At 36.7% G+C, this 72,089-nt stretch overlaps 2 protein-coding genes across 3 annotated transcripts; one reads left to right on the forward strand and one right to left on the reverse strand.

Moving 5' to 3' along the window:
* The first annotated feature begins 19,657 nt into the window (after positions 1–19,657).
* LOC122025126 (DNA repair protein recA homolog 2, mitochondrial-like) lies at positions 19,658–29,880 on the forward strand. Of its 2 annotated transcripts, none has more exons than XM_042583889.1 (9): positions 19,658–19,933; positions 20,068–20,658; positions 22,535–22,589; positions 23,058–23,278; positions 23,928–24,015; positions 25,191–25,363; positions 26,319–26,465; positions 28,750–28,884; positions 29,345–29,880. In XM_042583889.1, the coding sequence occupies exons 2-9, from the start codon at positions 20,548–20,550 to the stop codon at positions 29,666–29,668; spliced, it is 1,254 nt and encodes a 417-aa protein (XP_042439823.1). In that variant the 5' UTR covers positions 19,658–19,933; positions 20,068–20,547; the 3' UTR covers positions 29,669–29,880. The 2 variants fall into 2 exon arrangements, with proteins under 2 accessions (XP_042439823.1, XP_042439822.1); XM_042583888.1 differs by having other exon boundaries at positions 19,658–19,919.
* Positions 29,881–45,703: 15,823 nt separating this feature from the next.
* LOC122024492 (ubiquitin carboxyl-terminal hydrolase 24-like) lies at positions 45,704–50,039 on the reverse strand. The gene is made up of 7 exons (XM_042583136.1): positions 49,903–50,039; positions 48,325–48,978; positions 48,052–48,239; positions 47,251–47,498; positions 47,029–47,171; positions 46,241–46,414; positions 45,704–46,129 (listed from the first exon to the last, which is right to left on the reverse strand). The coding sequence occupies exons 1-7, from the start codon at positions 49,915–49,917 to the stop codon at positions 45,944–45,946; spliced, it is 1,608 nt and encodes a 535-aa protein (XP_042439070.1). The 5' UTR covers positions 49,918–50,039; the 3' UTR covers positions 45,704–45,943.
* Positions 50,040–72,089: the final 22,050 nt, after the last annotated feature.

Raw genomic sequence — 72,089 nt, forward strand, 5'->3', positions numbered from 1 at the left:
TCTACTTATTCGGGTTCGTTTTTTCTCCGTAAGTCTTCATATGTCACGGGGCGAATGGATTTTATATTAACATAAGTTAGAGTCAGAGCGACTTCTCTGGCATGTCCCCTACTAATTATGTCAGTAATCGGTCGAAGAAAAGAAAGAGAGAAATCAGTAAAGGAAGGAGTTGCGCCTCTACTAGTTAGAAAAAGAAGATCATCGTACATAGAAATTATCGTCCGAGGTGTTTATATATAGCCGTCAGAAAAGGAATCTTCATATCACCTCTCTTCGCGTCTTTTCACTTTTTTAATTTCCGCTTAAGTCAGTGAAGACGCAATTATGATGATTCGTTATCGTGTGCTCAATCTGTGACTATCATGTAAGATAAAGGTGATTTTGAGGAGACCATCTCTGACAATTAATATTCATCCACTATTCATTAATTGTCATATATTCTGAAGAAGGAATCAAAGAAACCGTGTCTGACATTCCTCCATTCAATTATTACCATGTATTGACAATTAAAGACCTGATAATGAAATTCTTGCTTAACCACATTGCTCTGTGGACCCCTACGTTATTGCCTTGTGAGTTTTTTAGCCTGACAAATCTTATAATATTGATCAGCGATTCTTCATAAGGTTACTTGCAGAGCACAAAATTATTGCTCAAGGCATCCCTTAAGGTTGCTCTGCAGAACACAAAGTTATTGCTCATTAATCATTTGTAATATTGCTTGATAATCATTTGTAGGATTGTTTGGTAGAACGCAGAGTTATTGCTTGGTATATCTCTTATGAGGTTGCTCTATGAAACATAGAGTTATTGCTAGGTGCATCCCTTATGAGGTTGCTCTGCTAACTCTAAGTAATATTGCCCTATAAACTTCAAGGATATTGCATGGCTATGCTCATAAGATTGTTCTACTAACTCTATGTAATATGTTGGAAATGTGAATAGAATAAAGAGGTGGAGATGAAGAGACTCTATTGTGCATAAGTTTAGTTCTACATTAGAAATCTCTTGGCTTTATTATTGATTTAAATTATAACACAGATGTTGTAAATATATGCACGGGGAGAGACTCTCTCAGGCATGAGTGCGCAGGGGTGGGTGCAAATCCAGGGCTCAAATTGTACTGAACCAAAGTTGACTTGTGTGCGAGCACGATCGACGCATGTCGAATGCCGGACCGGTCGAGGCAAAATTTATCCAAAAGATGAACCAACATATTACCACTTGAATCTCTTTTTGCTACATGCTCAAGAATGTAACGGAAGCATTAATATGAAATTAATGGTGATTACGTAACGTCTCGACATTAATAGCGGCATTAAACTCATTAATGGTGATTTCATAACGTCTTAGTATTAATGGCGATATTAAACTCATTAATAATGATTTCATAACGTCTTAACATTAATTAAGACATTAAACTCATTAATGACGACATTAAACCCATCATTAAATGATCATAATTTGATTATTTATTATAGGTAATGTGGGAGCTCCTATTATAGGAGTCCTATATAAGAAGACTGAATCTTGAGCTAAGAATAGAACGAAAGATAAGCGAAAGATAAAGCGAGAGGAAGAGCAGGGAGCGAACCTCTGTCCACCCGTGTTCTTCCACAAAACTCTCTCAGTCGTACATCCGCTCGGCTGAACTACTCATGATAGCACTTAAGTGCATTCTCAGTTCGCCACGAACAACCAGTGCTTTATTGTATTCATGGTTTTACCATTATAACATGGGAAACAGACGATCCGAGAGAACCTCGAAGCACAATCGGAGGTGGGTCGAATCTGTTTCAAGGAAACTGCGTTGAGCGTAGACCTCAACATCTTACTCAGTGAATTCTCTTTCCGACTCGGCGATCAACTCCCGATTCTGCTACGCACCGCATCAACTCCGTGACTCAGACCACCGAAAGCTTGGCAGAACCAACCCCGTTGGCAGCCTGAGATTATCAGCTCAAGTCATCTCGACAAATAAGTTAGAATTGATCTTGTGTAATTTCAATTCAGTTAATTTCCCAATATCTCCGACAACAGATTACCCAACAATCTTGAAACAGATTCGATTCTATTGAGATGACCACAGAACAAAGTGTTAAGGTGCAATAGACTTAACACATGAAGGCCCTCTCTGCCACGATTGAAACTGTGTCAATCAATCACGGGGAAAAGCCAGAGAAGTTCAATGAACTGAACTTCAAGAGGTGGCAGCAGAAGATGTTCTTCTACTTGACCATGCTCAATCTAGCTTAGTTTTTGACCAAGGACCCTCCCAAGCGTGCTGAGGATGCTGATGCATAGACCATCAGTGCAAAGGAGGTATAGACTCATTCTGAGTTAGTTTATTGAAACTACATCCTCAACTGTCTTGCCGACTCGTTGTACGCTTTATATATCATGAAGAGAACAGCTAAGGAGTTGTGGGAGTCCCTGGATAAGAAATTCAAAACGGGGGATACAGGGGCCAAGAAGTTCATCGTGGGTCGATTCCTGGATTAAAAGATGGTTGACTCCAAGACGTGATTAGCCAAGTCCAGGAGCTTTAGGTGATCTTGCACGAGATCCACTCAGAAGAGATAGTTCTGAGTGAGACCTTCTAGGTGATTGCTATCATTGAGAAGTTGCCTCCAGGTTGGAAGGACTTCAAAAACTATCTGAAGCACAAGCGGAAGGAGATGAATGTGGAGGAACTCATTGTTAGACTTTGTATCGAAGAAGACAACAAGAATTCAGAGAGAAAGATGTTCTCTCGAACTACTGTGAAAGCCAACGTGTCGAGCACGGTCAAAGATCGAAACAAAAGAACCCCAAGTCTTCCAAGATGGGACCCAGAGAAGGCATCATCAAGAAGAAGTTCTCTGAGAACTGCTTTAACTGTGACAGAGTGGGTCACAAATCTTCGGAGTGCAGGAAATCGAAAAAGAAGTAGGAGGCCAACTTAAATGAGGGACCAGAAATGGACGACTTCTACACTGTGATCTCTAAGTTGAACTTGGTGGGTTTAAATATGTGGCAATGGTGGATTGATACTGGAGCCACCAGACATGTTGTTGGTTGATACTCGGAATATCGTACCGGTTCCCTTGTACAAAAATTTTGTACAAGTCTTGAACCATTCCTAACAACCTATTGTGTTCTTTAGAAATTAAATTAGGAATCGCAAGCGGAACTCAACATTATTGATTCCAAATTTAACTTATCTGTTCTTAGAGGTTTAGACTTGGATCGCAAACGATGCTTAACATTATTAATCCAAGTCCACCCATGTTACAAAGTTGATTAAATATTTATTTCTAAAATTGACTTCCATGTTAAACATGGCGAGGTATTAGGTCTTCTTGGTTATGTGATCATTCACCACTTCCTTGACAAAGCCTTTTAAAGAAATTCAATATTCAATCTCCTTATAGTAACCTTAGGTTTAACCAATAAGAACAATCAAATCACAAGATCGAAAAAGAAAAGAAAAGAACACAAATTCGAATCACAAATTTGAAACCTAGAATCACTAGCCTCTTGTGTTTGGAATTTATACAAAGAAAACTAGTATGATGCGGAAAACAATTACTAGTTATACATTTCTTTGTAAACAACAACCTCTTGATCTTCTATCGTATTCCTCTTCTTATCTCGGACGTTGTGTGAGCAACGATCTACCGAGATGAGAATCCACCAAGCCTCCTCCTTCTTTCTTCCAAGTTTCGCCCAAGCAACCTTCTCCAAGAGATAGCAAGTCTCGGCCACCAACCAAGCTCCAAGGAAAACTAGGAAACAAAGCCTTCTTTCTCTCCTTCTTCACTAAGCAAATCCGGCCACCAAAACAAGCTCCAAGAGGATGATAGGTTCGTCCACTAGAAAAAGAGAGGAAGAAATGATAGGGTCGGCCACCACCAAGGAAGAAAAGAGAGAGAAATAAAAGATATGTTGTGTGAGGTGAGACACCTCTACCCCCTCTTTTTTATTCCTTGGTCTTGGCATATAAGGAAATTTAATTATAATTAAAATTTCTTATTCTCTTTGTCACTGGTTAATAAGGAAAATTTAATTAAAAATTCCTTTTAACTCTTTACATGGCCGACCACCTCATGTGCTCCAAATAAGGCAAGTTTTAAACACAAAATTAAAACTTCCTTATTTGTTTCCGAAAATTTTTAAAATAAAAATTTCTCTAATAATTTTTCCTTTCATGGTTGGTTATAAAAGGAAATTTTATAAATTAAAAATTTTCTATTAAAACATGTGGATGATTTCTAAAAAGGAAAGTTTTCTTTAAAATTATAATCTTCCTCTCAATCCACAAATAAGGAAAGATATCAAATCTTTTCTTAATCTTTTATAGAAACTATAATAGGAAAGATTTAATTTTAAAACTCTCTCTTTAAATCATGAGGATGGTTACAAAAAAAGGAAAGTTTTATCAAAAATTAAAATCTTCCTTTTAACTATAAATAAGGAAAGATATCAAACCTTTCACTTAATCTTTTATAGAAAGCTATAAAAGGAAAGATTTAAATTTTTAACTCTTTTTTAAAACCATGGTATCTACATAAGAAAAGATTTTAAAAATAAGATTCTTTTATTTTATATGGCCGGCCACACCAAGCTTGGACTCCAAGCTATGGCCAACCACCTTTACTTGGCTCAACCTTTGGCTTGGCCGACCCAAGCTTGGACTCCAAGCTTGCTTGGTCGGCCACCTAAGGTTGGGTAGGAAGGTGGGTATATGTGAGTATATCACTTTATAAATAAGAGGCTACGATAGGGACCGAGAGGAGGAATTTGTTTTGGTCTCCCGATGAAATTAAGCTTCCCGTGTTCGCCTCGAACACCCAACTTTATTTCATCAATAATAATTCATACCACTAAAAAATTATTATTTAACTACCGCACCAATCCCAAATTACATTTTGAGATTCTTTTTATCATGAGTGTGTTAATCTCCCTGTGTTTAAGATACAGAATGCCCACTAATTAAATGAGTTACTAACAACTCACTTAATTAGTATCTAGCTCCAAGAGTAGTACCACTCAACCTTATCGTCAAGTCAGACTAAGTCCACCTGCAGGGTTTACATGACAATCCTTATGAGCTCCTCTTAGGGACATCGTCAACCTTGATTACTAGGACACAGTTTCCTTCTATAATTAACAACACACACTATAAATAATATTATTTCCCAACTTATTGGACCTATTGATTTATCGAACTAAATCGCACCATTTGATAAGTCAAAGAAATAAATACTAGATATATGTGCTTGTTATTATATCAGGATTAAGAGCACATATTTTCATAATAACAAAGGTCTTGTTCTTTTATTCAGCCAGTATAAAAAGAACTTACCTTAAATGGTCCAACTCAATACACTCTGAGTGTACTAGTGTAATTTTATAGTTAAGATAAACTAATACCAAATTACACTACGACTATTCTAATGGTTTGTTCCTTTCCAGCTTAGTCATAAGCTACTGTTTATAATTTATAAGGAATTGATAACATGATCTTCTGTGTGTGACACCACACACCATGTTATCTATAATATAAATTAATTGAACAACTACACTTAGCATATAAATGTAGATATTTGACCAATGTGATTCTTTATTTCAAAAATAAATGTTTACAAAAAGCTAGACTTTTAGTATACACTCTAACACATGTGTACTACAACAAGGAGCTGCTCCACAACTTCGAAGAAGCCAATGGAGACAAGTTGTTCATGGGGAACTTAGCAACCTTAAACATTATGGGCCAAGGAAAAGTGGTGCTGAAGATGACCTCGGGTAAGGACCCCGCTTTGAACAATGTGTTGTATGTTCCGGAGATTCAGAAGAATCTAGTGTCTGGATCACTGCTAAGCCAGCATGACTTTCGTATTATTTTTGAGTCAGACAGAGTTGTGTTGTCTAAGAATGGAATGTTTGTAGGAAGAGGCTATGTATCTGATGAGTTATTTAAGCTCAATGTAGTGACATGGTAAATAAATAAGAATGAAAGTTCTTCCACTTATATGCTTGAGTGTTCATGTTTGTGGCATGGTAGACTAGAACATGTTAACTACGTATGTTGCGTAGATTAATAAACATGCAAAGCATACCTACATTCTACCTTGATCCAAACCACAAGTGTGAGATTTGTGTTGAAGCGAAAATGACAAGGTCATCCTTTCAACATATTGAAAGAAATAACGAACCACTCGGGTTAATTCACACTAACGTGTGCTACCTTAAAGGTACACCACTACGTGATGAAAATAAATACTTCATCACTTTTATAGAGGATAACACAAAATATTGTTATGTGTATCTTCTCAAAAGTAAGGATGAAGATATAGAGAAATTTACTCTCTATAAAAATAGGGTTGAAAACCAGCTTAATAGAAAGATTAAGGTGGTTCAAAGTGACCAAGGCGGTGAATATGTATCACACTTTACTCAGTTGTGTGCTGAACATGGGATCTGACATGAAATTACAACTCCTTATACTCCTCAGCAAAATGGAGTTGCTGAGCGAAAGAATCGAACTCTAAAGGAGATAATCAATGCTCTTCTATTGAGCTCTGGACTGCTAGAGTTCATGTGAGGGAAGCTGTGTTAACAACTAATTACTTTTTAAATAAGGTGTCCCGAAAGAAAATAGATAAGATCTCTTATGAGTTATGGAATGGAAGACAACTGTCCTACAAATATTTACGAATATGGGGGCATCTTGCCAAAGTTTTGGTGCCTGGTTTGAAAATGATTAAGATAGGACCAAAAACTGTTGATTACATATTCATTGAGAATGCACATAACAACACTGCGTATCATTTTTGTGTGTATGAGTCACACATACCGGAGATACATAAGAACTCAATAATTGAATAGAGAAATGTCTTATTTTTCGAGCATGTCCTCAAAATGAGCATATGAAACACAAGGTGAAGATGATAATGGGGAACCAGTGGAGTTGAGCTTAGACAAAGCAAAAGAGCTCGGGTAGAAAAATCCTATGGATAAGATTTTATCACTTTCGTGTTGGAAAGTGAGTCCCGAAGTTACTCAGAAGTTGTAGGCTCTTCTGATGGACCTCACTAGCAAGATGCAATTGCATCTGAGATAGTCTTTATTTTGCAAAATCACACTTGGGAACTTGTGGATCTTCCTCCTGGAAGTAGACCACTAGATTGTAAGTGGATCTTCAAGAAGAAAATGAAGTCAGATGACACAATTGATAAGTATAAGGCCAGACTGGTAATCAAAGGATACTAACCAATGAGAAGACCTCAATTACTTTGATACGTATTCTCTAGTATTAAGAATAACTTCCATTAGAGCATTGTTGACTATTGTCGCGCTATGGAATCTCGAAATACATCAGATGGATGTAAAGACTGCCTTTCTAAACGGGTATTTAGAAGAGGAAATATACATGGAGCAACCTGAGGGGTTTTTGTGCCAGGATAGGAAACACAAGGTTTGTAGATTGGTGAAGTTATTATATGACTTGAAACAAACACCAAAGAAGTGACATGAAAAATTTTATAATGCCATGAAGGAATGTGGATTCAAGATTAATTAATGTGATAAATATGTCTATATAAAAATCACATAGAATGACTATGTCATCTTGTGCCTATATGTAGATGATATACTTATTATTAGGAGTAATGATAAGATAATCAAATCCACTAAAGATATGTTGAACTCAAGATTTAACATAAAAGACATGAGTCTAGTTGATGTGATTCTAGGAATCAAAATTCTTAGAACAACAGAATGACTTGTTCTTAGTCAGTCATATTGCATGGACAAGATTCTTGATAAATTCATCAAGGGTGATACTGTATTGGCACGAACGTCGATAGATACGAGTCAACATCTATCGAAAAATCGAGGTGAAAGTATCTCTCAGATAAAGTACTTTCGAGTGATTGAAAGTTTGATGTACCTGATGAGTTGCATACGACCAGACTTGACCTACGCAGTAAGCAAACTGAGTAGATACACGAATAATCCCAGTGTTGAGCACTGGAAAAGGATAACAAGAGTACTGGGGTACTTGAGATATACTCGTGAATATGGACTGCACTATACGAGATATCCTACTGTGATCGAAGGATACATCGATGCGAGTTAGATATCTGACATAAAAAACTCTATGTCTACGAGTGGATATGTATTCACTCTTGGAGGTGCAGCCATATTCTGGAAATCTTCTAAACAAATGGTAATAACTAGATCCATGATGGAATTTGAGTTTGTAGCTCTTGACAGATGTGGCGAAGAGGTTAAATGGCTATGACAATTCTTAGAAGATATTCCACGATGGGCGAAACCTGTGTTGCCAATTTACATACATTGCGATAGTCAATCGACAATCGGTCGGACATAAAATTATCTGTATAATAGTATGTCTAGGAATATACGTCGTACCATTAGACAACTACTCTCAACAGGAGTTATCACTATTGACTATGTGAAGTCAAAAGATAACCTAGCGGATCCACTAACCAAAGGGTTAAATCGAGAATTAGTTGCGAGCTCATCACGGGGAATGAGCTTGATGCCGTTGTCAGCGATCAACGCAAAGGACACCCAACCTATGCTGACTGGAGATTCCAAGAACTAGGTTCAAATGGACAATTAATTTACACTGACTAGACACATTGTGAGGGAACAACCCAATGAATCAGTAAAAGATGGAGGTTAAGCACATGACTTTTAATGATCAAGAAGAGTAGATTGTTGGGACCTTGATGTCCGCTAGAGGGGGGGTGAATAGCATCTCGTCACATGTTTGTTGGTTGTGTCTTGATGATATGCAGCGGAATACAAAGACAAAAACAACCAATGCTAACACCTAGGGTTTACTTGGTATCCACCTCAAGATGAGGTGACTAATCCAAGGATCCACACGACATGCTCACTCCACTATGAAAACCTCCTTCACGGTCGTAGCCAGAGGCAGAGAAGCCTTGTACAACACTCACACACAACACAAAACAAATACAACAAGAGGAAACAAAAATACAACGCAACACACTCCTCTTCTTGCTTACTTGTGTTTGTCGTCGCTTCTTGAACCTTGGAGAAACTCCCCAAGTGCCTTCAAGAACTGGTGTGAGTAGATCGGAGAAGCTCGCTGTGAATCGCTGAAGAACGGCGCAAAAGATAGCAAGAGATCTGCTGAGAAAAAACTCCGTCTGGGCTTTATACAGTAGCTCCAATCGATTGAATTCATCCCCAATCGATCGCCACGTCACATCCGGACAATCTCAACCGTCCACCACCTACATCCTGCGCAACGGTCGAATCCCAATCGATCGACCGATCGATTGGGAACATCTGGATCGATCGGTGGATCGATCCAGAAGCATTCTGTGCTTCTCGCGATCGCGTGAGAACACCCCTGCCCAATCGATCGACCGATCGATTGACAGCTCCCAATCGATCGCCCGATCAATTGGGAGAGCTTCTGTGCTCGTGATTTCCTGACCTCAATCGATCGGCTGATCGATTGGGCCATTCCAACAATCGCGCACACTCCAATCGATCGGCTGATCAATTGGAGCCTGTTCAATTGATCGCCCGATCGATTGAACACCCTGGACTTGACTCAAACTCAAGTCCAGCTTCCCAAACCCAACTCTCGGTCAACCGTGACCTATTGGGTTTGCACGCCTAGCATTTGGCTACTCTCGACCAACCTCGAACTAGCCTTCTAGCCTCCTCCATCAGCCTTGCGTCCCTCGGATATCTCCCCATCCTTCACGCCTTGCCTTCTGGAGCTTCCATCAGCCTCATCCTAGTTGTTGGGTTCTCCTCGCCAAGTCACACTAGGACTTACCTTGCCAATACCACATGATTGGACTTACAACCTTTGCCAAGATCACACTTGGACTTTCCAATTGCCTGGCTCCTCACTACGACTTTCCTCTTGCCAAGATCACACTTGGACTTTCTAATTGCCTGGCTCCTCACCAGGACTTTCCCTTTGTCTAGCTATACTAGGACTTTCCAATTGCCTGATCTCACTTATCAGGACTTTCACCACCAAGTCTGGTCAACACTGACCTACTTGGATTTTTACTCTTGTCAACCTTCCTGTTGGACTTACCTTTGCCTAATCTCCAATTAGGACTTTCCCAGTCATGTCTTCTGTCAACCTTGACCTACTTGACTTCTCTCTTACCTAACCTTCAGTTAGGACTTTTCCAGATGCCTAAGCTCCAGTTAGGACTTTCCCAGATGCCTAAGCTCTAGTTAGGACTTTCCCATTGCCTAAACTCCAGTTAGGACTTACCCGGTCAAGTCTCTGATCAACATTGACCCACTTGACTTATCTTTTCATCAACCTGGTCAATCCCTTGACCGTCTTCACAATCGGGCGATTACTCCAGCAATCTCTATACATTGTCAAATATCAAAACTCAATTCCCGACTCAAGCTTAGTCAAACTGGTCAAGCATGACCTAGGGAAATTGCCCCAACAATATCCCCTTTTTTTATGTTTGGCAATTCCTCTAAGTTAGGCTAAATCCCATAGCCTTAACCTCTTCTTTATCACAAAGCTAAATCCCATAGTCTTAATATCTTCTTTATACCAAGGCTAAATCCCATAGCCTTAATTTCATCTCTGTACCAAGGCTAAATCCCATAGCCTCAATCTCTTCTTTATTCCAAGGCTAAATCCCATAGCCTTAATCTCTTCTCTATACCAAGGCTAAATCCCATAGCCTTAATCCTCTCATGACAAAGCATGAATGAAGGTTTCCTTCATTATCTTCCTTTCCTAGAGGGCAAACTCTCTCTGCTTGGGATGAGGACCTAACTTAACCTTCCATTCTCCCCCTTTGTTACACATCAAATTAGAAAACAAACTCTTCTCCATGAGAGTTAACTCGTCATTGTTTACAACCTCATATGTTGTTAACAACCCCACAATGAAAATCTCATATTCTTCATTATCTCCAAAGCTCCCCCCTTGGGCTCTACTTCACTTCACAATGCTCACCCTAGTGAATGCATCAACTTCCCAATGAACCTCCTATTCATTGTATTTAATGCTCCCCCATGAGCAGTAATCTTTTTCTCAATGCTCATCCACGAGCATTTTTCATCCTAGCAATGAAGATAATCAATCTTCCATTGCTCCCCAATACTCGACCCTAAGTATTAATTCATCACGAAGGTTTAACCCACCTTCCAAGGTCTTTGAAAATATTTTTATGTTTTCAAAGAGTAACTCCCCCTAAAAGCATGGTCAAACTTCTATCATTGCACCAACAATAACTTGGGGTTCCTAAATAATTAGGAAAACTAAAACTCGAAGTTTTAAGGTTCAAAATTCAATAATGAAACTAACCTCAACCTAAACTTCACCTAAGTCGATATTAACCAAACCATACTTGTTTTCATCATGAAAACTCCCCCTAATTGTATACAAATGTATTCCAAAGGGTTAGGAATGGTTAATGACCATTGAAAACCAAAACTTGAAGTTTTAAGGTTTCAAAATTCAGAATTGAAACTAAACCTTATCCTAAACTTCACTTTGGTATTTCTTAACCAATTCATACTTGTTTTCATATGAAAACTCCCCCTAAATGTATACAAATATATTCCAAGGAGTTTAGAATGGTTAACAGGACTCGAAGTGACTTAAAGTGCTGAAATCAGGCTTTTCCAGCCAAAATCAGACTTCCCAATCGATTGAAGTTAGGACTCAATCGATTGAAATCACTTCAATCGATCCATTGATCGATTCCGCAAGCTACTGCTCTTAGAAATTCCCTCTGAATCGATCGACTGATCGATCTAGACTAGGTCAATCGATCGGCTGATCGATTCACTACCATTCTGTTCGTAGGAATTGGCTTCCCAATTGATCGGCTGATCGATTGAACCCAATCCAATCGATCGGCTGATCGATTGAGTTTCTGATTTCCTAAAATTCAATTTCAACGAACTTCAGAAACTCCCCAAAAATTCTACAAAAATCTAAAAATCATGAAAATTCATGTAGACACTACTTAGGGTATATACTATCAAGTAAAAATAGTTTTCTATGAAAATACTTTCTATTTTCAAATATTGACACAAACTTTGAAACTCGTAAAAACTCTAGTGTTTTCTTCCAAGTTTGTGCTCAACTATTCAATGATGATTACTATTAAAAGATAGTCTTCACCAAGGTTTTCCAAAAGCATTTTAAAAGATTTTCAAAATCAATATCCAACCATGTTCTTTGGGCTCAATGCACAAGACTTGTACATTAGCTTTCCCAATGATTGGAATGTTAGTTGGTCCTAGGAAGATCGTACCGGTTCCATTGTATAAAAATTTTGTACAAGTATCGAACATTTCCTAAACAACCTATTGTGTTCTTTAGAAGTTAAATTATGAATCACAAACGGAACTTAACATTATTGATTCCAAATTTAACTTATCTGTTCTTAATGGTTTAGAATTGGATCGCAAGCGGAACTTAACACTATTGATCCAAATCAACCAATGTTACAAATTCAATTAAATATCTATTTCGGAAATTGGTTCCCAGGACAAACATGGAGAGGTACATGACCTTCTTGGGTATGGGAGCATCCACCACTGCCTCGACAAAACCTTTTAACGAAATTCAATATTTAATTTCCTAAAATAACATTAGGTTTAACCAAAAAGAATAATCGAATCACAAATTCAAAAAATAAAACAAAAGAAACACAAATTCGAAATAAATCTGAAAACTCTAGAATCATATGCCTCTTGTATTTGGTATTTCCAAAAATAACTATACAAAAAAACTAGTATGATGCGGAAAATAATTATTAGTTATATCTTTCTTTGTAAGCAAATAACTTCTTGATCTTCTACTGTATTCCTCTTCTAATCTCGGACGTTGTGTGGGCAACGATCTTCCGAGATGAGAACCATCCAAGCCACCTTCTTCTCCAAGTAAGATTCAGCCACCACAATAACTCCATGAAAGGATGAGGTTCGGCCACCACCAAGCTCTAAGGGATGCTTCCTTTCTCTCCTTCTTCTCCAAGCTAGAATCTGGCCACCTTCAAACTCCATGAGATGATGAGGTTCGACCAATGAAGAAGAAAGAAAAGGAAGAAGAGAAAAACTTCTAGGGTCGGCCACACCAAGGAAGAGAGGGAGAGAAAAAGAATAGAGTTGTTGTCATGAAGGCACCTCTACCCCCTCTTTTATAATCCTTGGTCTTGGCAAATAAGAAAATTTAAATAAAAACTTTCTTAATTTTTTTGCCATAAAAAAGAAAATTTATTTAATTAAAAATAATTTCCTCTTCTTAATTGTAATGGTCGGCCACCTCTAATTTTCCATCAAGGAAAGTTTTTATTCACAAGAATTAAAACTTCCTAATTTGTTTCCGGAAATTTATAAAAAATTTCTCCAATAATTTTTTCCTTCATGGTGGTTTGTAAAAAAGAAATTTTATAAATTAAAATCTTTCTTTTAAACATGTGGATGATTTCCAAAAAGGAAAGTTATATCTAAAAATTAAAATCTCCTTTCTATCTACAAATAAGGAAAGATATCAAATCTTTTCTTAATCTTTTGTAGAAACTTATAAAAGAAATATTTAATTTTTTAAACTCTCCTTTAAATCATGAACATGGTTAAAAAAGGAAAGTTTTCTTAAAATTAAAATCCACATTTCAATCTACAAATAAGGAAAGATTTCAAATCTTTTCTTAATCTTTTGTAGAAAGCTATAAAAGGAAAGATTTAAATTTTAAACTCTCTTTTAAAACCATGATATCCATATAAGAAATAATTTTAATAAAAAAAACCTTTTTATTTTCTAGTGGCCAGCCACCTAAGCTTGGGACCCAAGCTTTGGCCGGCCACCTAAAATTGGCTCCACCATTAGCTTTGGCCGACCCTAGCTTGGGCTCCAAGCTAGCTTGACCGGCCACCTTAAGGTGGGTAGAAAGGTGGGTATAGGTGAGTATAATTCTCTATATACAAGAGGCTACGATAGGGACCGAGAAGAAAAATTAGTTTTGGTCTCCCGATGAAATTAAGCTTCCCGTGTTCGTCCCAAACACACAACTTAACTTCATCAATAATAATTCATACCACTAAAGAATTATTGTTGAACTGCCGCACCAATCCTAAATTACATTTTGAGCTCCTTCTTATTATGAGTGTGTTAGTCTCCCTGTGTTTAAGATGTCGGATGCCCACTAATTAATTGAGTTACTGACAACTCATTTTAATTAATATCTCAGTCCAAGAGTAGTACCACTCAGCCTTATCGTCATGTCGGACTAAGTCCACCTATAGGGTTTAACATGACAATCCTTATGAGCTCCTCTTGGGGACATTATCAACCTAGATTACTAGGACACAGTTTCATTCTATAATCAACAGGACACACTATAAGTAACACCATTTTCCAACTTATCGGGCATTTTGATTTATCGAGCTAAATCTCACCCTTTGATAAGTCAAAGAAATAAATATTAAATATATGTGCTTGTTATTATATTAGGATTAAGAGCACACACTTCCATAATAACTAAAGACTTGTTCTTTTATGAAGTTAGTATAAAAAGAACTTTCCTTAAATGGTCCTACTCAATACACTTAGAGTGTACTAGTGTAATTTATTAGTCAAGATAAACTAATACCTAATTATACTATGACTATTCCAATGATTTGTTCCTTTCCATCTTAGTCGTGAGCTACTGTTTATAATTTATAAAGAACTGATAACATGATCTCCTGTGTGTGACACCACACACCGTGTTATCTACAATATAAATTAATTGAACGACTACACTCAGTATATATAAATGTAGACACTTGACCAATGTGATTTTTCTAAATAAATGTTTATACAAAAGCTAGGCTTTTAGTATATACTCTAACATGGAAGAGACATAACTATGTGTTTTGATGAACCTAAAACTCAACAAGATGCACTAAATCAACATCTTGAGTTTTGTTCACCATCCTAACATCTCACTTGTATCTAATGTGTACTAAAATACATACAAGTCATCTTATGATTCTTTGTGAGATTTATATTTGGTTTTGCCCTAAACTAAGGGATCATGCATATCTATCTAGACATTAAGAGACTTATGATCATCAACTTAGGATGCCATTTGGTATAATCCCACTTGTTGGGATATTTACCATTCTTAATAAATGTCTTTTGTCCTTAATTACAAGGAAATTAACATAATGCATGATGATCAATGACATACATCAAAATAAGCAATTTTCAAAATAAAAGCATGCTATAGCTACATGATGTATGTATGACGTGACATTGTATTTTTGTATTTTTCATAATAATCATGAATGAAAAAATAAATATGATGTCATGACATATGATGGGCAAACACTCATGGCATTTTAGCATAAACAAAATATACCTAGATAATCTATCTAAGTATCCTTAATTCTTAGCTAAACCTTAAAATTAAATCTTTGATTGCCCAATTTCATCAAGAATGTGTCAACCCCAATTTTGACATTTCTTTTTCCCTTTCTAAATTTGTGCCATTTTAAATTAAATAAATTCCTCAAAGTATGACACATTTTACTCTTTTAAAGAGTAAATGAAATCAAATTAAGGCTTAGATTCACCTTTAGCCTTCTAAGAAAATGCCAAAATCCCAACTTGACATTTCTTATCCTTTTCTAAATGTGTCAATTTAAATTAAATTTAACTCCTCAATTTTCACACATTTTTGCTCTTCAAGGCTTTAATCATATTTGATTAAAGCATGAGTTTTCTCTTAATTCCTTAATAAAGTATCAAGATTCTAACTTAATTTTTCTTATACTTTTCTTAAGTGTGCCAAGTTAGATTAAGTTCAACTCTTCAAATTTTGGCACATATATTACTCTTTCAAAGAGTAACCCTACAATCCTTTTCATTTTCAAAGGTTAACAATAACCTTGAAAATGCTCTCAAGTGTCAACTTTAACAAGGTTGGGTTAACTGCCCTTCCTATTGGAGTTGACACTCTCTAAACCCATCTAGGGTGTAGAGAATATATATGCTCCTAGGAACCCAAAACCTATTGGTGCTTCTTGTATGCTCTTGGTACTCACTAGGGATAACTTCCCTAGATACCTTCCTAAGGACCTTTTTAGTCTTCTTAGAAGCCTTGGTCACTTCTACTAAGTCACTTCTAGGGTTAACTCCCCTTGTAATCTTATTTGTGACTTTGTTTGGCCTTTTTAGAGCCTTAGTCACCTTTACTAGGTCAACTCTAGGGATGACCTCCCTTGTGACCTTCTTTGTGACATTATTAGACTTCTTAGAAGTCTTAGTCACATTGGTCTTTGCAAAAATGCTCTTAGGGACAACTTCCCTTGTACTTTTAGCTTGACCATTAGTCCTAGGTTTAGTTCCATAGCTATATCGAACCTTATGAAAGGAAGTCATATCCTTCTTGGCTTTGAGTTTGTGTCTCAAACCTCTATAGTCATTCGATGACTCTTGTCTATCTCTCCCTAGGTGATGCTCATTTTGCCCCTTAAGCAAGTTTTCCATTCTTGCTAAGGTTCTCTCTAAGTTATTAAGTATTGACCTTAAGACTTGATTTTCCCTTACTAAGTCCATAGATTTGGATTTTTGTTGATTCCTATGAGCATTGCTAGCCTTAGGCTTATATCTAAAATCCTTAGAATTGTTGCCTAAGTAGTTATCTACCTTCCTAACTTTAGGTATGGTAGATTTAGCATGAGCATGCTGTGCTTCTCATGATCCATTAGCATGCTGTGCTTCTCACGATCGCGCGAGAACACCCCTGCCCAATTGATCGACCGATCGATTGACAGCTCCCAATCGATCGCCCGATCAATTGGGAGAGCTTCTGTGCTCGTGATTTCCTGACCCCAATCGATTGGCTGATCGATTGGGTCATTCCAACAATCGCGCACACTCCAATCGATCGGCTGATCGATTGAAGCCTGTTCAATCGATCGCCCGATCGATTGAACACCCTGGACTTGACTCAAACTCAAGTCCAGCTTCCCAAACCCAACTCTCGGTCAACCGTGACCTATTGGGTTTGCACGCCTAGCATTTGCCTATTCTCGACCAACCTCGAACTAGCCTTCTAGCCTCCTCCATCAGCCTTGCGTCCCTCGGATATCTCCCCATCCTTCACGCCTTACCTTCTGGAGCTTCCATCGGCCTCATCCTAGTTGTCGGATTCTCCTCGCCAAGTCACACTAAGACTTACCTTGCCAAGACCACATGCTTGGACTTACAACCTTTGCCAAGATCACACTTGGACTTTCCAATTGCCTGACTCCTCACTAGGACTTTCCTTTTGCCAAGATCACACTTGGACTTTCCAATTGCCTGGCTCCTCACCAGGACTTTCCCTTTGCCTAGCTATACGAGGACTTTCCAATTGCCTGATCTCACTTATCAGGACTTTCACCACCAAGTCTGGTCAACACTGATCTACTTGGATTTTCACTCTTGTCAACTTTCCTGTTGGACTTACCTTTGCCTAATCTCCAATTAGGACTTTCCCTCCAATTAGGACTTTCCCATTGCCTAAACTCCAGTTAGGACTTACCCGGTCAAGTCTCCGGTCAACACTGGCCCACTTGACTTGTCTTTTCATCAACCTGGTCAATCCCTTGACCATCTTCACAATCGGACGATTGCTCCAACAATCTCCATACATTGTCAAACATCAAAACTCAATTCTCGACTCAAGCTTGACTCAACTCAAGATTAGTCAAACTGGTCAAACATGACCTAGGGAAATTGCCCCAACATAGATGACTACTCTCGAGGGATTATTTATGTGATAAAGAAGTGAGTCCGCTTCAAAGAGAATTGGAGGCACAATTCTTAGAGCTTCTCACAGAACTAGGCGTGTTCATGGCCAAAAACAAACACACTAATGAAAACTGAGTTGTATCAAGAAGAGTCTTGGGGTGAGATATGTCAATACTTTCACAAACGATAGAATAGTTCAAGGATATCATGTCTACTATCAGCCAGTAAGAAAATAAATCTTCACAAGGGAATGTTCAAAGGGTAAACCTACATATCCTATATTTGACTCAATTGTTGAATGCTATCATATACCCTGTTTTCTATTTATGTGGGAGATTGTTGGAAATATGAATGGAATAAAGAGGTGGAGACGAAGAAACTATTGTGCATGGGTTTAGTCCCACATTAGAAGTCTTTTAGCTTTATTATTGATTTAAATTATGATATATGCATTGATGTTGTAAACATATGCATAGGGAGAAATTCTCTCACGCGTGAGTGTGCAGAGGTGGGTGCAAATCCAGGGTTCGGATTGTACTGAACTAAGGTTGACTCGTGTGCGAGCATGACCTGCGCATGTCGAATGCCGGACTGGCCGAGACAAAATTTGCCAAAAGAATGAACCAACATATTGCCACTTGAATGTCATTTTGCTACATGCTCAAAAGTGTAACGGAAGCATTAATGTGAAATTAAAGGTGATTCCGTAATATCTTGACATGAATGACGACATTAAACTTATTGATGGTGATTTCGTAACGTCTTAGTACTAATGGCAATATTAAATCCATCAATAATGATTTCATAATGTCTCGACATTAATGAAGACATTAAACCTATTAATGATGACATTAAACCCAATATTAAATGAACATAATTTGATCATTTATTGCAGGCAAGGTGAGAGCTCCTATATAAGGAGGTTGGATCTTGAGCAAAGAGTAGATCGGAAGATAAGCGAAAGAGAAAGTAAGAGAAAGAGCAGGGAGCGAATCGCTGCCCACCCGTGTTCTCTCATAAAACTCTTTCAGTCGTGCATCCGCTCGCCTGAACTACTCATGATAGCACTTAGGTGCATTCTCAGTTCGCCACGAACAACTAGTGCTTGGTTGTGTTCGTGGTTTTGCTGTTGTATTCTGGGAAAAGATGACCTGATAGAACCTCGAAACACAGTCGGAGGTGGGGCGAATCTGTTTCAAGAAAACTGCGTTGAGTGCAGGACTCGACATCTTACTCGGTGAATTTTCTTTGCGACTGGACGATCGACTCCCGATTCTACTACGCACCGCATCGACTCCGTGACTCGGACCACCAGAAGCTTGGCAGAATGAGCTCCGCTGGCAGTATGAGATTATCAGCTCAGGTCATCTCGACAGATAAATTAGAATTGATTTTATGTAATTTAAATTCAGTTAATTCTCCAATATCTCTGGTAACAAATTGTCCAATATAATATTACCTTGCAAACTTCAAGGATATTGCCCGGCTATACTCATGTATCCTTTAAGAAAAAAATTTAGCTATATTCCGCTTGAGAGAATCTATTGCACCTTCAGAATAAATCTGGTTATCATCAAAACAAAATCACGGTTTCGACTAACTAATTATGGTAATGTTCGGACATCTTATATGAGTTCTCCATGTGAAATGTGATTCTCACTTTCTAGCTTCTTTTAAACATGCTGTATGTCCTGTTAAACCAATGTCGTGACCTTACTCTCACATGACAAATGTCGAAAGTGTGAAGATGAAGAAGAGTAGTTGGAGGTTGACCGTTAGCGAAGAAAGAAAGGTGCATGTCTTTTGCCGAGGTTAGTTGAACCCTCTCCTCTTCGTGGCTCTATAAAACCCCATTCACTCTCCATCCATCAAAACACACACAACACGAGATAACTTCTTCCTTTCCTCCTTTCTCGTTTCGTTCGATATCGTTCGGTGTTTCGAGTCTCACCTCCTTCATGGGCCCTGGAGGACCTGGCGGGCCTGGTGGCCCTGGAGGACCTGGCGGGCCTGATGGTCCTGGAGGGCCTCCTGGACCTGGGTGGGCTCCCCTCCCAGGGGGCCCTTTCCCTGGATGGGGCCCAGCACCGCCAGGGGGCCCATTCTGGGGGCCAGGTTTTGGTGGCTTCCTACCCTCGTGGTTAGTCCTCCCAAGTAAACAGCTCTGATATCTTGTTCAGACACCAATACCGAATCGGTTCTGATGGATCAAAAATAAAAAAAACCGGCTTTTTTTATGTTTTAAAAAAATGTAATTTATTTCTGATTTATTTTCTGTTTGATTGCAGTTTTTACTTCCTGTGCTGCTGCTGCTTACTTCAGGAATGCTGTGGGCCCTTCTTCGGGACGGGCCCAAGGCCGTATGGTCCTCCTCCTCCTTTTTGAAATATTATAAAGTTACAGGGGTGAAGTAGTAAAAGACACACTTGAAGGGAATGAAGGCTGAAAAACTACGGAGAACAACAATTATTCATAAAGATGCTTTTGCAATTATAACGTCGAGGGCTGAAAAAAGTAAAATTGTAATGTCTTTGTAACAATGTACTAGTGCAATATCATTAAATACAAGGGTTTTAATAACTGTTATCGAACTCGAGTCGAGCTCAAACTTTTTATTATGGTCACGAAGGAGATTGCCTAAACCCTGCTCCCTCTCGAGATCGGTCGAAGCGAAGAGGAAAAGTGCCGCCCAAACTCCCATCTTTCTTCGAGTTCCAGCAAAGAGGAAAAGTGCCGCCCAAACTCCCATCTTTCTTCTAGTTCCTGCCATGCGAGGCGCTCTCTGCTCCCTCTCCTCTGCGCTCTTGCGACGGCCCATCGCTTCCATCGGCGCCTCCGGACATCCGCCTCTTTCGCCTTGTCTCCGGTCTCTTCCCCAGGTGCCGTCTTTTTCCTCTTTTGCCCGTATCAGGTTATCTTTTGCACGGCGCCGGTAAACTTTGCTAGAAAATAGGATAAGGCTCTTATGTAGAACATTACAAAGAACTATTGTGAAAGAAAAAAATCACTCTTTTGGATCGTTTACTTTGCACCTCAGTTGGTCGGCAAGTAGCCGGCTGAGAACTCCGTGTCGTTGGTTATAAAGTTTGACTTTTTCTGAGGAAATAAAGCTTCATCATGCTCCATTCCTTACAAGTTACATCCAACTGTCTGCGATTTAAGTTTACTCTCTGCTCACGTATCATCACCGTGTATGTTCATCACACCTTATGCTCGAGAAATGGCATTGCCATATTCCTCTTCCTGCAACTCTTTTTGTCCTATTAGACTTTACTAAATCATATCTGCTTTGTTCCCTGATGTTTATACTTTGTTTTGGAAATATCCCCAAAACCTCCATATTTGTTTTCAGCGTCAAGTTTACACTTTTAAAAGCTCATTAGCTTCCAAACTTGTGGTCAAGTTTTTGATTAATCAACGACATCTATGATTTCACTTGTTGCTAAGATGTTACTACTGAATTCCAATATGCAGTTTGAGTGTTGAATGTTTTATCCATTCTTAAATTGCCTATGTAGTAATCATGATTCATGAATTCTCATGTTTCATTTTTTGTTCTTTCACAAACTTTTTGTGGTTTGTAATAGGCTTATAACTATCAATATTTGGTTTCTATTCTCATATGTTAGCGCAATGAACACGATCAATGTTGGCATTGCCATTTGTGGAGGTGGCTTCTATGAGTTCCAACAAAATGTTAGTAAACTAGCCTGGCTGAGTAGCTAAGCAAAGATCACCATTGCTTACTGCTCCAGTCTTTGTTATCAACTTATCATAGATTATGGATGTAACAAATTCGAATGATTTTGCTACATTTTCTGGAATTAGGTGATAGTGGTATGACCACATAACTCATTGCAATGGTATTTATCTATGTTTTTCCTTCTACTGGTATTGTTTGCCACCACCAGAAAAATCAGTCACGCGAGTTGAAATATTAATGTAAAACTATGTAGCTAAATATTATAGCTAAAACTTCTGCTATTTATTTTTCCCATGATTTTTTTCCCCATCTAGGGATAGTGGTTCATTAATATGTGAGAAAATGAGTGATAAAATTTGTCCTGAAATTTTTGATAAGGATATGGAGGTGGTCTATGGTCAAGACATTTCATAACTCATATACACTCATGCATATGTGGTTTATATGCATGCATATATGTTTAAAAATAATAATATATAACATCACATGTCAAAAAATATGGGGTTAAATCTAATATGTGATATATTGTTTTTATGATAACTAAGAGCATTCCTCTCTCTCTCCCTCTCTCTCTCTCTCACACACACACACACACACACACATAGAGTTGGTACTTGGGTGGTAGATTTGCATCACAAGAGCAAGGTTCGAATCCCTAGGGTTCATTCCCTTAGGGAATAAGTTTCTCCCATATAGGAGGCGTTCAGTTCCATAATTTACCTCCCTTCCACAAGGCCTTGGGGCGTGTAGTGGAGGGGCGTCGGGGTGAGCGTTATCACCTTTTACATCACACACACACACATTAAAATCTTATATATGCAGAAGATTATGAGTGCTTTGAATAATTGATTGCGTTAGTACTTTGATTTTCTTCTAGAGCACCAATTCATTTTTAAACGTTGAAAAAACAACTTCTCAATTTGTAGCTAGGGATTAGAAGTCTATATATTGTTTCTCTGTTCAACAACTTCAGCTTTGTGTTTATTGAGGAAGCTTCTTTTACAATGTTTTCATATGATAACTTATTCTAAATATTTTTTATGATCTAGTAGAATGGAAGAAGCATAGGAAGGGCTTGGATAAGCCGTTATTATTTGTCTTCTACAGGTATGTTATCATGGATTTATTTTGATTATTCAGTTTTGAAAGTTTCTTGGTGATATTTGAAGATTTGATTGAGCGATGACATTCCAAAATCTTAGATATTAGGAGAGATCTATTTATATTTATGGTCTATTGGTTTTTCCCCTCATGCTTGGTCTAATAAGATTAGATTTGAATTGCAGTTTTATAGAAATGGAGTATAATCTATCCACTAAGTGATGCGCAAATATGACTATTTCCATCCCTTGCAAGTTCAATGTTTTTTTAATAGTATTTTGTTGCCACAAATTTTCTTCTTTCCCGTTTCTTTTGTTACCTTCTGGCTATGTATGGCTTGTTAATATGATCAATGTGACATGCATTTCATATTGGTTGGTTAAAACATTGCATTGTAAATACTGTTTCTTTTAAATTCATAACATGTTTGGGTACATATAAGAAATTATACTCATTCAAAGTTTCAGTATGCAGTTGAATCGCTAGTTGAATATGAAAGGGATCCTCCATTTGATGATAGAAGCGTTCTGGACAAACGGTCGTCCCTCGATCTTGCACTATGTCAGCTAGCAAGTGATTTTGATAAAGAATCAAATTTATCATTAGGCCGTTTCTACCATTCACGGCAGATTCCAGTAATCTCAACTGGCTCTCTAAAGCTTGATCTGGCCCTTGGAATTGGAGGATTGCCAAAGGTGATCGCTACTTTAGTGGACATTTAGACAATTTGGTAGCCATTTTTTCTTTTTATATATTGATTTGAGTTGTATTTTACAGAGAGTCATTCATTTGAAGCTCATGGCATAGGATTTTAGGCACACTTGAAGCATTTGTGATATTTGTTGTTTCCTTTTTTGTGATTGAAATGATACAATTTATATTACAGGTACATGGAAATTGATGAGATAATGAACTTGATTAAACTATGATATTAGATGGTTGCGCTTTAACTATATCTTTAACATTTTCACTCACAATTTCCAATTTTGGATCTGTTTTCTTGTTACAGCCAAACATTTATCCAAAGTTTTTTTTCTTCCAAGATATGTTTGATATGACACTAGAGTGATGATATGAAACTTGTATGTTAAGAAAATAATTCAAGAGTGTTCATGTATTGCTTCAAAGATGACATATTGTTTAGTCTTCTGCAAGAGTGCTTTTTAGCTCTTTTTAGAAAATTGTTTCTTTCTTGATATGCATGATGAATGTATCTAATTTAGGTACTTATAAGCTTTTTATCGGCAATGCAATATTATTTCTCTTCAAATCTATTGCTAGTAACATATTTTGTCATCCCAAACCAACTGAACCATATTTCTTGATGTGTCCACTAATTTGCAGGGAAGAATGGTTGAGATTTATGGGAAAGAATCCTCTGGAAAAACTACACTCGCTCTTCACATTATAAAGGAAGCTCAAAAGCTTGGAGGTTCATTACTTTGTTTTATATTATAATCATAGAAACCTAAATCTTCAACACCAAATAGACCTTTTGTTTCTTTGTTTTCTGTTTATTCAACACAGCGCGAAATTTTGCCAGCACAAGCTATGTGAATGCACAATTGTATACCAGAAAGTATTGTTGCAACATAACGATCTTGATCTATATAAAGTAAATTATTCATGCTATCCAATTTAGAAGGACAAGGAGAGGTTGCCACCCACAAGTGGCAAGATTCAATAAAGGGATAAGATTTCATGCAGCCAACCCTAAATAATGAGGCTCCCATACATTGTGCTGAATACATAATACAGCCTAGTTTTCAAGTAATTTTAAGGAATCAATATTATATTCCATTATCTCCCCTGAAAACCAGTTCAACATCATGATCTCGACAACCAGTACTTATGGGTTCTATTCATTAGTTGGATCTAGTTTGAGACCATAAATTTTCCTCGGTGTGGCTATAATACCATTAGTAAAAAATTGGAACACAATTTTAAAGAGGACCACTGATCAAAAGTAACCAGCACCAAGCATTAGCTATCTTTTAATCTCTTCATTTTGAACTTCCCTTACAATGCATCCCTTCTTGAGTTTTGCCTCTAGTACTCCCGGAAATTTGCAGCATGAAATGCAGCTTTTATTAATATGCAAAATCAATTAAATCTCTCCAATAAATGAGAAATTGAAAGAAAATATGGTAGGGACATGTTTAAAAACAACAAGTATATATATATAGGCAGATAGGTAGAAGAGTTGAATCTATTAAAGTGGAAACTATAAGTAGTAGAGGGGAAAAAAAGTATATAGTAATAAAAGATGATTTAGTTAATTTGAATGTCATTACTGACATAGCATACAACTCAATGAACGGAAAGGTTTATATATCCAATCCCAAGTAGCTACAAAGACATGGCTTAATCAGAAATGATGAGGATAATCACTAGTTTTGCTTTATATAGCATTCTATCTTAAAGAAGACTAAGTTGCTTTCACATTTGGTTATTTTTACTTGGTGGATGTGCTTTATGATATCCTTTTTTAAAATCAAATAACATTGGTCTCTTGCATTGTGTTTTATTGTTTTACATTCATTCTATCTTTTGATCTCATATTCAGTTTTCTGTCAGTTGAACATTATTGTTCATTTTATTTTGCAGGATGTTGTGCTTATTTTGATATAGAGAATGTGTTGGATCTCGCTTTAGCAGAAAGGATAGGTGTAAATATAGGCAATCTTCTGATTTCAAGAGCTGAATGTGCTGAACATTCACTAAGCATAGTGAATACACTCGTAAATAGTGGATCTATTGATGTTATCGTGGTGGATAGCGTATGCACTTATAGCTCCAAAGACATTATTCATTGCTATATGTTTTGTAAATCTTCTACTTTTTTCCACATTAGTTGATAAAACTTTGAAGTAAGCATTTTTCAGGAGGAAGGCATAAGTATAATTTGTTTATTTCTCATTTTGTCTTTATCCGCATATCTCCCATCCATCATATTATAGTTCATTGTTGTTCTCTTTTAATAAATCACTCTTCTTGGTCTTTCATCAGCAGGCATTGAACATTTTAGAATAAATTTTTTGATTGTATGAATTATTAGTACTTTTACATCTCATATCCTTAATTCTTTTTTCTTTTTCTAAAAACAACTCTCAATGTTGAGAAAAAGATCTATGCAGCAGAAAGTAAATTGTGTCTTCTTTTTGACTCAAGATAATTTTGCTTTCATTAGTGATTATATGAAGTTCTACCTGGAATATTTTATGGATAAAGTACTTGTATCTAGGGATATGGTTAATCTGACATCTCTGAATGAGAAACTCACTACTCTTATTGCCACTTGACCTGCTCAGCATAATTGAAATAGTTTTTTTAGTTTATGTTTTATTAACTCATAATTGATTTCTTTCTTTTAAGCATCATATACTTGTACCGAATGGCCTCCAATGCATGGTAAACTCAGATCTTGAGAAATTCAATTTAGATTTGAGACTGATAGTTCATGATCAGATACGCACAGAATGAGCCTCTTTATTTACTTTATTTGGCTGAGATTCTTTCTTTTGAGCTTTCAAAAAGGAAACTGTTAGTTCGGGACTGAGATTCTTTCTTTTGAATACAGATTTTAATTAACATCACCAATCTAGTTGCAAATTTTTGTGGTGCATATATCATATTCGAATCTAATCAGCATGATCTGAGGTGCTAATTTGCTATATTATCGGCTAATACATTTCAGTGGCGACTATTCTACTGACATTGTTATCAATATGATAGGTAGCAGCCCTTATTCCCCAATGTGAAATTGAATCTACAATAGATATGAATCGTCCTGAGGTGCAATCTAGGTTGATGACTCGAGCACTCCGAAAGATTCATCATTCCTTATGCCGGTCAGAAGCTCTCATCATTTTTATTAATCAGGTACATATGAAATCTCACTAATCCTGAAATTGTATTCCTAAAAATTGTCTCGGAAAAAGATGAACATGAGCCATCAGTATACATTTTTTACCTTTTGCATCGATGTTTTTTTTTCTTTTCTTTTTTGGCATGAGACTATGAGAGCATCTCATGTAGTTTACCAGATTATCTAAAGTCAATAATATATTATATTAAGGATATTGCAACTTTTAACTACACTATGCTATGTTTTCATTGTTATAGATTTTATTCTCAACATACAATCTCCTGAAGTGCAATGTCTATTTTAGTAATATCTCTTCTTTCTTTTTTGCTTTTCTTCTTTGAGTGATATAAACTCCAATCCAATCAACTGAGGGAGTATAAGTTATTATAAGTCGGGAGTTAATTCTTCGAGACAGAAGAAAAAGAATGGAAATACATAGATAAAATGATTAATGGATGTCTAATTGTTTGGTTTTGGAGTTTTTACAGAGTTAGTTACTGGGAGAAAATAGTAATTTCATCTTTTATGAGAGAAATATCACTCATAATAATACGCGAATAAAAGGATCCAATTTGAATGCTACGTAATAAAAACATAATTATATACAAGATAACATTCTAATTAGCCCATCAAATGAGGAAGCGGAAGTCTAAAAAAGACTTGGTTAACAATAATAAGATAGAGCCTAATGACATAGAAGGATTCATATAGCTGATCCCATCTAGTGTGATAAGACTTGGTTGTTGTGGTTGTTGTTGTATAACATTCTAATTAGCTATTCGTTTAATGACATTAATAATACAATATAAAGGTACTATACAAATTTGTTCGATACAATGATATAAAGCTAACCGAGAACGATTCAGTTTAGAGGAAGCTTGGATTTTCTTTATATATTCATAGAGATGTTCTAGTTTCAAAATAAATGCCCAAGGATTAAAAGCACGAAGAACAGGTGTTTATACACTTAAAATTTGGAACTTACAATAAAATATAGATATGTCCAAATGATTAATCAGATTTTCCTCTCTGAATAAAATAGGAACAGAGTAATTTGAGAAGAAAGGTCTTGGAGTTCTAAACTAACACTGTTGGTTTATTGGAAATACTAGAGGACTGGAAGACATTTTCAAGAAGATTAGATTGACCATGTTTGGCTGAATCTACCTTTTATAAGCTTAGACGAGTGAGCTATAGTTGACATTGGTTTAAACATTTTAGGACAGTTGCTGGGCCTAATAGGGTTTAGGGTTTTAGCCGATGTTGGTTCAAATATTTTAGGGTTTAGGCTCAATGAAAGAATAGTTGTCTAATGTGCTTGGTAATGCTATACTATGAAGAAAGTATTGATTCTAACTTCAAAGAAATTGTTGAAGAAGTGAAATAGGGTTTTAGGAGAAAACTTGAGTTTTCCGGAAATGATGAGTCAACACTGTCTGGCTGTCTACATCCATTTACTCGTAGATATATATTGTTTTGCATTTTTAATAAATTCGAGTTTGGGATTCAACAAGAGAACAAGTTTTTTCATGTTAGACTAAAAGAACACAGTACAATTATGCTACTAGTCTCCGAGTCAAGGGCTCGGCTACTACATCTAATTTCACTCTATAGTAGTATCGTTCGTCAATCTTCAATTTTGAACTATGAACTTAAATATAATATTGGACATTGACCATTCACAACCAGGAAGGTTCATGAGTACAATCACAATCTTAATAATTTTCAAAGTAGAAAAAGAGTATTGAAAACTAAAAAAAGAGAGAAAAATATAGGAGTAAAAGTCTACACCTAATTATTTGGCATTCTTGCTGTGTGACCTATAAGTCATGGGTTTGAGTCTCTGAAATAGTCTCTTGTAAAGTAAGATTATGTACAATAGACCCTTTCCCCGTATTAGCGGGAGCTTTGTGCACCGGGTTGTCCTTGTTCCTTCTCGGTCCGCCTGGTACGCTCTGGTTAGGGTATCAGTTATTAGTTCATACTCTTCGTGACACTCGGTATTGTGCAATATTTAGCCATTCTTGTATTGCTATATGAATTTCCTTATCAATGTAGGAGAGCCTTCTTTCTTATACATGCCATAAGACCTCGACAACATGCCGTTTAATGTTTTAATCTACATAATTTTGATCATGTGAAGTTTGCGAGTTGAATGATGAGTTTAAGTTAATAATTTGTTGTGACAAGGTTTACTTGTCCTTTATGCATTAAATTGGATCCACTCCGAGAAACATGATATGCAACTTCTTTTGGGTGTTCTTTAAAGCAATATCTGATTGTGAATTTAATGACTAGGTTAGAGACAATGTGGGCCGTAGGCATGGATTTGTAGATCAAAATGAGATCACATGCTGCGGAACTGCCTTACGATTCTATGCTGCAGTACGAATGAGAGCTAGAAGGAAATGCTTGCTTTACAATGACAATACGGTATGCGTTTCCATGTTCCTAGTTTTTAATAATTGCCACTAGGTGTGTATGAGTAGAGTTCTACTTGTTTTGGATTATGCTCGAGTCTTTATTTGTTTGTAAGAGTAGTTCTACATTAGATGCCCGGTATCCTTCCCGTCCAAGACTACTCTTCGAATTTTGAAGTTGAAAAAGATGATAATTTCAAAAGGGATGGTCCTGATGCTAATTTAATTTTGAAGTATTTTTTACTTGTGTTTTCTGCTTTGTTTTTCTTTTCCTTCACTTCGTTTATCAATGACCTTGTAGGCTTCCTTTCATGTGGAAACTTGATTCTAAATTCTCCTTCGTATCTAATGTTAACCATCATCATAAACAATCGAGTATAATTCTAGTTATTGCATTTCCTTCCGCCGCTGCTCGTGCGATCATCAGCATTTTTTTTTGATATCTAATGAGGCTTGCTTGCGGTGTTGTTCAGGCCACTGGCATTGCTATATCGATTGAAATCATCAAAAACAAGCTTGCGCCTGCGATGAAGAGGGCTGACCTAAACATAGAATTTGGAAGAGGTCTCCGCCGCGAGGAAGAACTTCTCGAAATCGCCACAAAGCATAGATTCATCAAAAAGGAACAAGATGGGTATTGGATACAAGGAGAGTATTACAAAGATCAACAAGCAGCTGAAAGGTACCTCGCCGCAAATAACAGTCTGACGAGCGACCTTACAGATCTATTAAGAGATCAATTGTTCAATGAGACAACAGAAAGTGGACGACAAACTGAGATGATCGAGCAGTCGTAATCTCCATTGTATTTGCGAAGAAATCTTCGCTGTTCATTGATGAAAAAGTGTTGTTTAATCTTTCTATTCAAGAGTTGATCATCAATTTATAAACAGTAGTCTGCAGTTGAAAGGATTTTAATTTTATGGGATATTTATTTGATCTGTTTGAACGAATTATTGTATTTTGTAGTCTGCAATTTCTTGCATGATTATTCTTTTAAACTTTATAATTTTATGTAGCAGTTCTTTTTGCCTTATTCAAATTATTCATTTTCTTATTGAGTTCGTTCAAATTTAACTGTTCAAGTAAAGTTGTTATCTTGTAATTGAGATAAAATATGGATGTAATAAATAAAATTATTATTATTATTATTATTATTGTTATTATTATTATTTAAATGGATAATTTAAAAGGGTAAAAATTAAAAAGATGCCCTAATTATCCTTTTCTTTTTAAAGGGTGCATTTTTTTTTTTTTAAATAAAATTCAAACAAAGAGAAGTTATATTGCGGGTGCGGAGGTGTAATGGTAAAGTATTTACAAAAAATAAATAAGTAAAATATTCATGGAGGATCAAATTCGTCCGCAAATAAATATTTCTGGTCGATTAGATGGCTTTTGTGAGCATTTTCTGATCCAACCGATCGCATTAAATCATGTCAAATCTTAAGGATTCATGATATGGTATGATCCATCCGATCGATGAATGAGATATCGAGATACAGGAAAAATGGGAAGGGGAGCCCGTTTATATAACTTGAGGTTGTTCCATTAAAAAAAAAAAAAAATTAGAGAGAAAGCTGTAGATAAAGGTGTCAATATATTAAATTGAGTCGAATAATATGAAAATAATGATATTAAAGTTTGAGTTTGAAAAATATATATGATATTCGAAGTTCAAAAATATAAATATTTTTAGCTCGAATTCAATATAAAATTTGAGCTCAAGTTTGATACGATTTGTTCAAATTTGGATTCGAACATATTTGAACTATAATTCAAAAATCACCTAGATTTAAATTTAATATATTTAAGTTTAAATAATTATGAGTTTGAGTTTGATTTGCGAGCAGACTCGTGAATATTTGAACAAAATATTATAAGTTCAAATTTAATTTAAAAAGTTATTAAATATATTTAAGTTCGGTTGGAATTCAATAATTTTAAATATCAATCAAATATTTTTTTTATCCGATTCAAAAAAAAAATTAAAAAAAAAACCTCACGAATGGGTTTGATTGGTTTGCACCGGTTAGTAGGACGAAGCTACATGTTTATATATTACAATACATTCAACCGAAATTTACCAAAAACTCTTCAAAATCCCTAAAAGACCCCTCTTTAGTGGTTAAAAAGGATGCGTCGACAGCCGCAACACCTTTGGGAAGAGAGGCAGGACATCGGAAGCAAACGGAGGCGAGGAAGGAAGAGGAGATTTGCAGTCGGCCGGTTGTAGGAGCTGGAGATTTGCAGCGATCGGTTGGGCTACGCTAGAGATAGGTAGGGGGTGGGGGGCCGATGGGGTCCAATTATTTATTCTCTTCAATTTTTAATATAAATTTATATATTGTACATGTTATATACTACATGAATACATATAAATTTATTATAAATTTTTTTATTAGATAATTAAACATGATTTATTTTATAAAATTATAAAATTATTTGTATTGCTTAATGATAAATTTTTTTAATAGTATGATTTATCCTATAAAATACTAAAATGAAATCATTAGTATAAAACATCTACCTTTTGAGAACTCAAATTATTTAAGTTTCCAGTGTCACCTTTAATGTAAGGAGTTTCTTCGTAAAAAAAATTAATTTATTTTTTTAATATCATATATTAAATTGATAAGAATAAATAATATCTTTTAACATCATCGACTCAAGATATTTATATAAATTTTTATACTATAGTTACAGCTAAATCTTGAACTTTAGATCCCTGATTAATAATTCTATAAAAATGACTAATAATCATTGAAATTCTTTTAGGTATAAAAAATGATATTAATTTAATTTAATTTTGAGTTTTATTAAATTAATTGAATGTTAGTTTGTAAAGAGTCTAGATTTTTAATAAAATAAAATTTTTAATAATTTTTTCTTACAAATAAAATTTTTAAAAAATAAAAAGGATGAGACTGAATCAAAGTTAGAAATACTAGCCCATCCGATGCTGAAGCCCCAAGCGCTGGTGGCGATTGAACTTTGAAGCTGTGTCTGAAACGCCGAAGCCCTGAGCCTACGTCCGAAATCCCGAAGCCCCAAGCCTTCAATTGAAGCTTCGTCTGAAACGTCGAAGTCCCAAACGACAATTGAAACTTTGCCCGAAACGGTGATAAGGAAAAAAAATTAGAAACCCTAGATTAATTTTTTGTATCTATTTCTTTCAATTGAAGCTTCGCTCAAAACAATGATTTTTATATCTATTTTTATCTTACTAATTGTATTATAATGATTAAAGTAGTTTTGTTTTTCATTTTTGCAAGTTTTATTGCTACAGAACATACTATAGATGAACAAGTGAAAATTTTGAAATTGTATATGTTGCTCTTTTTTTATAAGTTATTTTAAATTATAGTTTAGTTTTAGAATAGTACGTGTTACTCTACTTTTGTATAAGTTGATTTATATTATAGTTTTATTTTAATATTTTTATAGTAAGTTAAATTATTATTATTTCTTTATTAAAAATTAGAATATATATATAAATTATTATTATTTCATATATTTATATGAATGCTTATACTTTTTTATAATTGATTATCTAAAAAAAATTAATCCCCTTTTAATTTTTCGCACTCCGTTCTGAATGCGATTGACGACGATGCAGTGAGAATGAGGACTAGCTACGTTAGTGACTGCGGAGTCAGAGACATCTCAAGAAAAATCGAACGCGATCTGAGGTCAGAGAATGTTAGGCATGACCCGATCGAGAAGTATTTTTTTTAATATTATCTAACTTGATTTATATATATATATATTTTAATATGGTATAAAAATTTGAAATTTAGAGTTTTTTTATATAGTTTAGAGATTATTTTGAATTTGTTCTAAATTTAGCACACAGCTTAAACATTTCTTATATTAAAATTTAATTTTTTATATAACATAACAAAAATAAAAGAATAATAAGATGTGATTGAATGTAGATGCAGCGGAGGCCGATAAGAGGGGGATGAATTACTTCTGAAAAATTAAAATGATATCCTCCTCGGATCTTTCAACTCAAAGATAAGCAACTATAATAAAATTAAGAGCAGAAATAAAAGGAGACAAGAATTTAACCTGGTTACAACCAAGAGGGTTGTTAATCCAGAGCAGTAAGAAAGATGCAGTAGAAGATCTCCTTTGCTGAAGGCGGAGAAGCCTTTTACACACTTAAAACGCTCACAAGTTGCTAAAAAAGACTATAGAATTGATTGCTTGAGTTGTTATTTCTTTCCTAGCTCCAGGGGCCTTTATATAGTTCCTGGAAAGTCTATCCCGAGGGTCCAAGACGCCTCCAACAAGGTCCAAGGCGCCTCCAACGAGAAAGGGATAAAACTTTATCGAAATAGCTCAACGTTCACTTCTGCCGGGTCCGAGGCGCCTTCAACAGAGGTTGAAGGCGCCCTCAAGCTGGAGGCGCCTCCAAGCCTGATGGAGGCGCCTCCAAGCTGGCTGGCAGCTTTTCCAGCTTGGTTGCTTCTTTGCTTCGTCTTTCGAAGTCTCGTTCTTTTGGGTGATTTCGGCCAACCGAAATAGGGCTCACCCGAACCCAATTTCCGGCCTTCTCCTCGAGCAGGCTTCCGTCCGGCTTCTCGTCCCTCGAACGTCGCGTATATTCTTCTCGTCCACCGGAGTACTCTTCCGCAGCTCTCTCGTCCTTCGGACGCACCGAGCCTGTCAGCTCCCTTCCCGTGCCGTCCTTCTCGCTAGTTGCGTCTTCCGCTCGACTTCCTGCGCTCTTAAGCTCCTGCACACTCAGACATAGGGATCAAACAAAGCAGGACCTAACCAACTTGGTTGATCACATCAAAACACCCACGGGGACCAACAATCTCCCCCTTTTTGATGTGCATCAACCCAAGTTCAAGTTAGGGTAAAAATAGACAAAAAAGTAATTTTAAAAGGAAATTACTAAACTAACATATTAAGCATCAGTTTGCAATAAATAAAATTGCAACTACTAAATTAAGAGTTAACCAAAAATATTTTTAATTTTGAAAAAAAACTCTTTCCCCCTAAACATGTACTTTTTTAAACTTGTACCTATCTCTCCCCCTTTGATCACAATAAAAATGGGGTAGCAGAAAAAGTTTTAGCAAAAAAAAAAATTTTAAGTTAGAAAAAATTTCTAATTTACGATGGAAAAATGTCTAAGTAATTTTTTTTTGGAATTTAAAAAAAAATTAAGTAAAATTTCTAAGTGACAAAAGAATTCTAACTAAAATGATTTGTTTGGATTTTTCAAAATAATTTCTAAGTCAAAAAATTGATTTTTGAAAAAAAAATTCTAAATAAAACTTTCAAGAGACATTTCTCTAGATAAAAATGAATTTATAAGGAAATGTTTAAAAATTTTTCAAAGCATTATTTAATTCTAATTTTAATGCTTTTATCAGAAAGTTAATTAAACATTTTCATTTTGATATTTCGGCTTCCAGGTCGTGGCGAGGCAGTAGACCTTCTTGGTTATTGGAGCAACAACTACTTCCTTAAACAAAGCTTCCATAAAGAAATTCAAAGTTTAATTTTCTTACTGTAAGATTTTAATAAACTAAATTAATTTAGCACAGATTTTGGAACCCAATAGAGGTTTCTTCCTACAGGGTTATTCAAAAATTTAGGGGGTACATAGTTCTTGGGCACTATTTTAAGTTGACCCTGAAGGTTTCTAATGTACCAATTCAATTTTCCATAAATTTTTAATTTTGAATTTGGAAATTTATTTGTTTTTAAAAATGCATCAGATTTCAATTTTTCAATTTCTAATTTTAATTTATCATTTTCTGATTTTAGATGATCATACATTTCTAACGGACATGCTTTTGCTAGGTTCAATTTTAATTCAACATTTTCTTTTTTTCTAATTTGAATAAGTCTTTAGAAAGAGACTTAATAAAGCGAAAAGATTGAGTGGGGGTTAGATTGCGTACCTGACTTACCTAACTCGGTGTCGCTCCCCCTTCATCGTCGCTCTCTGCTGAAGATGTTCCTCCCCCTTCATCTATGCTCATCTCTGAGCTTGACTCTTCTTCTATCTGATGGTTAGCCATTAGCGCTAACCCCGAGAAGACTTCGATGTTTGATTCGGAAGACGACGAATCTGACCAAGTGGCCTTCAGGTTCTTGTGCTTGGAGGATTCTGGCTTCTTGTACTTGACCTTTTCTTTCCGCTCGCTCTTTAATTTCGGGCAATCATCCTTGATGTGCCCTTCTTCATTGCAGTTGTAGCAACGAATCGTTCTCCTTTTTCGCTCATTGCTTCTGCGATCTAAATTTGTTAGATTTAAAAAACTTATTAAATCGTCTTACCATTAATGCAGCCTCGTTTTCGTCGACCGAGGCTTCGGAGTCAGAACCGTTTGCTCTTGCCTTCAAAGCAAAGTTCTGACTTGTCTTTTCTACTCCAATGGGCTCTGCAATTCGAGATTCGTGGAGTTCAAAAGTTGAAAATAATTGTTCTAGAGTACTTATCTCGAAGTCCTTAGAGATGTAGTACGCATCTACTAAGGACGCCCATTTTTGAGTTCTCGGGAAGGCGTTGAGCGCGTATCGGATCGAGTCCCGGTTCGTTACTGTAGGTCCCTTTGGAGGCCGGCAAGAGGGGAGGGGTGAATTGCCCTACAAAAATTAAACCAAAACATTTCTCGGATATTCAACTAATTTAAGGAACTTGTAATTAAAAAGAAACAGAGACTAAATAAACAGAATCTAAAATAGACGCAGAGGGTTTACTTGGTTTGCAATCAGAGGATTGCTAATCCAAGGCAAAGATGACGCTCTATCTGATTCTCCTCTGGGCGGAGTAGCCTCTTACAGCGTTGACAGTACAAAAGAAAATAAAGCACAGAGAAAAATAAATTACAAGTGAGTTGAATGATCTGTGCAAACCAGTGCTATATTTATAACACTGGTCGGGGCGCCCCGAAGGGGTTCCGGGCGCCCTGGGGGGATAAAACTTTATCCTCCAACGTTCAGATCGAGTTTGACTCGATCTGGTCAATATCTTCGGTCCGGGCAACCCGGAGGGTTCCGGGCGCCCCGGACCCCAAAAGTCAACTCTGGTTGACTTTTTCCATCCGATCGCTCTGCTTCGGTTCAGCTCGTCTCAGTCCGGGTTTTCAACTCCGGCTCTGCTAGCTTGGGTGATCTCGACCATCCGGAATAGGGCTCACCCGAACCCAAGTTCTGGCCTCCTCCTCGAGCAGCCTTCCTTCCCGGTTTCTCGTCCCTCGAACGCCGCGCACGTTCTTCTCGTCCACCGGTATACTCTTCCGCGGACACCTCGTCCCTCGGACGCACCGAGCCCGTCGGCTCTCTCCCCGTGCCGTCCTTCTCGTTAGTCGCGTCTTCCGCTCGATTTCCTGTGTTCCTAAGCTCCTGCACACTTATACACAAGGGTTAAACAAACGCAGGACCTAACTTAGCTTGTTTGATCACATCAAAACACCTTGGGGTTCCAACAATCTCCCTCTTTTTGATGTGAGCAACCCAAGTTAAGTTAGGGTAAACATATGCAATAAAAACAATTTATATTCAAATAAGTCCAAGTATTTTTCAATTGAAAAATTATATTACCTCCCCCTAGACTTAACATACTTCTCCCCCTTTGATCACATAAAAATCGGGGTTATAAACAAGTCTAAGGTAAATTCTAAAAAAAAAAATTTTAAGTGTAAATTTTTTTAAAAAATTGTCTAAGTAAAGACACTCTTCAGAAATTTTCTTTCGAAGAAAAAAAATTTAAGTAAAACATTTTTCAGAAAAAAAACAGTCATAAGTGTTAACTAATTTTTTTTTTTAAATTTTAAGTTTGAAACTTATTTCAATATTTCCTAATTTTTTTTTATTTTCAGAAAAAAAATTTCTAAGTTAATATTCATAAGAAACAATTCTAAGTCAATTTAAAATAAATTCTAAGTCAATTTTAAAAATTTCTAAGTCAAATTTTTTTTAAAATATTTTCTAATACAAATTGAATAACTCTTTTAAAGCATTAAGTAATTTAAATTAATGCTTTTTCAGTTAGTCAATTAAACTTTTCATTTCGATACTTGGCTTCCAGGTCGTGACGAGACACTAGACTTTCTTGGTTATTGGAGCAACAACCACTTCCTTAGACAAAGCCTCATAATGAAATTAGTTGTTTAATTTCCTTGCTGAAAATGCTAAGCCTAATTTTAATTTTAAATTAAATAGGTTTTTGGAACCCAGTAGAGGTTCCTACCTATAGGATTAACCAAGTATTTCCTAGGTACATAGATTTTTGATATATTTCTAATTTGACTTTGATGAAATCTATAATACTAATTTAAACCTCTATAATTTCTAAAAGTAGAAATATTTGAACCATTAGATTTTTTTCAATCTTTCTATTTCTTCTTTTAGTTTTTCATTTTCAATTTTCAATTTTTCAAAATCCTCTAAAAGACATGATTTTGCCAAAATTCTTTTTATTTCTAAAATTTCATTTTCTAATTTGGTATTTTTATTTTCTAATTTATACATGGATTTTGCTATTGCCTTAATACCAAAGTAAAGTTCATCAGGGGATAAGAGGCATACCTCACTTACCATATCAGACTTGAAGCCTGAATCTCCCCCTGATTCGCTACTTTCATCTGAGGTCGCTCCCCCTTCATCGATACTGGGTTCTGATGTACTTTGTCCTTCGTAGCTTGCCATCAGTGCTATCCCGGCATATTCTTGAATCTCGGACTCAGATGAAGAAGTGTCGTCCCAAGTAGCTTTTAGGTTCTTGTGCTTCTTGGGAATCTTGCCTTTGTCATTCTTTAGTTCTGGGCAATCTTCTTTTAGGTGTCCTTCCTTTTGACACTGGTAGCAACGCATTCTTCTTCTATTTCTTGGATTCTTTTTACTCTGCATTTCTTTGAATTTATTAGATCTAAAAAACTTTTTAAAATTTCTTACCATGTACGTGTAGGACCGTTAGAGTCGATAGAGGGGGGGGGGGGTGAATATCGATTCGAAAATTTAGAGTATAAACGCAGCGGAAAAGTAAAATAGACACAAATATTTTTTACTTCGTTCGGAGCCTGTGATGACTCCTACTCGAAGGCCCGTGGTCCTTGACCACTTTCGTTGGGCAATCACTAACAATTCGAATATAATTACAAAAATGAACACAGGAACTGCTAGTGAAAATAAAGCAATACCGACAAGGAAATTAAATAAGAACCGAAGGAGCACTTTGTCGGAGCTTTGTTGGCGTCGCACTGAACGTCGAGCAGCAAGACCAGCAGTAGAAGAGTTCTCAGATTGATTGATAATTGATTCTGAAGATCCTGCCTGGGGCTTCTTTTATATGCTGTTCCGGGCGCCTGGATTCCTTCCGGGCGCCTGGAATGTGACGTAGCTGCTCAAACCGAGATGCTCCACGTGGTGACGACTTGGTTTGGATATAATTTGACTTCCGGGCGCCCGGATCCCCTCCGGGCGCCCGGACCACCTTGTTCCAGAAAACTCCTTTTTCCTGCAAAACAAAGTTAGTCCGAGGCAATATATATCCTGCAACACAGATTGTTAGCACATTTTATCATAGTAAGAATTAGCACAAATAGTATGACTTAGATTCCGTCTTTCCGAGACCGGAATCTAGTCACGATCTCGACTTAGACATCCGAAATGGATCTAAGCCGGATCGACGCCTAATGTTCCCTTCCCGGGAACGCGTCCTCGCAGTCACTCCCCTCCAGTGACTTACCTCACTTACCTGCCAGACGTCCGGTCAGCCCGTCGACCCGTCTTAACTTCTCGCCAAGCGTCCGGTCAGCCCGTCGACCCGCTTGGACTTCTCGCCAAGCGTCCGGTCAGCCCGTCGACCCGCTTGGACTTCTCGCCAAGCGTCCGGTCAGCCCATCGACCCGCTTGGACTTCTCGCCAGCTATCCGGTCAGCCCGTCGACCTGGCTGGACTTCGTGCCAGACATCCGGTCAGCCTATCGACCTGTCTGGACTTCTCCTGCACACTTGATCAAAGTGTCAGACAACAACAAAATTAACTTAACCTATTTGTCATTTATCAAAACCTGGGTTAGACCGTTAGTGCTACCCGCACCAACAATCTCCCCCTTTTTGATAGAATGACAACTTGGTTAAGTTAGTGAAAGAACGAAAAAACCAGGTACATTGGTTTTACAGTTAGTTTTAGTGTTTTCAATTTGGTTTATCTAACTTAACCACCTAATCCTCCCCCTTTGGCATTCATCAAAAAACAAGGGTAAACAATCATAGTGTAGAGTTACTGTAAAAATGATCACAGCTAATCTTGAAAAAATCTGAGTTTGGTTTAAGAAAACAATTTTTAAAACCAAGGAAAAAATCAAGGTGACTTGGGGGAGACAAGTTGAATTTTGAAAAGTATAAATTTAACTTTTCAAGCGTGAAAAAATTTTAAATCAGGTTTTTTTTCAACTTTTCAAAAGGTAAATTTCTTTTTCTTTTCAACAGGTGAACAAAACACTGAGTTTAATTTTTCAAATTCAATTTTTCAAAACAAAACAAAAGTTAAACAAGTAAGATTAAATTTTGCCAAAAAATTTTTTTAAGGCTGATTTGATAAAAGCTAAATTTAATTTTTAATAGTCAACTTTTTAAATCAGGTTTGAAAATTAGGTGGGATCCAGTTTTTCAAATACTTAGTTAATTTTAACTTTTTGTAAGCTAATGATAAAACATAAGTTAGTTTTAAAAAGCATTTTTCAAACACACAAAATTATAATTGATTTCTCCCCCTGAACTTGATACTTAAATTTAAACAGCTGTCTAACCAATTAGATACTAACTAACTATCAGAAGATAGTAGTTACCAGGGGCGCCCGCCCCTAGTTTTTGACTTTTTTTTTTTTTTTTTTTTGGAGATTAGGTTTAAAATTTTGAATTTAAAATTTTGAAATTAATTTTTAAGTTTAAAATTAAAATTTTGAAATTAATTTTTGAGTTTAAAAATAAAATTTTGAAATTAATTTTTAAGTTTAAAAATAAAATTTTGAAATTAATTTTTAAGTTTTAAAATTAAAATTTTGAAATTAAGTTTAAAAATTTTGAAATTAATTTTTAAGTTTAAAATTTTGAAATTAATTTTTAAGTTTTAAAATTAAAATTTTGAAATTAATTTTTAAGTTTAAAATTAAAATTTTGAAATTAATTTTTAAGTTTTAAAATTAAAATTTTGAAATTAAATTTTAAGTTTAAAATTAAAATTTTGAAATTAATTTTTAAGTTTAAAAATAAAATTTTGAAATTAATTTTTAAGTTTAAAAATAAAATTTTGAAATTAATTTTTAAGTTTTAAAATTAAAATTTTGAAATTAAGTTTAAAAATTTTGAAATTAATTTTTAAGTTTTAAAATTAAAATTTTGAAATTAATTTTTGAGTTTAAAATTAAAATTTTGAAATTAATTTATAAGTTTAAAAATAAAATTTTGAAATTAATTTTTTAAGTTTTAAAATTAAAATTTTGAAATTAATTTTTTAAGTTTTAAAATTAAAATTTTGAAATTAATTTTTAAGTTTAAAATTAAATTTTTGAAATTAATTTTTAAGTTTAAAATTAAAATTTTGAAATTAATTTTTAAGTTTAAAAATAAAATTTTGAAATTAATTTTTAAGTTTTAAAATTAAAATTTTGAAATTAAGTTTAAAAATTTTGAAATTAATTTTTAAGTTTTAAAATTAAAAATTTGAAATTAATTTTTGAGTTTAAAATTAAAATTTTGAAATTAATTTTTAAGTTTAAAAATAAAATTTTGAAATTAATTTTTTAAGTTTTAAAATTAAAATTTTGAAATTAATTTTTAAGTTTTAAAATTAAAATTTTGAAATTAAGTTTAAAAATTTTGAAATTAATTTTTAAGTTTAAAAATAAAATTTTGAAATTAATTTTTAAGTTTTAAAATTAAAATTTTAAAATTAAGTTTAAAAATTTTGAAATTAATTTTTAAGTTTAAAAATAAAATTTTGAAATTAATTTTTTAAGTTTTAAAAATAAAATTTTGAAATTAATTTTTAAGTTTTAAAATTAAAATTTTGAAATTAAGTTTAAAAATTTTGAAATTAATTTTTAAGTTTAAAAATAAAATTTTGAAATTAATTTTTAAGTTTTAAAATTAAAATTTTGAAATTAATTTTTTTAAGTTAAAAATAAAATTTTGAAATTAATTTTTAAGTTTAAAAATAAAATTTTGAAATTAATTTTTTGAGTTTTAAAAATAAAATTTTGAAATTAATTTTTAAGTTTTAAAAATAAAATCTTCAAATTAATTTTTAAGTTTTAAAATTAAAATTTTGAAATTAAGTTTAAAAATTTTGAAATTAATTTTTAAGTTTAAAATTAAGATTGAAGCCTTATTCATCTCACCCGATCTATATTTTCAATCAGGGAATCCTATGATTTCGTGAGATAAAATTGGATTTTTAATTATGGAGTTTTGGTTTAACGTGTGTTAGATTCAGATTTAGCTTTGGTTTCCACAAATAGGTATTCTTCGGATAAACTTCTAAGTTTGGTGAGTCACATGGACATCATTAGAAGTAACCAACCTTTCGAGGTTTTTCTAATAGTCCTATCCACGGAACTTAGTACTAAATCTTGGTCTAACTGGTTAGGATTCATTTAAGGGTTGCTTCGGTCAGTTCCACTTGGCCAAATGCACCAGATCGAAGCCATATCTTTCTAGACATGCGATGCCCAAGCTTCCCTAACGTACTATCATCCAAAAACTTCACCAGTACCATGATTCAAGTTAAACTTGGTCTCTAATTCTAATTACCCTGCCGGGTTAGTTTGTTTTGGGTTACCCTGTCGGGTAAGTTAGTTTTGGAGGTGCCAGCTATTCTGGAGCCTCCCCCTGAATTATTGGCCATTAATTTAAATTTTGATTTTAGGCTTGTGTCGATTCTTTTTATAGTTATGGTTAACTTGGTGATAATTTTGTTGATTTTTAGATTTTGAATTTGATTTAGGTTTGTATTTTGGATTTTGGTTTGGTTTATTCGATTTTATATAATATATTTTTTCTTTAGGTATATAATATTGATTAAGTCCTACTTGCGTGGTCAGACACGCTTTCGGAACCCAAGCTAGATTGGTTGATTTGTATTGGGTTATTAATGATTTGAAGGTTTTATTTGAATTCGATTTATATCCTAGTCCGGTTTTATTATAACATGCTTTTTGATTATTTAGGATTAAGTCTAAATTTTTTGATCTTGTTGTGAACTTTTCTAACATTTCTTTTAAATTGTTAATCTCATTTTTTAGTGATAAATTCTCCTCCTCAAGTGTTAGATCTTGAGTTGGATTTGAATTTTTGATTTGTTCCTTGAGGTTTTGATTTTCCTCAAGAAGTGATTTGTTTTCATTTTCTGATTTAGTTAATTTACTATTTAAACAGGAAATAATTCTAAAATTTTTTTTGTTTAAATTAAAATATACCTCATTCGGGCCTTCGGAAACGAGTACGGACTCGTGGCTTGTTTCGGGTTCAGACCCGTCTTCATCTTCCGACTCGTTTTCTGTTTCGGCTTCGCGGGCCATCAGTGCGAGGTGGCTCTGATGTTTCTGCTCTTCTTCCTCTGATTCGTCCGAGGAGTCGTCCCACGTTGCTTTGAGTGCCTTCTTTTTGGTCAGCTCCGGGCGCCCCGGACCCCAAAAGTCAACTCTGGTTGACTTTTTTCCGTCCGGTCGCTCTGCTTCGGTTCAGCTCGTCTCGGTCCAGGTTTTCAACTCCGGCTCCGCTAGCTTGGGTGATCTCGGCCATCCGGAATAGGGCTCACCCGAACCCAAGTTCCGGCCTTCTCCTCGAGCAGCCTTCCTTCCCGGTTTCTCATCCCTCGAACGCCGCGCACATTCTTCTCGTCCACCGGTGTACTCTTCCGCGGACACCTCGTCCCTCGGACGCACCGAGCCCGTCGGCTCTCTCCCCGTGCCGTCTTTCTCGTTAGTTGCGTCTTCCGCTCGACTTCCTGTGTTCCTAAGCTCCTGCACACTTAGACACAAGGGTTAAACAAACGCAGGACCTAACTTAGTTTGTTTGATCACATCAAAACACCTTGGGGTTCCAACAGTTACTTCTTCTCCAAGGTTGCTTAATTGCGTGATCAGTTCTTTAATCCTCGCTTGGAGTTGCACTACCTTCTCGCCTTGGTTCATCCGGAGGTTCGTCAACTGGGTCCAGAGAATGTCGCGCCTCGCTAGCTTCGCTTCAGAGGTACCTTCGTGAAGCTCCAGGAATTTTTCCCAGAGATCTTTCGCGGAGTCGTAGCTTCAGATCCGATTTACCTCCTGAGGTGGCAGAACGCTGAGCAGGTGGAACTCAGCCTTTCCGTTGGCGACAAAATCGGCTTGCTCCTTCTTGCTCCACGTGTTTTCTTCTTTATCTTTCGGCGCTGCATATCCATATTTCATTATTAAAAGTATATCAAATTCAGTTTTAAAAAATACCTCCATTTTTCACTTCCATGTAGTGAAATCCCCGTCGAACTTTGTAGGATGAATATTTGCTCCGGCCATCGTCTTGATCATTGTGCTTCAGTCGGCGATTAGTCCTTTTGAGGCGGTCTGACTCTGATATCAATTGTAGGTGCAGCGGAGGCCGGCAAGAGGGGGGTGAATTGCTTCTGAAAAATTAAAACGATACCCTCCTCAGATCTTTCAACTCAAAGATAAGCAACTATAATAAAATTAAGAGAAGAAATAAAAGGAGACAGGAATTTAACCTGGTTACAACCAAGAGGGTTGTTAATCCAGGGCAGTAAGAAAGGCGCAGTAGAAGATCTCCTTTGCTGAAGGCGGAGAAGCCTTTTACACATTTAAAACGCTCACAAGTTGCTAAGAAAGACTACAGAATTGATTGTTTGAGTTGTTATTTCTTTCCTAGCTCCAGGGGCCTTTATATAGCTCCTGGAAAGTCTATCCCGAGGGTCCAAGGCACCTCCAACAAGGTCCAAGGCGCCTCCAACGAGAAAGGGATAAAACTTTATCCAAACAGCTCAACGTTCACTTTTACCGGGTCCGAGGCGCCTTCAACAGGGGTTGAAGGCGCCCTCAAGCTGGAGGCGCCTTCAAGCCTGATGGAGGCCCCTCCAAGCCTGATGGAGGCCCCTCCAAGCTGGAAAAGCTGCCAGCTAGCTTGGTTGCTTCTTTGCTTCGTCTTCCGAAGTCTCGTTCTTTTGGGTGATTCCGGCTAACCGAAATAGGGCTCACCCGAACCCAATTTTCGGCCTTATCCTCGAGCAGGCTTCCGTCCGGCTTCTCGTCCCTCGAATGTCGCGTACGTTCTTCTCGTCCACCGGAGTACTCTTCCGCAGCTCTCTCGTCCTTCGGACGCACCGAGCCCGTCGACTCCCTTCCCGTGCCGTCCTTCTCGCTAGCTGCGTCTTTCGCTCGACTTCCTGCGCTCCTAAGCTCCTGCACACTCAGACACAGGGATCAAACAAGGCAGGACTTAACCAACTTGGTTGATCACATCAAAACACCCACGGGGACCAACATTAAATACATCATGATTGTCCATTCCAAAACTTACTGTTATATATCTTATTATTTTATTAAAAATCTTTCCCCTTTACTAACTAACTTTGATGAAACCTAAAATGAATTTACGTTAATATCTTTTTTTCTATTCACACTAAAAATAATTCTAAGATTTATTAATAATTACACAAGCGAAACAATTAGTGATGTAGAGTTCGAGATTCAGCTCCGACATATTATTATAAATTTTTCTCATCATTAATTTTCTCTGGTTGTTTTATATAAAAAAATATAGTTTTCTTTAGTCCCACATCTTAGAATTGATAATACTATGATCAAAGAAGTTTCTATAAATATTTTAGGCTGACAATGTTAAAAAATATACTTTTCTTAGTTTGTTTTACTAAGATAAATATAATATTAAATTAAATTAATTTTTTTCATAAGGAAGCCATAAGGGTGACACTCGAAAATCCAAACAATTCAGATTTTCAAAGACCAAGTCAGGTACTTTACCTTAATGACTCTACTTTAGTATTTTAATACTAAAATACTTTAATTAATATAATTTCATTATAAGATAACAATAAATTTTAGAATGAATTATATATATTATTTTTTTAAAAAATATATATACAGTTATCTATCGATAGACATTTAAAATTTAAATCTCATCATACTATGAAGATTTGTTTCCCCAACGGAACGATAAAAATCTAAGAACGTTGACCGTTTAAATGAGCTGTCACGAGTTCTTTTCAATTTTATTCGGTGGATAGCTTTCGTAGACTAGAATCGGTCACATATAAAATTAATCAATTTGAATAGACGGATACATAGGTTACTATATATATATATATATCAAAATTCAAAATTATTCAGTACAAATAATATTTTTTCCCTCTGCTTCGTCCCCTCTCTGTGCATTTTGCATCAGAAAATGGCCATAAATAATATCATTCAAAGATAAAAAATATAAGAAGATTTAATATTTTATACTTTGGCTCATCTACTAAAAGCTGCTTCTAAACGTGCATTTTAGATTTCATCTAAGAAAATATTGGGCGGGCAGCTTGTCATGGACACTTTTAAATTTATCCTAACAGTCGATCAAAATTTTTATGGGCCGAAGGGCTATTTAGCACTAGTCAAAAAAAACCATTCAAATTGACAAACACAAAGGCAAATAATAATTTGCTTGAATGAAAATCTAGCAAGAAACAGATGCTCAAGGCTACCACACAATCACAAATGCTATGTTATTGGTTCGAGCGAATCAGATCTAAGCTCAAACAAATGATAAATCTATTATCAAACCAAGCAACCTCAAGATCACACAAACTAAAAAAAACAACTCTTGTATAAGTGTGTACAAATTGTTTCTAGGTTAGTATACATTTGCTATGGAAAAATGAGCTCTGATCCTGCCCAACTCATGATACACAGTTAAAATAAACAAACATGGGCAAACACCGATGAGAGTTCTACATGTAAACACATAATTAATTCCGATCTCAACCTCTGTTTTCATGTACAATGGCAATTGGAGACCGGATCAACAAGTTAAATAGGACATGCATCACTACATTTGCTTATAGAAAAGAACATAAGCCTGGTCGTGCAAGACATTTTTTGTATTAACAGCCGTAACAGATGCATCATCATGCCGAAGCCATACACAGCCATGCCTTGCATCGGCAGTGTAGTGGCCCTTTGTTGGTTCTCGCCCATGGTGCGTTATGGTTGCCACAAGCTCGTATCTTCTTCGCTGCAAGGAAATGAAGGATCTTGTTCGTGAAGTGGGCTAAATAACAAAAACAAGAAGAGACAAACAGGAGAATAATAAGGTAAATGATGAATAAATAGGAAAAAAATAGACCTCTGACAGGGAAACAAGTAGTTCGCGGCCAATATCAAGCTCTAATGGGAAATGGACAGGCTTGTTCAATTTTGTGCTTCCTTTGCTTCCGTAGCTGAATCTTGTTAAATGCAGTATCAATATCTTGGAAAGCGTTTGTATTTTCACTGATTTACTGGCATTTACCACCCCAGCCTGCACCAACCAAGAGAAAACTCAGCAAATCAAAACTAGGTAAACTATTAGCATGAATGTGATTTTGTATGGAAGAACTAAGTTAATTTCAAAGATGCCGATCAATCTAATGATAATGAGGCTGAAATTGATATTACGTTGAAGAAATCAGGAAGAACATAAGGAAAAGGAACTTGAGCAAGGTAAACATAAGAGAAAAAACATCAGGTATGGTGTTTTTTTTTCTTTGCAAAGGTAGAAATGGAGCTGGAAATCTAATACAACATATTGACAATTGCAGCGAGAAATTACTTGAATTGGTTGTTAATGTTAATATGATGTATGATCTTCCTTTATCATATATATTCTGGAATTAAAAATATTTTCTTAATTGCAAAAGGAGTGTGTTTCTGGAACTAGTAAAACTATCATGATACTACTTTTGCAATTAATTAAAGACTTGATGTATTCAACTTCTCAATTATCAGGAACTCAATGACGAGAAAAATATGAACGTCCAGTTGTTGAAAAACATTCTTCATATCTTCACCAAAATTCAATCTAAGTTTGTAGTAAAAAACATTCCAACACAGTAATTCAGCTTTATACAAAAGGCTAGTGGACATAAAAGCAACCTTGCCATGTGATGCTTTATATCCTTCAATAGTTTCAGGTGCAGAAAATAAGCGTAGTGCATCCTCAATGCTGTGAACATGATCCGGGAAAATGTCAAGATGGAGCAAAAGGAATGGCTGAATTGTTGCCGAAGCCTTGTTGCCTGGAACAGATGTTTTAAATCAAAGAGATGGATCCTAAGATTTAAATCATCAAATACATGTTATTAAGCGACTTCTTACCTGTCGTCTTCACAAGGCTCCTTAACTGACCCCCAAAAATTGTAGTTAGCCGTGAAGGAACAAAACTCTGAGTTCTAGTGACTGCAGATTTGTTCTTTGGTCCAACAGTTTCCCAGCCATCTTCATCAGCAGAAGAAACAATTGGTGTCTTGCCCCCACTAGAATCTGATAAATGACCATCAAGCTTCAACAATTCATCATGCATTTGATCCATGACAAAACTCAAGAATTCCTGAGCATCCTCTTGTCTGCAAAAGTGATATCTGATGAGTTTACAAAAACAACAGCAATGAAATTGAAGGGCACTCAGGTATTCTGGAGTAAGTAGAAAACACAGCTTGCATATGAAGAACTTAATGTCTAGGAGTACTCCCTCTCAAACAAAACTTGGAGGCATTCACAACAGTTCATATAATTGAGTGATTTCTCAGTCTACCCAAATAGTTGATGTATATCATATGTGAACATGAGATAGATATTAGCTGATGAAAATTAAGCTCCATTGGCATGTTATTCTACTCCCTTTCACCTCTCTTTCGCTCTCATAAATAAATATTATAACTATGTCACTTTCATATGATAAAGGAAGAATGTCAAACAATACATAGAAGAATGCCAAACATCTCTTGCAAGACAAAGATTGACTAGTCTATGATGTTAAACCATTTTACATTCTATTCATATTTGTCATAAGACTAACAGAAATTCATTCAATGATTAAAGTTAAACAATCAATGGATAGAAATAAAGAGTTATGTAATTCATTCAATTAAAAATATCCAAAAAAGAGCAAGGTCACACCTATGCCTGCCAAATATTCCAGCTGGCAAGTCTGGAGTAAAACCTTTTAAAACAGCATCAAACATAGTCGGGCTAAAAGCCTTCCCAGTATTGATAACTCCCTTTCCATTGGTAGTCAGTCTTGAATCATCCGGCATGTCAAATTGACATATAAAATCAACAATTGCATGCAATGTCGGAAAGCCAATCTGCAACAGGAAGAGAAATAAGGAATAGATTATAAAAAGATAAAGACTACATGAGAGCTGGTATAATGGTTCAAGTGGTTTAGACCTTTGAGATACTTTGATTCCTTAACTCCTGCAAAAGTTGAACAAACGGTGCACAGGCGAGAAGTCCTTGCATTGTTGCATTTAAAAAACATATATTTCCAGAATTTACTAGTCCACGGGGCAATAAGCATTCGACTACTTGTTCTTTCTTACTAGTAATTTCCAGAGTTTCCACTGTGGGAGTTGGAGCTGCCCCTGAATCAGAAAGCACACTATGGTTTTTTGATGCTTGGAACCCACCTTTTGGGCTTGCTAGAGTAGTTTCTCTTGTAATTCCATGGTCAGATTCTCGAGAAGAAGCTAAATCAGAGTTATAGTGCCCATTTTCAGCAACTCCTATAGAGTGGGAGGAACATCTACTGGTGCATCCATTTGATTGGGTTCTTGTATTCACAGGTTTTCCATCATACTTAGCTGCTGATGAAGTAGTGCATACTTGGCCGTTTGCAATTAAAAAATTTGAAATTTGGACACCTTTTGAATTTACAGATGAATTGACTTTTATAGTTTCACTAGCAGAGCCTTTGTATAAACTTCGAAAGTTTGAGGATCCAAACTGCAATCCTTGATTTTCTACAAGAAGTGAATCATCTTCAACTGACTGTTTCTTGAAGAACTTAGACTCGGCTTTGGTGAAAGAACCAAAGACTAAAACCTGCATTGACCAATCAAGCCTAAGAATAAGAACAATATAACAGCGCACAACTTCAAACTTACATTGCAAATCCCACTATAACAGATACATTTCCCAATTGAATAAAAGGAGAAGCAAAACTAAAAAAAAAACAAGATGAAGAAATTTTATCTACTATGGAATGCACATGGTTTTTCCACATTGTTGCAGAATTATAGAATTAAACCATACAAAAGTAGATAAGATGATTTGGAATTCAACTTGCAATAACTACAAATTTCAATGAACAATGATCGCCTATCCAGATTATAAAACAGTCAGGATCAACAGCAACACAAGAAAATATTAGTTAGAACTGTCAGACTGAATCATCAATATTAAATTTGGCCAATAGAATAATAAAAATGCATTAAAATGGAAATATTTTTTTTAAAAAAAACAGAATACAAAACATCATTGTAAAATTACATATATATGTTGCATCAGCAAATATATACTTAATCTCCTCTTTCCCCTACCACCCTTACTAGCAATCTCCTAGGATCCTTTTACATCACAGGTCGTGCTCAGCAGGACCTGTGACTGTCAGGTTTGGCGCCTGTCTAGGAATGGGCCTGGTTGGCTTGTACCGAACCAATTAGTTTCCTACGGTAGCTTTTTTTTTTTTTCTTAAAAAAAATCTGATGCGGTTGTGAATTTTGAAGGAATATAATTTGAACACAACTAATGAAACTACTATCACGGCCAAGCATCCTTTGAACGTACACGGCCCAAGTCTTTGCCCAATCAATTAGCAAAATCAAGTCTCTAACGGAATGTACCATGCGCCAGGATGCAAAAGTGGCGATAGCGAAAAACCGATTACACAGGGAGAAGAATGGCAGAGGAGCAAACTGTAAAGCTGTAGAAAAAACATGAGGGGAGAAGAGCAGGATTGATGATCACCGGAGGTTGCTTCATCGTACGCCTTCGCTGTCGAGATCCAGAGTTCGATGAGTCCTTCACTCCTTGCGCCTGCACCGCCGCCGCCGTCGTGAGAGTAAGAGGAGGAGATGATCGAAGGGGTTCGTGACGTTCGTGAGAGACCTAACGGCGCTCTCTACGCGCGCGCTTATTTAGAGATCCCGATTCCGGACGAGGCCGATGGACCGAAATTTTCGGGTTAGGCCGGTTGAGAAAAAAGCGGGGATTTCAACCAATTTCGTAAAAAAATTCGGCATTTTGCTACCCAAGTTTCAGTATTAACATACCACGAATCATATTTTCATAATATTCAAATTGCATATATTTCTCAAATACTCCTATTTAGGTATATACCTTCTTAATTTATGTATGTGATCTAAGTTTATTTATATAATCTAAATTTAATAACTTAAATCGAGAACATAAATTAAATTGAGAACTCATCTATAACTTTTTACTTTACTAATTTAAAAATTTATCGTTTTCAATTTACATTATCCAATTTATATTTGAGGGTATAGATATATTGAGAAGATTTTTAAAAATATATTGATTTTAATTTGAAATGATTCAAAATTCTCTAAATCTATCAATAAATTTTAGAAGAAATTGAGCGGACCTATATCATTTGAAAATTCAAAAATTTATTTATTTTTTAATCAGAGAAGTACTAGGAATTAAGTGATGATGTTTATTAGTGAATATCATTGTCTTATATTTTATAATGAGTTTATAATAAATTTTATTAAATTTAAAAAATCAATCTTCTCAATTCACACTATCAAATCTAGATTTGAAGACATAAATACGTTAAGAAGATTTCTCAGGAATATAAAATTTTTGATTTGATATAATTTAGAATTCTCTAAGTTTATTCGTTATTCGATCAGACTAAACTGACTGACACATCCATAGAAAATATATGTGATTTGAGTATTTAAAAACTTGAGCAGTAGGTTATTTAAGTAATACTAAAAATTACTTACACGTGACTGAACCGGAAAAACAATTTGAGTGATTTAGGTATATCAATCGGTTTGGTAGGATTGATCAGGTTGGATGAGTTGATTAATGTAGGTGTGACAAATTGCAAGTCAATTTGGGCATTTTAGGTGGCTCAATTTTATTTGAGTGTTCTAGTGGAATAATTGTTACATTGGCATGACTGAGTTGATATTCGGATAATAAATTTGTATTGTAAGTGCAGTGTTTAAATCCTGAGTTTATTTATTTAGGGAATAAATTCTTTCCATGTAGAAGATTGTTTAATATCATGATTTACCTTCCTTCCATAAAGTCTTATTATCATTTTTTTTGGCATCATTTTAGTATCGAGTCATGTCATATATCTCAGGAGTTTAATCGAGCCTATTAGTAAGAATGCCCAATTAAAATGGGGGCAATTAACAGAAGCAAGTCGTGCAGGCTGGTCACTCGGGAATGGATCGAGTTAGCCAAAAGAAATATTGAGCTAATCAGTTCGTTTGATTCAATTAATGGATTGGGCAGTTTAGATGGTTTAACGAGTTTAGTTGAAGTGATGATGAAATATTATTCATGCGACAATTTATCAAAAGACGTATGTGATATATTATATTTACTAAAAGGTGTATCATCATTTGGTATTTATCAAAAGGTGCAGGTAAGTGATGTATAATATCGAATATAACTCTCCCACCAATCTCCTCTGATCAGTCATCATTTCCCAGACATCCGAACCACATTTTTGAATAACTTTGATTTAAAAAAAATAAATTCGATCATTAATGTAACTTCCTTCTTCGTGACATGCGAGTGTAGCTCCCTCTTGTGAAACACTAGTTTAGTGACCTCGAGTGTTTCTCAAGCGGCATCAAACATTTCAGTTCAATTAAAAACCAGGATTGTTCGCGCGCCAACATTGAATGATTCTAGGGTTTACATCAATCAGCTAGTATCATAATGACGCAAAGACGTCGATCGGGTGTATCATCATCCTCTCCACTGTTGGTTAGTCCTAGGAAAACATACCGGTTCCACTGTACAAAATTTTTTGTACAAGTGTCGAACCTTTCCTTAAATAATCTATTGTGTTCTTTAGAAGTTAAATTAGGAATCACAGACGGAACTTAACATCATTGATTCCAAATTTAACTTATTTGTTCTTAATGGTTTAGATTTGAATCGCAAGCGGAACTTAACACTATTGATTCAAATCCACCTATATTATTAATTCCATTAAATATTAATTTCCAAAATTGGCTTCCAGGACTACATGGCAAGGCACATGACCTTCTTGGATATAGGAGCAACCACCACCGCCTAGTCAAAGCCTTTTAAGGAAAGCTAATTTCCTTAAATAACTCTAGGTTAACCAAAAAGAACAATCGAATCACAAATTTGAAAAAGAAGAAAACACAAACTTGAAAAATAAATTCGATAAACTAGGTCTAATTGCCTCTTATATTTAGAATTCTTACAAAGAAAATAACTAGTATGATGCAGAAGAAAATTACTAGTTATACATTCTCTTTGTAAGCTAATGACCTCGAGATCTTCTGCCGTATTCCTCGCCTCGCCTTGGACGTTGTGTGGGCGACAATCCTCCAAGATGAACACCACCCAAAAGCTTCCTTCCTCTTCCTCTAAAATCCGGCCACCACCACCACTAAGGAGAAGAGAGCAAAGGGAGAAGGGAGAGGGCCGACCACCAAGAGATCTCCAAGCAAGAGAATAAGAGTTGTGTCTCATGAAGTCCCCCTCACCCCTTCTTTTATATTACTTGCCCAAGGCAAATAAGGAAAAACTTTTTACAAAAAATAAAATCATTCAAGAGTTTTTCCTTTTTCCTTTTTATTTTTCCTTTTCTTTCCTCTTGATTGAATCAATCACCAAATTTGATTTTATGATGATTTTAATTTATTTTATTATGGCCGGCCCCTTGCTTGGACACCAAGCAAGGTGGCTGACCACCTCATCAAGGGAATAAAGGAAATATAATTTTTTTAAAAATTTTACAAGAAGAAATCCTCTTATAAAATTTACAAGCTCTCTTTCCTAAAGTAGAAGTTAAAAAAGGAAAGTTCTAAAAATTAAAACCATGTTTTAAAATTTAAAATTTCTCTAACAAAATTTCCTTTTTTAACATGATGATAGAAAATTTTGTGGGAGTAGAAGGAAAGGTTATTTAACTTCTAAAGAACACAATAGGTTATTTAAGGAAAGGTTCGACACTTGTACAAAAATTTTTGTACAGTGGAACCGGTATGTTTTCCTAGGACTAACCAACAATTGGTATCAGAGCTAGGATTTGCCTCTGTGTGTTTAGAATTCAAATAGGTTATGCACATGTCATACATAATTTAGGCAGGATAATAGTAGGATGTGCTAACTCTTTGGTTGCAGGCTCCAACTATTATGGCTTATTGATGTTATGTGTGATTGGACCCTTGGACATGTCAAGGGCAATATTTTGTGTGTGCATGATTGTATGTAACTAATACAGCTGGAGCTGTATTAGCCCTAGGATTTTAGAATTTTATTTTCGATCTAGATTACATGTGCATTCTCTCGAGGAATATAGGATCGATATATGTAAAATTCTATTTTTGTCGCGGATCGGATTCTTGCGAGGCGTGGTACTTTTGGAGCACCAGAGGCGCAGCGGAATAAGAGGCAAGATGGATGAGACGACTCAACCCGATAGCGGTGGCTAAAGATGGCAGCAGCTAGGGTTGGTGCACATGGAGAACAGTAACAGAAAAAGGCCATAATAGTTGGAAAACAATTTCCATATTTATTGCTTTTATTTACTGTGATGTGTGTGTATGCATATGATGTATGCTAGGATAGTTTAAAATTTCTCACTTTAAATAACTAAGTGGGAGAGGGATTTATTTTAATAAATTCCACGGTCTCCATTACTGGTTTGTAAGTGATGCAAACAAACTTGCGCGTTAGCTCTGAGTGCCTTCCTCCATATCGGATGAGTTTGTTTGCGGATCACTAGATCCAACTTCCAATTTGGATGACTATAGGAAATTAATTAAGAGTGTGTGATCTTCCCCATCGGAAGGGGCACAATCTTGTTAATGGACTTAGTGTCAAGTAATGGTATACACTTAGGCACATCTAATAGTATCCTCCCCATCGGAGTCACTGCTATTATTTGTGTGACCGAAGGAAACCAACTATTAATTTTATTTGTCAAAAAGTTAGGTTGACAAGATAATAAAATTAATGGGTTACACCATCCTTTTACAAATGTTGAATTTGTATACGTCAACACTATCGTGGCATACAAAATTCACGGTGTTTTGAGGAGTTGGTTAATTTAAAATAGTATTATTTGATGAATCAATATTATTCTAAATTTAGAGTCCTGACCAAAGTTATTTTTGTGATTCTTAGGATGACTTTCAACCTATTGGTCATTATACTGAAAGAGAACAAACTTACTAAACCCAACTACATAGATTGGAAAAGAAACCTGGACATTGTCCTTACTGCTGAAAGCTATAAGTTTGTACTGACTGAGGCTTGCCCTGATGCACCTGACGGTGACTCTACCCCAGAGGAGATTGAGTATCATAAGAAATGGGTAAAAGCTGATGAGATGGCGCGATGTTACATTTCGGCGTCAATGTCAAATGTATTGCAACATCAGCATCAAGATTTACCAACAGCTTATGATATAATGAACAATCTCAAAGAACTCTTTGGGCACCAGAGTCGGACTACAAGGCAAGATGCAATGAGAAAGCTAATGACAGCCACCATGTCTGAGGGGACACCCGTAAGGGATCATATCCTCAAAATGATGGCTTATCTGAATGAAATATAAGTCCTTGAAGGAGAAATCGATGGGGAAACCCAGGTCGATATAATTCTCCAAACGCTACCCAGAAGTTTTGAGCAGTTCCGCCTGAACTATAACATGAACAAAAGAGAGTATACGTTGGTGGAACTTCTGACAGAACTACAGGCAGCAGAAGAAATATTTTGTAGGAAAACATACCGGTTCCACTGTACAAAATTTTTTGTACAAGTGTCGAACCTTTCCTTAAATAGCCTATTGTGTTCTTTAGAAGTTAAATTAGGAATCACAGATGGAACTTAACATCATTGATTCCAAATTTAACTTATCTATTCTTAATGGTTTAGATTTGAATCACAAGCGGAACTTAACACTATTGATTCAAATCCACCTATGTTATTAATTCCATTAAATATTAATTTCTAAAATTGGCTTCCAGGACTGCATGGCGAGGCACATGACCTTCTTGGATATGGGAGCAACCACCACCGCCTAGTCAAAGCCTTTTAAGGAAAGCTAATATCTAATTTCCTTAAATAACTCTAGGTTAACCAAAAAGAACAATCGAATCACAAATTTGAAAAAGAAGAAAACACAAACTTGAAAAATAAATTCGATAAACTAGGTCTAATTGCCTCTTGTATTTAGAATTCTTACAAAGAAAATAACTAGTATGATGCGGAAGAAAATTACTAGTTATACATTCTCTTTGTAAGCTAATGACCTCGAGATCTTCTGCCGTATTCCTCGCCTCGCCTTGGACGTTGTGTGGGCGACGATCCTCCAAGATGAACACCACCAAAAAGCTTCCTTCCTCTTCCTCTAAAATCCGGCCACCACCACCACTAAGGAGAAGAGAGCAAAGGGAAAGGGAGAGGGCCGACCACCAAGAGATCTCCAAGCAAGAGAATAAGAGTTGTGTCTCATGAAGTCCCCCTCACCCCTTCTTTTATATTACTTGCCCAAGGCAAATAAGGAAAAACTTTTTACAAAAAATAAAATCATTCAAGAGTTTTTCCTTTTTCCTTTTTATTTTTCCTTTTCTTTCCTCTTGATTGAATCAATCACCAAATTTGATTTTATGATGATTTTAATTTATTTTATTATGGCCGGCCCCTTGCTTGGACACCAAGCAAGGTGGCTGACCACCTCATCAAGGGAATAAAGGAAATATAATTTTTTTAAAAATTTTACAAGAAGAAATCCTCTTATAAAATTTACAAGCTCTCTTTCCTAAAGTAGAAGTTAAAAAAGGAAAGTTCTAAAAATTAAAACCATGTTTTAAAATTTAAAATTTCTCTAACAAAATTTCCTTTTTTAACATGATGATAGAAAATTTTAATTTTAAAACTTATCTCCCTTTTTTTTCTTAAACCATGAGGATGGTTAAAAAAGGAAAGTTTTAAAACTTTTAAAACTCTCTATTAAAACATGTGTCCTAATTCAAATAAGGAAAGTTTTAAAAATTAAAATATCTCTTTTAAAACTTATAGTTTTCTACAAAGAGAAGATTTTAAAAATTCAAAATACCCCTCCTATTTGAAATAATTGTGGCCGACCCCTACATGCTTGGTCACCAAGCAATAGGGCCGACCCTATTAAGAAGTGATGTGGTCGGCCATTGCTTGGTCACCAAGCAATGGGCCGACCCCCTTCTTGGACATCAAGACGGACCTTTCTTTGGATGGACTTGAGGCTTTAATGAGGCTACGACAGGGACCTAGAGGAGAAATTAGTTTTGGCCTTCCGATGAGCTTGAGTATCCCGTGTTCGCCCCGAACACACAACTCAAGTTCATCGATAATAACTTATTCCACTAGAGAGTTATTACCGCACTACCGCACCAATCCCAAATTACATTATGGGCTCCTTCTTATCATGAGCGTGTTAGTTTCCCTGTGTTTAAGATTACGAATGTCCACTAATTAAGTAAGTTACTGACAATTTACTTAATTAATATCTATCTCCAAGAGTAGTACCACTCAACTTCATTGTCATGTCAATTCTGCAGGGTTTAACATGACAATCCTTATGAGTTCCTCTTGGGGACATTCTCAACCTAGATAACTAGGACACAGATTCCTTCTATAATCAACAACACACACTATAAGTAATATCATTTCCCAACTTATCGGACATATTGATTTATCGAGCTAAACCTCACCCTTTGATAAGTCAAAGAAATAAATATTAAATATATGTGCTTGTTATTATATTAGGATTAAGAGCACACACTTCCATAATAACTAAGGTTTAATTATTTTACTAAGTCAGTACAAAAAGAACTTACCTAAATGGTCCTACTCAATATACTTAAAGTGTATCAGTGTAATTTATTAGTCAAGATAAACTAATACTTAATTACACTACGACTATTCTGATGGTTTGTTTCTTTCCATTTTAGTCGTGAGCAACTTGTTTATAATTTATAGAGATCCGACAACATGATCTTCTGAGTGTGACACCACACTCCATGTTGTCTACTGTATAAATTAATTGAACAAATAAATGTAGATATTGACCAATGTGATTCTTTTATTTCAACAAATAAATATTTACAAAAGCTAGGCTTTTAGTATACACTCTAACATCCACATCAATTAGCTGTAAAGGTTATCATTTTACAAACTCTGTGATCTTGAGAAGCTGAAATAGTATGATTTAATTTTTTTTATTTTTATAAAGTATAGGGTTCAGTTGATGTTGGACAGAAACTGCATTGGAACAATATGATCTTGAGAAGCTGTAAAGGTTACCAAAAGCTAGCCTTTTAGTATACACTCTAACATCCACATTAATTAGCTGTAAAGATTATCATTTTACAAGCTCTGTGATCTTGAGAAGCTGAAATAGTATGATTTAAATTTTTTTATTTTTATAAAGTATAGGGTTCAGTTGATGTTGGATAGAAACTGCATTGGAACAGTGTCCTCGGTCACTTTAAAAGTTTTTTTCAAGCATCCACGAAGAAAGGAACGCATGAAGGGTCTGTTATTTTACATGATCAACACATAGTGCTGATCAAACAGTCACCATTTCGTATTTTTTTGGACATAGAAGATATGCAGCACATCCGTGGGATTTTGGTAAATATATTTCAAAATTGGGATTCAAGTAGTCAAACCTTTAGATTCTCAGGTACAATTTATAATTTTGTATTTTAATCACAAAGTAGTTGTATGGTAAAATTTAATCTTTTGCTAAACGTGGGCCTGATACGATGCCGTATCAGGCCCAACGTGGGCCTGATACGATGTCGTATCAGGCCTAACGTGTGCTTGATATGGCATCGTATCATGTCCACGGTGTTCCTAATACTTTTGTATGTGTTGGTAGAAGTCTAATAATAATTTAACTTAGTCAGGTGTTCCGGTTGGCTTCACAAGAGGAGACGTTTCATTGCTGCTTGGTATTACAGACCATGGAGCTTCAATTCCAATGAATTTAGCTATAGCATCCAGTGACCTCTTTCTAACTTACTTCTCAAACAAAAAAGAAGCTACTAGATCAAGAATTGAGGAGTTGCTTAGATTTTATGGCAATCGCATTGAAGGCGAAGATGATGTTTTATTATTTTGCAAATTCTATATTTTGTATATATTTGTTTGTGTCTTATTTTCTTCTAGTACATATAAGGTCCTGTTAAGTATTATAAATATAGTAGATGATTTGAGAATCTTGATAGATTCAACTGGGTTGAAGCAATCCATGAATTTATGACTCCACAATTACCTAAAATTGGGGACATATTTTCATCAACTGAGACAAAACAGTCTAACACCAACCTCTCTTACCTAAAGTGATTTGCTGATCTTTTGGCAGTAAGTGTATAATTTATGTGAAATTTTTTAATATTTTGCGGACATTTTTAAAATAGTTAACCCTTGTGATGGTGAATCAGGCATGATTTTTGGAGCATGTTCCAATCCAAAATGTAAAGCCCGAAAATTCTCAAAACTGTCTTAGAAATATAGTATGATTTTTCTGGAATTTTTAGATATTTTTCCGGAATTTTTCGAGTAGCGGAAGTAGCAAAAATAATTAGAACCCCAAAATAGCTTAGGCGGGAATCGAACCCGAGACCTATGGTTTACGGGTAAGTTTAGTAACCGGTGAACCCAGCAGGGCCGTGCTGAAAGAAAGAGGAATCAATTATATTTATATTAGAATTGGGCCTAGTTACCCACTTAATATAAATAGAAGAACTTAAGTTGGGTTGGTTTATTTTAGAATTGGTTCGGCACCTCCTCACCTCACGCCACTCCTCCCTCTCCAAACCCTCAACGCCGACGCCACCCTCCTCTTCCTCTTCCTCTCTCGGCGCCCAAGCTCCAAGGGCTCTCGGATCACTTTCCGGTGACGACTCCAACACGAAAAAGGTTCATCTCCGCGAGAGGAACGCGAGGACATAAGCGGTTCGTCGAGAGGATCAATTTTCCGGAAAACCTAGCGAATAGAATCGTAAGAAAACCTTGCGATTGAGGTAAGAAACCCCTCACCTGCAGTATAATTGCTCTCGCTTGTTAGTTTTGGCGTTAGTTCAGTAGTTTTACAATTTTCAGTTTTAGGGTGTGCTTTTAGTGCACACCAAGCATTCGGTAGAATGATCAGTTCAGAAGGATGCACCAATAGGCGTCCTAATAGCATGTAAAATGTATTAGAAACATTTTATTCAATTTGTTATAAGTTATTACAGCTATATGGATCAGATATCCATTGGGTGGGCTCCCACAGTAGCCTCTAGGTTCAGATAACCTAGCTCTAGGTTCAGATAACCTAGAACAGCAAAGTAAAATAAAACAGTATTCAGTATTTTACTTTTATTCAGTTGGCACTGTACTTGGATCAGATATCCATGGGCTGGACTCCCACAGTCGTCCCTAGGTTCAGACAACCTAGTAACCCTGCTGGATTCGGAACTTGCAATCCCGGGTCTCGTAGGGATGCGCGCACAGTAAGTACAGTTGCCAGGGCCCAGCAGCATGTTTAGTATTTTCATCTATTATTATATATAGTTTTTCAAATATTTAATCAGTGATGGAAACACTATCTTAGTTTCAGTTTCAGTTGATTATCTCAGTTAAGTTTCATGATTTGAGTTCATGACCAGTTAGATGTATATGCATGACCAGTTCAGTATGTATGCTTAGTTTCAGATACAGTATGCTATGCTCAGCTTGTTTGTATGCCATGATCAGTTCAGTACATGTTTGTATGCCATGCCATGTTGCCATGCTCAGTTCAGTTTTCAAATAGCATGTTTTGAAACCATACTCGCATCGTTGCATGTTTTTGTGAGGTAGATGGTTTCTTACTAAGCTTTAAGCTTACAGATACTATTTTCCTTATACTGCAGATACAGGTAAAAGGAAAATGGACTAGCAGTGGAGGCTGGAGGGCAATGCAGATGAGGATGTGTGTGGAAGGAACTGGAATAAAAGACCCTCTAGGGATTTAGCATTTACTTTAGCACTTTACAGTTTATTAGTTCAGTTTTCATGTTATAGGCACTTTTGAACCTTAGCAAGTTTGAGCAATTAGAACTTTTAGAAATTTATATCTTCATGCACTTTAAGTTGTTAAAATGCCATGAATCAGTAAACCTTGCTTTAGCTTAAGTTTAGAATGATTACTACATGTTGCTAGAATGTTTATTATACATTAGATAGTTGTAGTGTGAGGTTTTGGCACGAACCAGTGCTGAAATCAGAGTTTCTGATTCGAAATCAGAAACCATGATCGGTCAGCCGACCGATCGGGAATGAGTTGGTGTCACTGGATCAGTCAGCCGACCGACTCAGACACGAACAGAGAGTTGGCAAGGGTTATGGATCGGTCAGCCGACCGATCCAGAAGCGAACAGAAAGCTAGGAAGTGCACTGATCGGTCTACCGACCGATCAGGGCTCTCTTGGATCGGTCGGTAGACCGATCCAGCTGCGTACAGAACGCAGCAGAAGCACCGAGGCTCACTGATCGGTCTCTCGATCGATCAGGGTGTTCCTGGATCGGTCGGTAGACCGATCCAGTTGCGTACAGGAGCGAGGTAAGCTTATGGATCGGTCAGCAGACCGATCCAGAAGGTGCCTCCGTGCCAGTGTCAGCTGGAACGATCTGTGAATCGTTCCGACAGCTCAATCGACTCACGGATCGGTTGAAATGTCTGATTACAGCTAGCAGGACATTCAAGAGGCATAGATTGTCTCTCCTAGCATGTGTACAACACTTAGGTACTCTTAGAATGTCAGGTTAAGACTTTACAGTAATTAGTTTAGCAAATTTCAAATTTGCTCAGTTTTCCGCACAGTCAGTACAGCAATAACTGTAGCGATTCGCCTTACAGCCTAGTAGTAGAAGGCGGGTCGTTACAGAGTGGTATCAGAGCAGTGTTCCATACTTCCTACACACACATCAGCATTGTGCCTACAGCTTCCAAGTAAGAACATCTCTCACTCAGTTTTGTTTTCAGCTTTCATATCAGTTATATGTGCTTTCATGTTTGCTCTCATGTTGGTAGTTAATTAATTCATGTTTACAATAATAGTATTTAACATGTTACCAGTAGTTAACTATAACATGATAGCCTAGTTATATTTATGTGTTCTCTGCTATTTAGAAAATGGTACGAGGACGTCCAGCTAAGAAAGCATCGTGGTGAGCCCGACGAGGCGGCGATTCGATGCCTCCCGGACCTGACTAGTGGCTCAGCTTAGGCGAACAGCAGAGATAGCCTCCTTAAAGGCTAACCACAGACTACTCCCCAGTCACTCCAGTACAAACCTCACGACTCCGGTAATCACGGAGGTAGTACCGGCTCAGCCTGCAAGTACCAGTCCCAGTAGCAGGGACTAAGAGAGAAGCATACCTTATCGATGGCGAGAATTAAGCGAGAACTTCTCGTGCACCAACCATAGAATGCTGGGCATGGTTTAAAACACCGGAAAGCACGATGGAGCTTCTAGGCCGCGAGCATGAAAAGGTGAAGTGTGCCTCATTCCATTTAACAGGAGACGCACGTATGTGGTGGGAGCGGATTAAATCGAAGTGGCCAGTAAATCAGATGACATGGGCCAACTTCGAAAAAGAATTCTTCGAGGAATTCTTTCACATGCAAGTCACGAACCGACACTATGACGAGTTTACAAAATTTCGTCAGGGCAACCTATCAGTTCAGGAGGCCGTGAAGAAATTCAACAGGTTGGCCCGTCTGTGTCCAGAACTAGTCAGCTCAGAGAAGGAACGAGTACGCTTGATGCTGAAGATGCTCAGACCAGAGATCGCAGTGAATATGGCTGGTGGCGTTCATAGGCCACAAACCACAGAGGAGCTAGTGAGTAGTGCTCTGATCACCGAGCACTATCAGCACAATATCATCCAGCAGAAGCAGGTTTCCATAGAGCCCAAGGGACAAGCTAGCTCAGGTACTCAGCAGAAACAACAGGGACATAGCTCCAACTGGAAGGGGAAACGCAAGGCAAGCAGTGACCCAAAAGGAGGACCAGCTGGAAAACATTCCAGACATCCCAAGTGTGCTACTTGTGGGAAGCATCATCCAGGAGTTTGCCGCAAGGGTACGCGAGGTTGTTTTGAATGTGGACAGGAAGGGCACATGGCTAAGCAGTTCCCGAACAAGAACAGTCTTCCTCAGCCTCAGCCGATACAGTATGGAGCTCAACTAGCCCAGCTACACCAGATGTATGCTGTCTTAGATGGTCCACAGATCAGTCAGGGCAGATTAGAAGCCCCCACAGCTACCACAAATGCCAGGATTTTCTCACTGACTAGAGAGGACGTAGCAAATGCCTCGACAGTTGTCACAGGTCAGATCAGTATTTTTCAGCATAATGCAACTGTCTTATTCGATACTGGGGCAACCCACTCTTATGTATCCAGGGCATTTGCCGAGAAACTAGCAACACCTCCAGAAGTACTCAATAGTCAGTTTCTGACAACGCTACCCTCAGGAGACGTCATGGCATCTACGCACTGGCTCAGAGCAGTGCCAGTCATTATAGCAGACAGAGAACTTTTTGGTGATCTGATAGTGCTAGAAATGACGGACTACGATGTCATATTTGGAATGGATTTTCTGATCAGATACGGCGCTTCTATAGAGTGCCGTAAACAGAAGGTCATATTCCAACCCGAAGCAGGAGTACAGTTTGAGTACATGGGAAAACCAAAGAGAAAAGCCAGGAAGTTTCTCTCAGCATTGAAAGCACAGCAGCTAATGGATTCAGGATGCATGGGATTTTTAGCAAATGTAGTCAACACCAGCCAGGACAAGAACCAACAGCTATCAGAGGTTCGAGTCGTTTGTGACTACCCAGCAGTCTTCCCTGAAGAGTTACCAGGCTTAGCACCAGACAGGGAGATTGAATTTGAGATAGAGCTCATTCCCGGCACAAATCCAATTTCCAAAGCACCGTACCGCATGGCTCCAGCTGAACTGAAGGAACTTCAGGAGCTTCTTGACAAGGGTTTCATACGCCCTAGTCACTCACCATGGGGAGCACCTGTGTTGTTCGTGAAGAAGAAGGATGGAAGCATGCGCCTATGCATAGACTACCGTGCCTTGAACCAGGTCACAATTAAAAACAGGTACCCTCTCCCCAGGATAGATGACCTGTTTGATCAGCTAAAGGGAGCCACAGTGTTCTCTAAAATTGACCTCAGGTCAGGATATCACCAGGTTAGAGTCAAGAAAGGTGATATACCTAAAACCGCTTTCAGGACCAGATACGGACATTATGAGTTCGTAGTCATGCCTTTCGGCGTGACAAATGCTCCAGCTACTTTCATGGACCTCATGAACAGGGTATTCAGAGAATACTTAGACAAGTTTGTCATCGTGTTCATCGATGACATTCTTATCTATTCAGGCACTCAGGAGGACCATGCAGAGCATTTGAAGACAGTTTTGCAGATCCTTCAGCAGAACTAGCTGTACGCCAAATTCACGAAATGTGAATTCTGGCTAGACCAGGTAGCCTTTCTCGGTCACATCATCTCCAAAGATGGTGTTATGGTAGATCCCAGCAAAATAGAAGCAGTAAGTAACTGGAAGAGACCCAGGAACGCCAGTGAAATCAGAAGTTTTCTGGGATTAGCAGGCTACTACAGGAAATTCGTAGAGGACTTCTCCAGGATAGCCTCCCCAGCGACTCTCACCGGAAGAACAAGAAATTTCAGTGGACGGAACAGCTTCAGTGAACTAAAGCGGAGATTGACCAGTGCTCCTATTTTAGCTATACCAGAAAACACAGACAGCTTGACATCTACGGTGATGCCTCTAAATTGGGATTAGGAGCGATCTGATGCAGCAGGGCAAGGTGATCGCCTATGCCTCCGACAACTCAAGGATTATGAGAGGAACTATCCTACTCACGACCTTGAGCTTGCAGATGGTGTTCGCTCTCAAGATTTGGAGATATTATTTATACGGAGAGTGTATACAGATCATCAGAGTCTGAAGTATTTCTTTACTCAGAAGGATCTGAATATGCGACAGCGCAGATGGTTAGAGCTAGTCAAGGATTATGATATATATATCCTCTACCATCCAGGGAAAGCTAATAAGGTAGCAGACGCACTCAGCAGGAAGTCCAACGCTACCTTATTATCTTTAGCAACTATGTCACCACCCCTAAGGAAGGAGATTACAGCCTTTAGTCTCGAGCTTATAGTTGGACAGCTTTCCACTATGTCCTTAGCATCTACCTTGCTTGATGATATCCAGATAGCTCAGGAGCAGGATCCTGAAATCCAGAAAATCAAGCAAGGGTTAGCAGAATCAGAAAATGGAGAGTTTAGAGTGTCCGCCAGTGGGGTAGTGTACTATGGTGACAGACCAAGGAAAAACCAAAATACTAACCAAGCTCCAAGAGATGCTAGCTTCCTCTCCTTCTTCTTCTTCTTCTCCTAGTAGTATCCGGCCACCACAAGAGCTCCAAGGGAATAGAGATGTTCAGCCACCACAAGAAGAAGAGAGGGAAAGGGTGTTGGCCGGCCACACCAAAGAATAAGAGAGGGAGAGAAATAATAAGGTTATCCCATGAAGGCACCCTCACCCCTTCTTTTATATTCCTTGGCCTAGGCAAATTAGGAAATTTAATTACAATAAAATTTCCTCAATTTCCTTGACATGATTTAATTTAGAAAAATAAAATAAATTTTTCAAATCAAACTTCAATGGCCGGCCACATCATTGGAGAACAAATTGGACAAGTTTTAATCAACAATTAAAACTTCCTTATTTGTTTTCGGAAATTTTTAAAAATAAAATTTCTCTTTAAAATCTCTTCATGGTTGATAAAAGGAAATTTCTATAATTTTAATTTTATCAACATGTGAATAATTTTTAAAGAGAAAATAAAACATCTCTCCAATCTACAAATAAGGAAAGAGATCTAATCTCTTTCTTTAATCTTTTGTAGATCTTTTACAAGAGAGATATTTTATTTTTAATTCTCTTTAAATTATATCTTCCACATAATAATAAAAATTAAAATTAAATTTCTTTTTAATTTAATTTGGCCGGCCCTACTAGCTTGGGTTCCCAAGCTAGCTTGGCCGGCCCCTATTGGGTGGGTATAGAAGGTGGGTATAGGTGGGTATAGAACTCTATAAATAAGAGGCTACGATAGGGACCGAGAGGAGGAATTGGTTTTGGTCTCCCGATAAAATTAAGCATCCCGTGTTCGCCCCGAACACACAACTTAATTTTATCAATGATAATTCATTCCACTAGAGAACTATCATTGAACTACCGCACCAATCCCAAATTACATTTTTGGGCTCCTTCTTATTATGAGCATGTTAGTCTCCCTGTGTTTAAGATATCGAATGTCCACTAATTAAGTGAGTTACTGACAACTCATTTAATTAATATCTAGGTCCAAGAGTAGTACCACTCAACCTTATCGTCATGTCGGACTAAGTCCACCTGCAGGGTTTAACATGACAATCCTTATGAGCTCCTCTTGGGGACATTATCAACCTAGTATCTCTAGGACACAGTTTCCTTCTATAATCAACAACACACACTATAAGTGATACCATTTCCCAACTTATCGGGTTTATTGATTCATCGAACTAAATCTCACCCATTGATAAATTAAAGAAATAAATATCAAACATATGTGCTTGTTATTATATTAGGATTAAGAGCACACACTTCCATAATAACTGAGGTCTTTGTTCCTTTATAAAGTCAGTATAAAAGAAACGACCTCTGATGGTCCTACTCAATACACTCTGAGTGTACTAGTGTAATTATATAGTCAAAATAAACTAATACCTAATTACACTACGACCTTCTAATGGTTTGTTCCTTTCCATTTTAGTCGTGAGCTACTGTTTATAATTTATAAGGTACTGATAACATCATCTTCTGTATGTGACACCACATACTATGTTATCTACAATATAAATTAAATGAACAACTACAACAAATGTAGACAATTTGACCAAATGTGATTCTTTATTCATAATGAATGTTTACAAAGCTTAGGCTTTCAGTATACACTCCAACAATTCGTAATCTTAAACACAGGGAGACTAACACACTCATGATAAGAAGGAGCCCATAATGTAATTTGGGATTGGTGCGGTAGTGCGGTAATAACTCTCTAGTGGAATGAGTTGTTATCGATGAACTTGAGTTGTGTGTTCGGGGCGAGCACGGGATACTCAAGCTCATCGGAAGGCCAAAACCAATTTCTCCTCTAGGTCCCTGTCATAGCTTCATTATAGCCTTAAGTCCATCCAAATGTAAGGCTCTTCTTGGTGTCCAAGAAGGGGGCCGAACCATTGCTTGGTGACCAAGCAATGGCCGGTCACATCCTCTTATAGGGGCCGACCCCATTGCTTGGTGACCAAGCTTGTAGGGGTCGGCCAAGATTAATTCAAATAGGAGGGGTGTTTTGAATTTTTAAAATCTTCTCTTTGTAGAAAACTATAAGTTTTAAAAGAGAGATTTTAATTTTTAAAACTTTCCTTATTTGAATTAGGCCACATGTTTTAATAGAGAGTTTTAAAAATTTTAAAACTTTCCTTTTTTAACCATCCTCATGGTTTAAGAAAAAAGGGAGATAAGTTTTAAAATTAAAATTTTCTATCATCATGTTAAAAAAGGAAATTTTATAAGAGAAGTTTTAAATTTTTAAACACGGTTTTAATTTTTAAAAACATTCCTTTTTTAACTCTAGAAAAGAGAGCTTGTAAAATTTTATAAGAGTTTTTTCTCTTGTAAAATTTTATAAAAAAAATTATTATTCCTTTCCTAAATATGGTGGCCGGCCTCCTTGCCTGGTGCCCAAGCAAGGGGCCGGCCAAGCTTAATCCTAAACCAAATAGGATTGATCACAACCATTGATTGGTGATTGATTCAATCAAGAGGAAAGAAAAGGAAAAATAAAAAGGGAAAAGGAAAAACTCTTGGATGATTTTATTTTTTGTAAAAGATTTTTCCTTATTTGCCTTGGACAAGTAATATAAAAGAAGGGGTGAGGGGGCTTCATGAGATACAACTCTTATTCTCTTGCTTGGAGACCTCTTGGTGGCCGACCCTCTCCCTTCTCCCTTTCCCTTTGCTCTCTTCTCCTTGGTGGTGGTGGTGGCCGAATTCTAGAGGAAGAGGAAGGACTCTTTTGGGTGGTGTTCATCTTGGAGGATCGTCGCCCACACAACGTCCAAGGCGAGGCGAGGAATACGACAGAAGATCTCGAGGTCATTAGCTTACAAAGAGAAGGTATAACTAGTAGTTTTCTTCCGCATCATACTAGTTATTTTCTTTGTAAGAATTCTAAATACAAGAGACAATTAGATCTAGTTTATCGAATTTATTTTTTGATTTTGTGTTTTCTTCTTTTTCGAATTTGTGATTCGATTGTTCTTTTTTGTTAACTTAGAGTTATTTAAGGAAATAAATATTAGCTTTCCTTAAAAGGCTTTGCCTAGGCGGTGGTGGTTGCTCCCATATCCAAGAAGGCCATGTGCCTCGCCATGCAGTCCTGAAAGCCAATTTTAGAAATTAATATTTATGGAATTAATAACTTAGGTAGATTTGAATCAATAGTGTTAAGTTCCGCTTACGATTCAAATCTAAACCATTAAGAACAGATAAGTTAAATTTGGAATCAATGATGTTAAATTCCGTCTGCGATTCCTAATTTAACTTCTAAAGAAAACAATAGGTTATTTAAGGAAAGGTTCGACACTTGTACAAAAATTTTTATACAGTGGAATCGGTACATTTTCCTAGGACTAACCAACATAAATACGTTTTGACACCAGATATTCCTTATCGCCAGTCAAAACTTCACAGGGAACGTGATTTCAGGTAAATCCAAGTAGGGGAGGGCCATCAGTGGATTTTGGTCAAAACCCACTGATGGACCTAGATACCTCTGATTGGACCCATTTCAGTTTGAGTGGTAATCTGAAGTTGCAAGGACTCCAAATCTGCTGACAAATCCTTATTTAAAGCTCTATAGGTGCTGGGAAAAAAATAATATGTAATCAGCCTCCGTTGGGCCTGATATGCTTGAATATCAGGCCCAACGTGGGCCTGATATGAGTGCATATCAGACCCAACGTGGGCCTGATATGACTGCATATCAGGCCCAACGTGGGCTTGGTATCGTATCATTTCATAAAGTTTGATTTTATCTCCCCCTAATATAAACTCCAAACATTCTAACAGGGGCTTGATAAAAAAAAATTAAATAAGATCAATTTTAAAAGTCTCCTTCCATAGGGTTGAAAAGAAAAGTTGTGCACTGTTCCGTGCCAACTGGCATGGAGCAATACCTTCTTAGCATTGGGGTATAAATACGTTTTGACACCAGATATACCTTATCCCTAGTCAGAACTTCACAGGGAACATGATTTCAGGTAAATCCAAGTAGGGGAGGGCCATCAGTGGGTTTTGGTCAAAACCCACTGATGGACCTAGACATCTCTGATTGAACCCATTTCACTTCGAGTGGTAATCTGGAGTTGCAAGGACTCCAAATCTGCTAGAAAATCCTTATTTAAAGCTCTATAGGTGCTGGGAAAAAAAATAAAATATAATCAGCCTTCGTTGGGCCTGATATGCTTCAATATCAGGCCCAACGTGGGTCTGATATCGTATCGTTTCATAAAGCTTGATTTTATCTCCCCCTAATATAAAATCCAAACATTCTAACAGGGGTCTGATCAAAAAAATTAAATAAGATCAATTTTAAAAGTCCCCTTCCATAGGGTTGAAAAGAAAAGTTGTGCACTGTTCCGTGCCAACTGGCACGGAGCAATACCTTCTTAGAAATGGGGTATAAATATGTTTTGACACCAGATATACCTTCTCCCCAGTCAGACCTTCATAGGGAACGTGATTTCAGGTAAATCCAAGTAGGGGAGGGTCATAAGTGGGTTTTGGTCAAAACCCACTAATGGACCTAGACACCTCTGATTCAACCCATTTCAGTTCGAGTGGCATTATGGAGTTGCAAGGACTACAAATCTACTGGCAAATCCTTATTTAAAGCTCTATAGGCACTGAGAAAAAAAAATATAATCAGCCTCTGTTGGGCTTGATATGCTTCAATATCAGGCCCAACGTGGGCCTGATATGAGTGCATATCAGGCTCAACGTGGGCCTGGTATCGTATCGTTTCATAAAGTTTGATTCTATCTCCCCCTAATATAAACTCCAAACATTCTAACAGTGTCCTGATAAAAATAAATAAATAACATCAATTTTAAAAGTCCCCTTCCATAGGGTTGAAAAGAAAAGTTGTGCACTGTTCCGTGCCAACTGGCACAGAGCTATACCTTCTTAGACAGGGGGTATAAATACTTTTTAACACCAGATATACCTTCTCCCCAGTCAGACCTTCACAGGGAACGTGATTTCAGGTAAATCCAAGTAGGGGAGGGCCATCAGTGGGTTTTGGTCAAAACCCACTGATGGACCTAGACACCTCTGATTGAACCCATTTCAGTTCGAGTGGTAATCTGGAGTTGCAAGGACTCCAAATCTGTTGGAAAATCCTTATTTAAAGCTCTATAGGTGCTGGGAAAAAAATAAAATATAATCAGCCTCCGTTGGGCCTGATATGCTTGAATATCATGCCCAACGTGGGCCTGATATGAGTGCATATCAGGCCCAACGTGGGCTTGGTATTGTATCATTTCATAAAGCTTGATTTTATCTCCCCCTAATATAAACTCCAAACATTCTAACAGTGGCCTGATCAAAAAAATAATATAATATCAATTTTAAAAGTCCCCTTCCATAGGGTTGAAAAGAAAAGCTGTGCACTGTTCCGTTCCAATTGGCACGGAGCTATACCTTCTTAGACATGGGGTATAAATACGTTTTGACACCAGATATTCCTTATCCCTAGTCAGAACTTCACAGGGAACGTGATTTCAGGTAAATCCAAGTAGGGGAGGGCCATAAGTGGGTTTTGGTCAAAACCCACTGATGGACCTAGACACCTCTGATTGGACCCATTTCAGTTCGAGTGGTAATCTGGAGTTGCAATGACTCCAAATTTGCTAGCAAATCCTTATTTAAAGCTCTATAGGTGCTGGGAAAAAATAAAATATAATCAGCCTCCGTTGGGCCCGATATGCTTGAATATCAGGCCCAACGTGGGCCTGATATGAGTGTATATGAGGCCCAACGTGGGCCTGGTATCGTATCGTTTCATAAAACATTAAATATCCATAGTATTTTAAGGCAAAAACCTGTAGAGAATGTAAATTAAGTTACGTAGTGTAGGTAGTTTTATATGTTTGTATGTAGTCTTTGTTGTTTAATATAATATTATGTATTATATGAGAAGAGGATAAACTGGAACTGGAATATTAATTATATTGTATAGTGATTAGTCAAATATAAGTCACAATATCCTGTGACATCCAAATTGCGATGTTGGTGCTTATCAGTGAAAAGAGAGATAATGTATATAAGTTGTACTGCACACCATATCTATCTTCTCAAAACTAAAAACATGGTAACGGTTGGAATTGTTTAGAAAATCAAATAGGATCGGACCAACACTCGGTTTCAAGAGCACAAGGTAGGCTTTGAAATTTGAATTAGGCATGTAAATATGGAACACCAAAGTAACTAAGTTACGAGAAAAAAAAATTGGTTCTTAGTCCTGAAACTGCAAGAGGCACTATTCTGTGGCAACTGGCACAGAGCCATACCTTCTAATCCATGGTGTATAAATTCTGTTTGACACCATATATACCATCTCCCCACCAAGACTTTCACAGGGGACTTGATTTCATGTAAATCCAAGTAGGGGAGGGCCATCAGTGGGTTTTGTTCAAAACCCACTGATGGACCTAGACACCTTTGATTCGACCCATTTAAGTTCGAGTGGGATTCTGGAATTTTAAGGACTCCATCGGTGTTAGCAAATCATGGTTTAAAGCTCCATAGCTGTGGTGGTACATGATGGAAAAAAAAATCAGGCACCGTTGGGCTTGATATGCTTGAATATCAGGTCCAACGCGGGCTTGATATGAGTGCATATCAGGCCCAACGTGGGCCTGATATGAGAGCATATCAAGCCCAAAGTGGGCTTGGTATGGTATTCTTTCTTATAAATTTATACTATCTCCCCCTTTCTATAAACTCAAAATGTGCTACCATGCTCCTTATGAAAAAAATAAAAAATAAATAAAATTAGAAGGTGCTACCATAGGGTTTAAGTCTATAGCATGGCCATAAGTGGAATATGTGGCAATTGGCACGGAGCCATACCTTCTAATCCATGGTGTATAAATTTATTTTGACACCATATATACCATCTCCCCACCAAGACCTTCACAGGGGACTTGATTTCATGTAAATTCAAGTAGGGGAGGGCCATCAGTGGGTTTTGTTCAAAACCCACTGATGGACCTAGACACCTCTGATTCGACCCATTTAAGTTCGAGTGGGATTCTGGAATTTTAAGGACTCCATCGGTGCTAGCAAATCATGGTTTAAAGCTCCATAGCTGTGGTGGCACGTGATGGAAAAAAAAATCAGGCACCGTTGGGCCTGATATGCTTGAATATCAGGCCCAACGTGGGCCTGATATGAGTGCATATCAGGCCCAATGTGGGCCTGATATGAGAGCATATCAGGCCCAAAGTGGGCTTGGTATGGTATCCTTTCTTATAAATTTATACTATCTCCCCCTTTCTATAAACTCAAAATGTGCTATCATGCTCTTTATGAAAAAAATAAAAAATAAATAAAATTAGAAGGTGCTACCATAGGGTTTAAGTCTATAGCATGACCATAAGTGGAATATGTGGCAACTGGCACGGAGCCATACCTTCTAATCCATGGAGTATAAATTCTTTTTGACACCATATATACC

Source organism: Zingiber officinale, chromosome 9B, assembly GCF_018446385.1.
Source record: "Zingiber officinale cultivar Zhangliang chromosome 9B, Zo_v1.1, whole genome shotgun sequence".
Lineage (NCBI taxonomy): Eukaryota > Viridiplantae > Streptophyta > Magnoliopsida > Zingiberales > Zingiberaceae > Zingiber > Zingiber officinale.

Coding starts and splice junctions, on each gene's coding strand:
- LOC122025126 (XM_042583889.1), top strand. CDS start 20,548: ATGCGAGGCGCTCTCTGCTCCCTCTCCTCTGCGCTCTTGCGACGGCCC. Junction 22,590..23,057: donor TTATTATTTGTCTTCTACAG/GTATGTTATCAT, acceptor TTCAGTATGCAG/TTGAATCGCTAGTTGAATAT. Junction 24,016..25,190: donor GGAAGCTCAAAAGCTTGGAG/GTTCATTACTTT, acceptor TTTATTTTGCAG/GATGTTGTGCTTATTTTGAT.
- LOC122024492 (XM_042583136.1), bottom strand. Junction 48,240..48,324: donor GGAATCAAAGTATCTCAAAG/GTCTAAACCACT, acceptor TTCCTGTTGCAG/ATTGGCTTTCCGACATTGCA. Junction 46,130..46,240: donor TACTTGTTTCCCTGTCAGAG/GTCTATTTTTTT, acceptor ATTTCCTTGCAG/CGAAGAAGATACGAGCTTGT.